Source organism: Pyxicephalus adspersus, chromosome 3 (assembly GCF_032062135.1).
Source record: "Pyxicephalus adspersus chromosome 3, UCB_Pads_2.0, whole genome shotgun sequence".
Classification (NCBI taxonomy): Eukaryota; Metazoa; Chordata; class Amphibia; order Anura; family Pyxicephalidae; genus Pyxicephalus; species Pyxicephalus adspersus.
In genome coordinates, this window is record NC_092860.1 from 19963333 (window position 1) to 20024423 (window position 61091).

General features: G+C 39.2%; 1 protein-coding gene across 1 annotated transcript; it reads right to left on the minus strand.

Annotated features, from left to right (window-relative positions):
- Positions 1-31842: 31842 nt before the first annotated feature.
- Positions 31843-55216, minus strand: LOC140325781 (nuclear receptor coactivator 5-like). Its single transcript, XM_072403802.1, is given in 11 exon segments — positions 31843-33798; positions 33886-34197; positions 36377-36576; positions 36683-36809; positions 37252-37352; positions 39573-39742; positions 39745-40063; positions 40965-41031; positions 43567-43674; positions 44340-44522; positions 55068-55216. Coding segments are annotated over 10 exon segments (2208 nt in total). The 5' UTR covers positions 44503-44522; positions 55068-55216; the 3' UTR covers positions 31843-33157.
- Between the last annotated feature and the right edge of the window lie 5875 nt (positions 55217-61091).

Below are 61091 nucleotides of genomic sequence, written 5' to 3' on the forward strand. Positions count from 1 at the left end.
GGCAGAGGAGAGGAGAACACACGCTGCTGCAGCCAGAGACACACGCAGGATCGGGTATCGGGTGAGTATATTTTTAAAATTATTTTATAACACATTTGTCGTATGGGACGCACTAACTTTTCCTCCCCAGTTTTGGGGAAGAAAAAGTGTGTCTTATACGGCAAAAAATACGGTAGTTTCACATAGGATGAGAGAAAGAGCCGCAGCTTCCCATCCAAAGAGCCGCATGCGGCTCGGGAGCCGCAGGTTGCCGACCCCCGGCTTAGACCATCGCACAGTACAGACACCAGGGAGTAATACAGCATACCATCCCCCAGTACTGACAACTGGGAGAAACAGTGTAGACCATCCCACAGTTGGGACACCAGGGTGTAATAGCAAATACCATCCCACAGCACTGACACCAGGGAGTAATAGAAAATAACAACCCCCCACACTGACACCTGGGAGAAACAGTGTAAACAATCCCACAGTACTAACACCTGGGAGTAATAGAATATACCATCCCGCACCACTGACATAGGGTGGAACGGAGTGTACCATCCCGCTGCACTGACATAAAGGAGTACGAAAATATACCATTACTCAAACTGATCCCAAAGAATTACAAATGAAAAGACTGAGAAGTAGGGTATTTTTGATGCAGCAGTGTTTAAACAACATAAATTTAGACAAGGTTATACAATGTTGAATCACACAGCAAGTGTATAAATTACAGACTCTCGTTAAATCCCTAGGCTAACTGCCATAGGAGGGTGCAAAAGGCTAGACATTGACTCCTATGTTTGGACACAGAATTGACAAGCTGAAATCCTAGAGCTTGGGACATTCATTGTTTTAAAGGTAACCATTCCTAAACAAAGGCCATAATCATCTTTCTAGCAAAATGCCAGAAACATTCTTTAACAGGTACATTTTCTTTTTTGGTGGCAAACAAAAGTCTTAAAATATCTGATTAAACATTTATCCCAAATGATCCCTTTAAAAGTTATGTTTAAACTATATACTGAAAGTTGATGAATCTTGTAAAAAAAAAAAAATTATAAATCAAAATCTAATGTATGTGTTGCGTATATATTTAAAATATAAATTTTAATTTGGTAAGGTATGATTTTGTTCCTTTCTATATAAACAGGTATTTAGCCATAGAAAAGCCAATGGAGAACCTATGTGGGCCCTCTTGCTGACTGCTTGTATCTGTGAAATTGGCATCCTCATTGCATCACTGGATGAAGTTGCACCTATTCTTTCCATGTATGTCTTCTGTTTCTTTGGTCTCAGTGCTTACACTTCTCTATTTTTTCAATACTTACTGAACTTATCTCAGATCCTTCTTTAACCTTAAATTTCTCCTAATTTTCTGGCTTCTTTCTCTTTTTCTTCTTTTCTATAACTACAGGTTTTTCTTGATGTGTTACATGTTTGTTAACTTGGCTTGTGCAGTTCAGACACTGCTCAGGACTAAGAATTGGAGGCCTCACTTCAAATATTATCACTGGTGAGTGAAGGCCAACTGCACTGAATTAAAATAGACAGATTTTTGTTTGGTATAAACCTTAAAGGAGAAACCTCCACACCCAAGTTTCCATTAAAAACAGCTAATGGAAGGCAAATGTTTTAAGTCAAACTTTCATTCTAGAGTTTGGAAAAATAAAATGTTCTCTGGTTCTTTAGACCAAACTCCCAAAATATTAATGATTTTTCTGCCTTTCTTTCCCCTATCTTTTCTTGGTATGAGTCTTTGCCTTTCGCTCATGTTTATCTGTTCCTGGTATTATGCTCTTGTAGCCATGTCAATCGCTGGTCTTATCTACAAGTACATTGAGTACAGAGGGTGAGTACATTTAAAGCAATTACACACATATAATTTTAATTTTGTAAATTGCATGCAAAAATATCATATTCAACCACAGGGACATGATGTCAAAATTTAACATCAAGTCAATGGGACACCAACCAAATTAAATTTGTATAAATGTTTACATTATTTGTTCTTCAAAGACCAATATATTTTAGATAGTATAGCAACATCAGACTCTAAGCACCAATATTCCATGACGTGCACTTTTTGTATAAAGCCTTTCAACATTTCCAACTAACTTCCCCTTTAAAATTAAACACAAACACTTGGTAATGCAAAACGTGCACACATCTTCTTGTTTAACCACCTAGCCGTTATGCCCGTACGAAGGTCGGGCAAAAAAAAAATGGCTAGGATGGTTAACCCCGTAATTTTGTCACAGCCTTAAAAAAAAATTTCATGAAAAACAGTGGATCACTTTTGGTACAGAAATCTAGACCTCAGTGTAACGCTCAGGTGGTTAATGGTGAAATGTTATGTGTGTCTTAGAGAAAAGACAACAAGGGGATTTTACATTATATTTTTGTGTTCAGGGCCGAGAAGGAGTGGGGAGATGGAATTCGTGGCCTGTTACTAAGTACTGCCCGGTATGCTCTTCTTAGGTTGGAAGAAGGTCATCCACACACCAAAAATTTGAGGTATGTGTGGGCAGCCTATCTGCTAGGATGCTTTTCTCTAACTCATCTTTAAAATTTGTGAAACACTTGGGATGAAATATTAATAGCTGCCTTTTCTGTCCTCTTGTTAGACCACAGTTGCTTGTTTTGGTTCGAGTAGATCAGGACCAAAATGTTGTTCACCCTCAGCTCCTTTCCTTCACCTCCCAGCTGAAAGCAGGCAAAGGTCTAACTATTGTTGGCTCAGTGTTGGAAGGGACGTATTTGGAGAACCATCGACAGGTCCAGCGTGCTGAGGAAGTAAGGAGCATTTTATATTTTACATTGATATATTTAAATTCAAACTCCAGCCAATTTTTCTGTTTGTGTTTGGATAAATTTGGGAAAGTTAGAACTTTAGTTAGGTAATAAAGTATAGGTCCAGCTAAAATGTTTTCTTAGCTTTGGATAATTTTACGAGTGGGAAAATTTTTACTGATATCCACGGCTCTGCGAGAGAGATTTCCCCCACTTTTTCTGTTGAAAACAATTTAACTTTAAAACAGTAACACAGACATAAACAAAAATGCATTTCTTTTGTTCAGTCGAGGAAAGCTAGAACTCATGCGGACATAAACAAAAATGCATATCTTTTGTTCAGTCGAGGAAAGCTAGAACTCATGCTGTGTATTTTTGTTGCTATCTCTGTTGCAGGTTTTCTACTTGTCTGGTGAAACCGTTCCAAGCAGTACAGGAAGTAAGGAAAAAATGTCCTAGAGAGACATAGAAAGTAGTAAAACCAGATAGGAATCCTAATTCTTTCCCATTCTTATCCAAATTTAAACTAAAGGAATTTATGATTAAAGATAAACTTTAAACATTGTCTAGGCTGTGTCCTAGTTTAGGAGTTCTCTGTTTTCTTCCAGTTCTGTCTGACAGCTTTGAATTTGACAGAAAGTTTGTGGAAACACATGGTTATTGAGACACAGAGATCAATACAATTCTAACAAAGGTTTTATGCATTGCTCATGAACAAAAATATATCCCAATTGAGGAATCTTCTTCCTTTTGTATCTAACATACAACTAAATAACAGGGGCATCTTTACCCACTGCATGTTTTAAACCTAACCAGCATCTGGCGCAATTCATTTAACTAATTACCCCTCAAGGTCCACCCAGTTTTATTAGTCAAGTACTTACTTGGTTCAACAGTACAAAATCCTGAATAAAACAAAATAAAATGGGATTCACCAACCGCATCCTCCGAACCGCATTAGTAAATATCTGACACCTTTATATAGAAATGAAGTATGGAGAATTCTCCCAAAGTTGAATGATGGCAAAATAACATTCAAGGCTAAAAGTATGATTGATGGAATTGTTTTGATTGATTTTCAACTGATTCAATGAATTTGTCCAAATGATTAACAATATTGCATATAGCTAGCTTCATTATTTGAATTAAAAAAAGATTTGGCTGAAGTTGGGATTTAGTGTACTTTTCAAATTATCCATTTCGCTATTTATCAAACCAGCTGATTCATCATCTTATGGAAGCTGAGAAAGTAAAGGGTGTAAGGCCCAGATCTATGTCGGTATTTCCCAGCCACCAATCCCCAAATCTATGCCGCAGTCTTCGCCTATAGCAGCCCCCGCTCAGCCTTGGGGAATATGCTGCGTGTGCCCTTCTGCGATGAGGTATCACCTGGGTACCTACGCCCAGAGGGCGCCTCCTAACATTACCCTCCTCTCAAGGGGGGGCCTCTGGACCCTCCACCCGTGGTTTTTAAGGGTTTTTGTGAAACCTTCTAACTCTTCCGCATGAACTTGATGTGCTGGAACCCAGTTCCTCTCCTCTGGACTGTAACCTTTCCAATCAATCAAATACTGGAGAGAATTCTGTACCCAACGAGAATCTAAAATTTTCTCAACCATGGAAGACATGGAGACATGAAAGGAGTCTACACTCCTAACCAAGTGAGGCAGGGTTACCATATAGGTTACTTTATTTTTCCCTCAGCAACAGGGTATGGCCCAATGAATTTTGTCCCAAGCTTGGTGAAGGGCAATATTCCTAGTGGAGCAAATTCTGGCTCTTTGGAACGATGTTGATCAGCAAATCGTTTCTGCTGCCTGGAAGCCTGCTTTAAATTTTTTTGTACTTGGGACCAAATTGTGGTCATGTGGGTGAGCCAATCTTCCAACAATGGCTTGTTGGAGGGGAGACCAGACAAAGAGGAGAATTTCAGATTCCGTCCACCCACACATTGAAAAGGAGACATTTTAGTAGATGAATGTTCAGCGTTGTTAAAGGTGAACTCTGCAAATGGAAGGTAATCCGCCCATTCCTCCTGACAACCTGATACAAAGCAGCCGAGATACTGTTCTAACCATTGATTGGTCCTTTCAGTCTGACCGTTTCAGGATGAAATCCAGAAGAGAAGGAGAGGGAAATGCCTAAACATGCACAAAACGAGCGCCAGAATTGAGATACAAACTGCACACCTCTATCAGAGACTAAATTGTCGGGGATACCATGTAACCAAAAAATGTTCTCAATGAAAAGTTGCGATAATTCCTTCGTTCCTTCCTTCAAAAGTGCGCCATTTTACTAAACTGATCCACTACCACCCAAACCACAGTGCATCCTTTGGACACCGATAGATCCACTATGAAATCTATCGCAATATACTACCAGGGTCACCTTGTCAGGGACAGGCAGTGGCTGAAGGGAAACTGCTGGGGCTGCACAAGGAGTCCTACTACGAGCGCATGTAGTGCAGGCCTTTACAAAAGCTCGAGTATCCTCCGGAACGGACGGGTACCACACATGGAGTACCAGTAACGTCAAAGTCTTTTTCTCTCCCAGGTGTCCAGTAATCTTACACTCATGAAACTGCTGGAGGACCTGCAGGAGTAGGGGCTCCTAGCCAATAAATCAGGGGGGAACGAACTGGCAGATAATACCCCAAGTACACAGTGAGAAGGAAGGATAGATAATTACGTTAAAGGGCATCGGCCTTAACATTTTTGGACCCCTATCTGTATGTAATGATAAAGTTAAAACGTGAAAAAAATAATGCCCATCGTGCTTATCGGGAGTTTTTCTTTTGGCACCCTCTATGTAATCTAGATTCTTTTGATCAGTGAATACAGTTATTGGATGCTCTGCCCCCACCAACCAGTGTCTCCACTCCTTAAAAGCTAACTTGATAGCCAAGAGTTCAGGATTACCAATATCATAGTTTTGTTCTGCTGGAGAAAATCGACGGGAAAAGAAGCCGCAAGGGTGTAAACCTCCTGGGTCTCCCCTGTACTGCGACAAATTGCTCCTACCCCAAGTTCAGATGCATCTACCTCCACAAAAAAGGGTGAGTATCTGGATGTACAAAGATAGAGGCGGAGCAAAAAGCCTCTTTCAACCTTTTAAAGTCTTTGCAAGCCTGGGCAGGCCACTGGAAAGGATTTGCTCCTTTCCCTGTCAGATCAGTAAGAGTAGTGACTATGACCGAAAAATTCTTAATAAATCTCCTATAAAAATTGGCGAAACCTAGGGACCTTTGTAGGCCTTTCAAATTGGTGGGCTGAGGCCAATCAAGGACAGCAGTGACCTTGGCCGGATCCATCGTTAGACCCTGATCAGAAACAAGGTAACCTAGGACTTCGAACACACACACTTCTCTAATATGGCATACAAATGGTTCTCCCTAAGTTTTTGAAGAACCGCCCTAACATGCACATGATGCTGGGCCAGAAATGGTGAAAAGACTAAAATATTGTAGTAAATACAAATTTCCCAAGAACATCACAGAAAACATCATTCATGATGTCCTGGAAGACTGCTGGGACATTGCACAACCCAAGGAGCGTAACCAGGTAATCATAGTGCCCATCCCCAGTGTTAAAAGCAGTCTTCCACTCATCCCCGCCTTATTCTGATGAGGTTGTAAGCCCCCCTTAGGTCAAGCATAGTAAAAACTCGGGATTCACATTGGAACCCCAGGAAATTTTAACAGGCAATAGCACACGATCTGACTTTAGAGGACATACCTCCTCGCCTAGGGAGGTTTCCTCGAGCTCCCCTAGGCGCTGAAGTTTCCCGACTTTCTCCTAGTGCAGGATCGCAAAAAATGGCCCGATTCCCCACAGTACAGAGACCCTTATTCCTCCTTCTTGACCTTTCTACGGCTGACAGCCTTGAAGAGCCCAATTGCATCGGCTCTTCCGCCTGAATGGGAGGTGGACTGGGTGCAGGGAGAGAAAGGGCCTCAGCAAAGTCAGTTGGCACAGGCAGTTTCTCCAAACTACGCTCACAAATTCTGCGATCAATCCGGATGGTCAACATCATCATTTTATCCAGAGTCTCTGGCATGGGGTAAATGACCAGGATGTCTTTGATGGTATCAGATAGGCCCCAATGGAATTGGCTTTTGAGAAGCAGGGCCATTCCATTGGAAGCTGACAGCCCAGCAGCGGAACTCCTTTGCTTACTCTTCTGCCCATCTGTTGCCTTTTCAGAGACTTCTTAGTTTAGTTTCAGCAGTTAGGTCAGTTCTTGGGCCACATACAGGACTCCCATGGCCTTGAAAAAAGTATACACAGAGGAAAGAGCAGTACCCCCCTATGGCAAATTAAAGGCCCAAGTCTGGGAATCTCCCTGAAAAAGGGATATGACCAGGCCGACCCTCTGTGTCTCCGTTCCTGTTGAGATTGGTCGCAGCTGGAAATAAAGTTTGCAGGACTGCATGAAATTCAAAATCTTGCAGCGTTCCCCAGAAAACTTTTCAGGAAGGGGAACCTTGGGTTCAACAGGAGTCGCAGCAGCCACAGCAGAAGCGAAGCTGTGCCTCTGGCCTTCCTGCATGGTGACTCGCTATGCCAATTGATTAACGGCACCAGTCAGGAGCCAGGACTTGGTGCGCAAAGGATGGTGTCTGGAGATAGGCCGGCAGCCGGCCCGGTGCCCACTAAATGCAGAGTACAGAGCAACGAATGCAGGCAAAAAGACAAAAATCCAAAAAACTGGCCAAGGTCAAAAACACAGGGAATCAGTCCATCCAACGCAGCACAAGGGGTGGGACAAAAACAGAGTCGGGGTCACAAGCAGAGGTCAGTCCAGGCAGAATTCAAATGGATAAACATAAAACAAGCGTAGGTCATTAATAGGAAAATTCACTAAAACACTCCAACACAGGTCAGCCCAGCAGACAACTCTAACTGTGAGCAGACAGCCCTGGGATTAACAGGAACTACTCATCAATCAGCTGCACACAACTTAATTCACTTCAGCTGTGCAGCCTCAGTGCAAAGGATGCTGAGGGAAACCTCACCCACAGGGATGCTGCAACCTACACGGTACTGATCCTGCAACCCCAGTGCTACTGTGAGCGCAGCCGCCGGAGGGAATAGGCTGCGTGCGCCCTCCTGCGGTGAGGTATCGCCTGGGTACTTACGCCCAGAGGGCGCCTCCTAACAAAGGGATTTTGCAAAGTGGTCACTTCTTCAAACATTCAGGATGGTATTTCTTATCTGATTTAGTCCAGTGGACTTGGAGGACTGCTGCATAACACTGTCCTTGTTGGATGGACTCGGACTGGAGGCAGAAATAAGACCACTAGACCTGGAGAATCTTCATTGGTAAAAAAAAGTTACCTTTTATGTGTTAATATATAGTAGTATCTGTCCTTTCTAGTAGAAAGTATAAACTTACCTTTACTGTCTATCAGTAGTCCCATAGTCAACAGTGCTAAACCTGACCCTCACCTCCTATGTAGACTAACAGTCATTCCTAATTTAGAGCAGGCAAGGAAAAAAACTTAAATGAATAATTAACCATATATTATTTGCAAGAACTGTCAACTTTTGCAAAAGCTTCTGTAGACAAAGTATTAAAGTTCAGAAGTTGCTTCTTTGAATGACACAGACATCCAGACTTTAGGTTTGCCTATTATTTATTTGGAATTGTAGCCAATGTCTCTACTAGTATTTATTTTTTACAGAGCTTGTAAGAGAAACAACTGCAGCTCACTCGGTACTGATCGTTACCAAAAACGTCAGCATGTTTCCTGGAAATCAAGAGAGATTTCCTGAGGGCAATATCGATGATTGGTGGGTTGTCCATGATTCTGGCATGCTGACGCTGTTTTCATTTCTCCTATGTCACCATAAGGTAATTATCTGTAGATGGATGTAATATAACTTAATATTGGACAAAGAGAACCATGTATCTGTATTTTATATTTCTATAGTTCTTTTTTTAAATAATAATTTTTTATTGAGAAAAAACGGATGCCATATAAACAAGAAATTCTCTGTTCAACATAGTCTTACATAGTTAACAGCAAAAACATAAGTGCAAACAACATTACAGTACATAAATATATGCAGGCCTGAGGGTAGGACCCGGTTTCTTCATTTTACAATATTATGGAGCAAAGAAAGGGAGAAGAGGGAGAGAAGGTAGGGGGATAACCAAACTCCTAACAGTCACAATGAAATACATATCAGAACAGTACTATAGACGATGTACGATCTAACTGAGGGGTGTGACGGGTTGGCCGTCAGGTGGGGGTTGTAATACCCTAGTGCACTCAACAGATGTATAGAAATGTATCCGATGATACCACGTCTCAGTGAACTGTTCTGTTCTCTCGGAATTAGTGGAGATCATGTCTTCCATGTGGTAAATGTCAACCACCCTTTGTAGCCAATGATCAATAGTTGGAAAGGAGGTATTCTTCTACCATGCTGGGATGCAAGCTTTGGCTGCATTTACACGATGTCTCAGTAGAGCGCGTTTGTACACTTTCCTGGGGAGATGGGAAATATGAAGTAATGCTAACTCAGGTTTGTTCCTAATATCTACCTCTGTAAGTTTTAGGATAACATCAGACACGCCCAGAAGGACTGCAAGTTGGGGCAGTCCCAAAAAACATGCAGCAGTGTGCCCGGGGCAGAGCTGCATCTCAAAATAGGTATTGTTGGCCTGCGGGAATATCCTGGCAAGTTTAACTGGGGTCCTATACCAGCGGGAGGCTAGTTTGTAGTAAGTCTCCTATCTGTTACAAATGGAGGCCTTGTGGCAGAAGTGAAGCATCATCTCTCTCTGTTCATCAGTAAATTGCATGCCAAGCTCAACTTCCCATTTGGCCATAAAAGTCAGGAAACCGGGGGAGTGGGTTGCCAAAAGTTCATGGTAAACATAAGATAGCGTGCCCCTCAGGGAGCGTTTAGTGGAGCAGAGGGACTCAATGGGTAGTAAAGATCAGCTAAAATTACCTGGTCGTGGAAGGGCTTGGATTACATGTGAGAGCTGGAGAGAACGCCAGGGGGTCAGGGGAGGCAGTTCCTTTTCAATTTGGAGGGAGGACAGTGAAGCCCATTCTCTGTTCTGGAGGTAATGTATAGCCCTGAAAACACCTTGATCTCAGCAGGTCCGAAAAATCATATCAGACATACAAGACGGAAATTCTGGGTTCCCTAATATCGGAGATAGGGGGATGGGTAGGTGGTTATTTTCAAGGTGACATAGAATTTGGAGATTAAGCTAAAGGTCTCCCCAATCAGTGGGTGTCGTAGCATGGGAGACTTGGCAGCATCGGGGCCCAGACTAATGAGTCCATCGGAATTGATGAACAAATGTCTTACAGGCCTACCCACAGCTTGGAACCACCATTGATCCACCAATCCAGGAGTCTCGACATGTGCACTGCTTGATGGTATTGAACAGGGTCCGGGAATGCTATTCCTCCCTTAGCCTTAGGGAGCCTCGAAACCTTTACACTTACCCTCGGAGTTCCCAGATGCCAGAAAAATTTAATAAATTCTGAACTGAATTTATGTAGGATATGACTTGTAATACGGATTGGGAGGACCTTAAGTACATATAGCAACCTAGGCATCACATTCATTTTTAATACATTACACCTTCCAAACCAGGTGAAGGTCAGTTGTTTCCATTTTTGGAGGTCTTTTTTGAGATGGTTAAGTAGCGGCAAAAAATTCAGATCGACAATCTGCAACAAATGTACAGGGATCTGGGCGCCCAAATATGAAATGGAAGTAGTGGCCCAAATGAAAGGGAAGCGGGCATCAGCTCCCGTGGATTGTGGGAGGGTGACACTCAGGGCCTCTGATTTCTGCAGGTTAATTTTATAGTTGGGGAGATCAGCAAATTTGCGCAGTTCCAACAACAGATAAGATAGGGAGGTAACTGGAGAGATAATAAAGAACAACAAGTTGTTGGCATAAGCCGCCACCTTTTGTTTGGTTGGGCCAATCCTCATACACTTGATGTCGGGGGTAGCTCGTAAGAAGGGTTCCAGGGGGAGAACAAAAAGTAGTGGAGACAAGGGGCATCCCTGGCTGGTCCCATTAGTGATCCTCTCTCTGGGGGAGGAGTACAAAGCTCTGATCCAGTGTAATAACTTTACGGGAAGACCTAGATGTTCCAAGGTGGTGTGGAGAAAGGTCCAGTCAACCCGATCAAATGCTTTTTCCGTGTCTGAGTGGTGATTTGCTGGAATGGGCGTGATGAATGATGTTTAAGGCACGAGTAGTATTATTCCTGGGCTCACTCATGGGCAGAAAACCACTCTGGTCAGGGTGAATAATACTATTCAGTACAGGGGTCAGTCCCTGGGCCAGAATGCTTACGAACAGTTTCAAGTCACGGTTAGGTAAGGATATTGGCCGGTAGCTAGCACACAACTGGGGATCTTTGTCCAGTTTTAGCAGGACAGAGACGTGTGCGGAAAGAGTATCTTGAGGAAAACCAAGATCCTGGGACATAGCATTCATTGCCGAGACCAGCTGTGGACTGAGGATAGGGAGGAATTTTTTATAGTATGCTATCGTGAGACCATAAGGACCAGGTGCTTTCCCTAGGCTTATGCGTCTAACCGCCGACTGCAATTCAAGAAATGTGATTGGTTTGTCTAATAGTTCTACAGCTTCTGTTGGAAAATCAGAGGCCATGAGGGAAGCTCAATTTTTTCCGCCCTTTCAGAAGGGGTCATGTTGCGTTGGTTTGATTGCAAGTTATATAATTGACTGTAAAACTCATGGAACACCTGGGCAATGTCGCCTGTAGAGTTAACTACAGTATCGGCAGAAGTCTTGACACTCAGGATGAACATAGCCACCTTTTTATATTTGAGAGGATGCGCTAGAGCTTTACCACAATGTTTAGCGTGTTCGTAATAAAAACGTTTAGACTTGTTCAAGTCAGCTTTGGCTTTCTCCCTATAAAGGCAGTTAATCTGGGTACGTGTGGCATGAATTTGGGCCTCTAGATCTGCCGTATGGAGCCGCTTGTGTACCATCTCTAATTGATGTAGTTCTTGGACTAAGGTTTCAGGGCGTTGAGCTCTCATTCAATCTTCTCTGGGAAACCTGGGGACTTAAGCAATGATTTATTAAGTCTCCATGAGTCAAATTTAGGGATGGTAGTCTTTCCGGAAACCACAATATAAACTGGGACAGAGAAGGTTATGGAACCTAAGTTTGAGTCAGCGATCTGGGGTATGGCGCTATGAGACACCAAAAAAAGTCAAGTCTAGAGTAAGTATCATGGACAGGCGAATAGAAGGTATAATCTCTCGTCCCAGGGTGCTGGTTGCGACATATGTCAACTAGCCGATTGTCGTGTAGTAGAGATTTAGGCTTTCTGTGAAGACTGTAGGATAAATGTGAGCGCCCTTTGGAGCGGGGAGAGAGTCAAATTGAAATCTCGGCCCAAAATATCTATGCCTGTTTCAAGCTCAGACAGCATCATAAGCACTCGTAAACAGTTGGCTAGGTAAATATTTACCAGCGTGTATGATTGCTCTAACACCTTGCCTTGAATTATGAGAAAATGACCATCAGGGTCTGCTCTCAGCATAGAAAGGGACCAGGCAGGGATCCAGCAATTAAAATACTTAGTCCCTTAGATTTAGATTCTGGTGAGGTGCTGTGGTAGTTTAAATGGAACTGCTTGTTACGCATGCTGGAGACTTTATCGTGGCGGAAATGTGTCTCCTAGAGAAAGGCAACATTACACTTGGACTTCTTAAGAACATTCAGCAATATTAAGCGTTTGGTGGGTGAATTCAAACCCTTAGTATTTAGTGATGTAATTGTGACTGAGAGCCGGACTGTTATGGAAAGTGGATGGGAAGGTCTGGGAGCGCCTGGCTAAGGACTGGGAAAGTAGGTCCTAGTACGCAATCAGGAGAGGAGGGAACTAGTGAGGGAAGGAGAATGGAAAAAGACTGGAAAGAGTGGCACTAAAAAAAACGGGGGCGCTTGGGGCTCCAAAGGTGTAGGAGAACTACAAAAGACTCTGTATCTCCGGACTCTTCTGGAGTCGGAGCGTCCTACGTAACTGGGGGGGGGGAAGTGTAGGCGATGGTGAACAGAGCCGCTGGCACACCTGCGGCAACATAAATATACAAAATTAAGGCATAGTTGGCACCGGGGGGGGGGGGGGGGGGGGGGGGGGGGGGCGGTTGGTGTGCCACTAATATGTAGGGCAAAAAAACAAAACGATATAAGAGGTCATAGAAAAATAGCAGCAGTACAACCCTGAGAAAAGGCAGTGAAGACCGCCCAATTGTAAACAGCCTAATCAACAGAACAAATCAGAGACCATACCTTGGGGACTGAAAGGCTGGGCAAACAAAACAGCATGAAAATCAACAATAACTCCCATGAAAAAAATGCAAGAGGGTCAAAATGAGATAACATAAAACTGAGCGATTAAACCAGAGTGAGTATTGCGTTAGTATAAATGGAGAGAACAGCAAGCTCAAAATACAATAATGTAAACACATTATGTCTCAGTAGGCAGTGCAGGAGAAAATAAATGGTATCACATTCCACTCATAGAGCATCGATTTAAATGACATTTCCTGACTTAAGGGGGCCCAGTAACAGTGGAATATAAACAAAGTTCCGATGAAAGTCTTGGCTATGCAAAAATAAAAGAAAAAGAGTCCTAAATATTTGTAGTAGCAAACATAGTAAGCAATAAACTCATTATATGGTAAGGCATATACAATTTGACCCAAAAGAAAGAGAAAAATAACATGAGAAGGAGCAGGATCACATACTACTTACAGACCACTAAAGCAATTTACAGTCCATGTCCTTATGAGATTCAGGAAACAGTGGAATATAAACATAGTTTTGATGCAGTGAAAAACAGAAGAAATCCAGGCATCCAATAACTGGGAAAAGTGCCAAAAACTGAAGGTGACCACCTCAGGGTAAGTTGATGTAGGTGAGCCCATGTGATCCTTTGATACACTGTTAATCTGCCACAGTTCATGCGAAGATAGTGTATCCCTGCGTGGAGAGCGGGATGCCGTAGAGAGGCCCAATCTGCGCCTGTTTGAGTTTGGTAATCACATTCTGTGGGGGGCTTCCGGAGCCTCCTTAACGGTGTCCAGCCAATCTGGAACAGTAATAGGATCTGAGAAGGCAAAAAAGAAAGGCGATAGGTAATGGAGCGAAAAAGTGGTATCATTCTTGGTCACAATCAAGTGAAACGGGTGGCCCCATCTGTAGCAGGCACCATGGGCAACTATTAGATCAACAAAGGCTTCAGCATACATCTCATTTGTAATTTGCGGGAGAAAAGATCAGAGAAAATTTGAATTCTGGCCCCATCAAAGTCTATAGGCCCTGACCGCCATGCTCTCTGGACAATCTGCTCTTTCAATTTAAAAAAAATGGACCCTGCATAAGACATCTCTTGGGCGGTCATTCTGTCTGCCTCTCTGTGTGCCCACTCTATGCACTCAGTCCATCTCAATATTTTTCGCCACTGTCCAGTCTAGTAAGGTATTGAATATGGCGACAACAGTGCTCTCAAGATCAGGGCAAGCCGTGGCTTCAGGTATCCCTCTCAGCCTTAGGTTATTTCTGCGGACCCTATTTTCTTGGTCATCAAGACCTAAGGTTAGAGAAGAGACCACTGACCTGACTTGCTGATGAGATTGTTCCAGTGCAGCAATTCTGGAGACGTGTAGCAGAGGATTCCAGCGTGGACACCCTTGCATCCACTGAGTTGACCTGCTGATGGAGAGCCTCCACTTCCCTTCGCATAGAGCCCTCAATGCGGGTGGCCAGTGACTCCATGTCTGCTTTAATCAGCTGAAGCAGGGCTTGCAGGTCCTGAGGTAACTGATGGCGAGGGTGCTTGAGATCCAGAGAGCACACTGGATAGCCAGAGCAATCCGAGAAGGGGGCAGGTGAAGAGATAGCAGGGCCTTGTGATGAGCAGGGGGATCTGGCAGCGTCAGCTGCATCTGCTGGAGCCTCGTGGCCGGCTTCTGCATGAAGCCGCTGCGCCATCTTGGAACTGCTAGCGCCATCTGCAACCGGCGGATCATTGGGGAAATACTGCTTCAGACTCACTCGCCCAGAAGTCTTGTGGGTGTTCTTCTGTTTTTTTTTCCTAGACATCAGTGCAGGACCGTTGAAGAAGAAAACCTGGTTGGATCAGCTAGAAAAGCCACGGTGTGCACGGAGCTTCTGTAACAAGTAAGCTCACGCCACCATTGCATAGCCACGCCCCAGCATATTTCTATATTTTGAACCTGAATTTATCTTCTAACTTTCTTTCAAAGGAAAAGTAATGATAAGTAAGTAATGATAAAAACATGGCTTGCTATGTTTTTATAAACTGCAAAAAGTGCTCCCTAACCCTACCAGGGAGCACTTTTTGCAGTTTATAAAAACATAGCAAGCCATGTTTTTTTTATGAAATGGTTGGGACCAAGGTATGTAGTTTTAGGGAAGAGGGGGAAAGGCAAACATTTTGCTTACAATTGGCATTTAAAATTATTTTGAGGTGGGGGACTGGCATGAAAGGTCCTTAAACCCTACATAATATATTGCAGTTTGTTAGTTCTTTAGTATGATTAATGTGTTAGTTTTTCCAAGCTTAGAACCCACCATTCCATATCCCCCCTCTTATTTTGTGCTGCTTCCCCACTTATTATTAATATTACACAGTATTTAAATAGAGACATCATATTACGCAGCGCTGTACAAAGTCCCTAGTCATGTCACTAGCTGTCCCTCAAAGGGGGCTTATAATCTAATGTCCCGACCATAGTCATTTGTCTTTAATACAGTCCAAGGTCAACTTTGGGGGAAGCCAATTAACTTTTTTGGAAAAATATAACACTTCTTAGATTGTAAATTCTTCCGGGCAGGTTCCTCTCCTTTTTTTGTGTTACTGTCTGTATCTGTCATTTGAAACCCCTATTTAATGTACAGAGCTGCACAATATGTTGGCGCTATATAAATAGTGTGTAATAAGTACAGAAATACCTGATGTAACCTTCTAACTTTGTAAATCTTCCACAATGTTATACAATTCTTTCCCACTTATCATCTGTGAACTAAAAAATGGAGGAGGAAGTGTTTGTAATCCAAATCAGGAGAGAAGCAAAGATGACAACATTGCTCCTCCTTAAATACAGTACGATGAGAAAGGGGGTAAAAAAAACTTGGATACACATTACAAAAACAAATATCCCTAAGATAACTCCTGTAAGAAAGATAGAAGAAAGCAGCCTATTTTAAATGGCCAGTTTGCTATTCTTTAGGCCTATATGTAAAGGTTCAAAACAGGATGGTGACAGGATATAACAAAAAAAAAAAAAAAAAACAATTCAGTATTTTTGGCCTGCTAAAGAAAATGGAACAGCATTAGTTATCTCTTATGCATGTACAGAAGCTGCATATATGCTGGTCATTTTCTCATTTGTTATATAAATAATTGCTGGCACTTTCTTAATAACAACTGTGGGTTAGCTGAGAAAAAACAGGTATGATCAATTTCATTATGCTCTTTCATTTCTCTTACCATTACTGGAGTGCAATTTAATGTAAATGTAATTTAGCCATTATACTTGTTAACACAATAACCCAGGGCTTCCAATGAAAAGACTATAATCTTGTCTCAAGTGCCCTCTATACAAAAGGTCTGGAAGAGATGCACGATGAGGATCTTTACCGTAGCTCAAATGGATGATAATAGTATCCAGATGAAGAAAGATCTGACTACCTTCTTGTATCGTCTGATAATTAATGCGGAAGTGGAAGTGGTGGAAATGGTGAGTTTTATTCTATTAGATCTGTATGTTATATCTCAAGTTCCTGCGTTTCTCCTTAGACCAATTAAGCTGCACTCTAGACATATACGGAAGTTAAAATGCTGTGTACTTCTGTCCAACTAAAAATTTATACAGCTTTTTCAAATAACACAGCCAGGAAATTTCACTATTAGAAACAGTATAGAATGCAATGGTGGCATCTCCCCATCCTGAATATTTAAATACAGTGAAAGAAAAGCAGCAGACTGACAAATTCACCTGTCTGCTCTCTTCCTATGAATATTTGTCATTGACATTTGCATGCAGCACACTTGATTGGCACTGATTCATTATCATCTGAGTGCTGCTGTACAGGAGATTACATGTAGCTCATATTATGTGATATTCAGATACTTGTACTAGTTGATATTTGAAATACAGTTAATAAATTATCTATAATTACATAGCTGCATAATTGTGTGTTTTCTATATCTGCCTGGAGTTCAGCTTGAGGCAAAAATAAAAACAAAAAAGTCCATTGTATCCAAGAACATCTCAAACTATCTTCAATAGTGGAAGTTTACTAACTTGGCACAGATAAAATAGGAACTCTTACTACTTTTGTATCACAATGTATTTTGTTTCCGTAAAAAAAAAAATTTAAAGCATGTCACTATTATGTCTTTTTTGAAAATATAATTCAAATGCATAAGAATGCATAGACAGTGTATGTAGTATTACACATTACTACTACATAGGCAGTTGTGTAAATATAGGCTAACACTTGAAGCTCCTCACCATTGAATAGTGCAATGCCATACCTCAGCTATAACAGATGCTCTCATTGAATGATATCAAATGATACAGCTTAATCAAAGGCAAAGTGGGCCATAACTTTATTCTGAATGTATCAGTTCTAGGGACTTCGCAGACACTTAGAAATCAGGATAATTCAAGGCATCTCCATCTCTGTGTATCAATATTAGGCACAATTTAATGCCTTAGCATTTGAAAATTGATGTGTACGAATAATATAATTGCCTGCACAACCATTTGCAAGAGTAGTGACCACCTGATACCACTCCCAGACACCTAACAGACGCCACTAGGCACTCAGAGGCAGTAAACACTGTGTCTATTGAATGCTAGTCTGAATTTAGTCTATTTGTGCATTAAAGTGACTATTCTTGGAATGAACTAAAAAAAAAAAATAAAACCTTCAGAATCAAACAATCTGATGCCTGCTCCCCTGCTGTGTCCTGTGGTATTTTCTACCAGATTCTATATCACTACAGGATACAATATTGACTGAGCCTGGCAGATCAAAACATTAAAAACTCACATCTAATCTAATCTCCTAGAAGTGTTGGATTTTGAAGATTCTTTAGGTTAAAATTCTTCAAGAAGTGAAAAACATCGGACCGGACTGATTTTTAGCATTACCTGTCTTCTTTGAAGGGCACTTTTATGTTTATTCTGGCAACAAAATTGATTGAAGTTGGATTTTTTTACACTGTTAATTGAAAATGTATTAAATATACAAAAAGGCATAAACAAAGAGAAAATTGAGTAAATGCAAATTCACATAAAGTAGAAAGTAATCAACAAAAGCTATATCAGTACAATACCCACAAGGTTCCCTGGAACTGTAAACAGGGAGGTGCCCATGGTATATTGGAAACTGGCCGGGATTCAGGACTACTCTCAAGAATATTGGTAAACCTGAAATAAGTGGGTCTGTTTGAGGTAAGGAACGAGAGGACCTCTTTGTTTGCAAAATTAAATCATGAACCAGCCCAGTGCCAGCATGGTAGTCTACGTATGTAATGAAATGTGGAAATATCCAGGTGACCAGTAAAAGAGAAAAAAGGAGTACATTTGGGCAGGAGAGAACAGAGAAAGGTCTGGGTAGAGAGAAAGGAACCATATCTAATATAGACAAAACGAGCAGAAACATCACTACTCTACCTTCAGGTTACTCAACAAACTTAAATGAACACAACATTAACATCATCTGTGTTCGGTTAACAGGAAGGACACCCAAAAAGCATCATGGCATAACCAGGAATTATAAAATTATATTCCATGCTGTTCCATGTGGTGTTAATTCAAAAGGGTGGCTAAAAAAATGTAATTAATAAGGTAGTTAAACCACTTCACCTCTGTGTATTTCCCTGGTATTACTCTTTGCCTGGAATTCAACTTGTTCTTCTGATTCTGCGATTGAAATACATTGATTGTTCAATATAAATCTTTAGATCTTTCAAAAAAACAAAATTAAAATCATAAAAAATTCACACCTAGACTGATGTGGAACCTAGTTTATTTTTGTAAATAATATTAGGATAATAGAATAATGAAGCTTTTGTACGACCTTCAAACATACATATACAAACATTTAGAATCACAATAGCTGGATAATTATATAGGATTCCAATCTTCTAAAAACTAGCCCCAAAAAACACAGATCTGTCACCTATTCTGTGAAGGTTAAAACTTCTCTCATTTCTTTAAATACTGTCTGTCTATCTATTGCCAGTCACTAGAACAGAAAGTGAAGGGAGCGTGTCCACCCCATTCTATAAATTTCCTGCCAGTATAAATATTCAAACACATTTTAGCATATTTGCCTTAGCTCTTTATGTTTATCTTTTCAATAATTAAATAAACCCCACACTGAAAAGACCACATGACCATGGTAAATACTATTGCCATCTTCTTCCTTGTTTTCTGTATTGACCTACCATTGATGATCGGATCTTGGACATGCACACATGGACATGACAAAGCTTATTTGGGGATTTTTTAAGTTGTTCTGATAAATATAGGTTAGCATTTCTTAATCAATGAATATTTCTTTATATAAAAGGGGAATTTGATGGGAATATGTCAGCTTTCACTCAAAAATCAATGAAACGCTTCTTTTATTAGAGAAAGAATGAGTCAAAACCTCTTCAATGTTTTTAGTAAATAAAAATGAGAAAGGATAAAAGTCCCACAACTATTTTCACCAATGAAATACATTTTTTTATTTTTCATGATATAACACACATTTTTAACACGTTTCAGGGGCTTACTGATCCCCCTTCTTCAGGGCCTAAAGAGCAATGACAAGGGTAAGTGTCCATAGACATTCTTTTATAATGCTGTCTTTTGCTATTTGAACACATTAGCATTTGAATAGAGATCACATGTATAGATGAATAGCTGTTCAAAAGCTAATGAATGCATTTGAATTGCAAAAACGGCATTTAATGTGCCAATTGAAAGCATTAAAAAAATACCATTACTTTATTCTACAACATATACTTGATTTTAAATAGATAGCACACTATATATATATATATATACATACATACACACATTTTTTTTTTATCTTTTGGGTTTAATATCGGTAGCTTTATTGGAGTATATATTTATTCACAAAGACCACTATCCAAGACATGCGCAAGCTTTCAGCGAAGTGGGTGCCAAAGAGTTTGAACAGTGATCAGAAGGAGGAACGAGTTGAAGCTTCCAAAGCCATTTCAACCCATTTTGAAGCTGTACAGGACTTTTTGGCTAAGTTAGTGAGGATAACCCCTGGCTCCACATATATGATCCTGAAACCAAGGAACAGTTGAAGGAATGTCTCCACAGCGGGTCCCCCCATGGAAGAGGAAGTTCGGAACCCAGAAATCAGCCAAAAAAGTAATGGCGTCTGTTTACTGGGACAAAGACGGTATTATGTTGGTTGACTACCTACCTCAGGGCTTTGGTATCACGGGACAGTATTATGCTAGTTAAGTTGACCAAGGGGGTCTTATTTTTGTAGGACAATGCACCTGCGCACAAGTCCAACGTTGTGGCTGCCAAATTGAACATCCTGGGTTTCCAATTGGTCCACCATCCCCCCTACTCACCTGACCCTGCCCCTTCGGACTATTACCTGTTCTCGAATTTGAATAAACACCTGACAGGGCTACGTTTTGAGGACATTTCTGATGTCAAAGATGCTGCTGAGAGCTGGTTTGCAGCCCAACCAAAGGACTTTGAACAGTCTAGAAAAGCTGCAACTACACTGTACCAAGTGCATCAGTCTCAGGGGGGAATATGTTGAATAAATGTGTTATTTCATAACTCTGGCTCACTTCTTCCTGGGCAAAGCCAGGAATTTTCTTAGCACCCCGTCAAATGTTATACACTGAGGGCTTAATTTATAAATCAGAGACTCAGACATTGCCTTGTGGGAATCTTAAATGTCAATGTGTTTCAATGACAGTACAGCTAGTCCTTGGGTTAAGGACATCCGTCATACAGATGCCTCCTAGATACGGACGGGGCTTCCATGCTCGCTCCTCCGGATCGGAGGCTTGAAGGGGGGAGAGGAGGGTTTGCAAGACTTGCAGAAGAAATCTTTTGCTAAACACGGCTGAGGTTATGGTTGATCTTAGGGGGGTGAGCTCTTTCTGCAGCCTCTTGTAACTCTTTAATTACCAAGACAAACTCTGCAGTTGTTTCTTTTAGCATATCAAAGCACAGCTTGCTCCAGAAGTTAATGAATGTCTAAGTTCCATAAAGACTTTTTTTTTTTTGCTTTGTGATTAACTAACAGTGAGGATTTTTTTACAGTAACTGACACCATGCTGCCTAATAATATGTTTAATATTAAGAGACAAACATATGTCCTAATTGCATTCAATAAAATAATGTACAAATTCAACTTAAGAACAAACCTACAGTCCCTATCTCCTATGTAACCTGGGGACTACCTGTAAATAAATATTTGAGGGAATGTCAGATACCCTACTTTATTCATTAAAAGGAAATTAAATTACACTATGGAATAGGTTATGTTGCCTTAACTATCAGTACATACAGTCACCATATCAGAAGTGTCAATGAATGGCTCTATATTTTCTAACAAAGCCGTGTGAGCACACTACCTCAGCACTGACATGGTAATTACAATAAATATAGGACTCACTAATGATAGCTTTCACTGTATTTGAACTCAATATGCAGCTAGAAATATGACTTTATTCACCTTCTCCATTGACGTTAAATAATTTTGCTTTGTTTTAATTTTTTTAAATTTAATACTGATGTGACTATTATCGTGACACTATTGCAGTGTGTGGTGTCTGTTGGTAAAGACAGATGCCCCTTGGAGACAACCAAATAATTCAGAGATCAGAGGAAAGGGATATTTTTTTTTTTTTTTAACAGTGATGTTGAAACCCATATAGTCAATGCAAGAGTGTAAGGATCCATCAATTTTTATGGACGAAGAAGAATCCAGCCCCTGCTTGAGGAAGGCATTTCTGAAAGCATGTGCTGCTCCACAAGAGTATGTCTCCAGATCCCCATTCGATGATGGGGGCATGTTTGCGTAGACAAGGTAAATGCAACAAGACAGGATGAATAATCTTGGGCACCACCAAAAAGGAAATTGCCTGTGTGCAGGGCCCCAAGTTTCATGGCGAGTGGCACCATGGCAAGCTGGATGTAGTCCGGTAAGGCTGTGCAGTTCACCACGGAGACCACCAATGGCTTACATAGGGGCCCCACAGGAATATTGTAATCAGAAACTAATCAATGATTAATGAAGTTCCCAGCAGCCTGAGTTTTAAAAAGGCTAGGGTCCAGAATTGGTGCTTATCAGAAGAGATCTGGACAGGAAAGGTTATTTTAGAGGGAAGAGAGGTAGTAGCTTTGCCTAGGGAGCCCTCACAATTTCCCTAGGCACTGGTGTTTGGGGCCTTCAAGGGACAATTGTTTTTGTAGTGGCGCTCTCCTGCAGAGTACAAGCAGAGATTCCCGAGCCTGCAACTGGAAGCGAGTGTCAATCCGGACACAAAGGGACACAAGGTCATCAAGGGTAGGATGAAGATCATGGCTGGCAAGCCCGTCTTTAATATGGCCTGCAAGCCCCTGCGAGAAAACAGCCACCAGAGCGTCATTGTTCCTTTCTAGTTCAGAGGCCAAGGTTCGGAATCCGACAGCATATTGGCCTACCGAGAGGGAGGCTTGACGTAGGCCCAAGATTTCCGAAGCAGCTGAAGAAGCCCACCCAGGTTCATCAAAGGATCCCCTTGTCCCAGAGGGGGGGAAGCCCAAACAAGTGCCTCTCCCGACAATAATGAATGAAGAACGCCACCTTTGATCATTCAGTGTATGGCGGAAAGGTGGCTGGAACTGTAGCAGGTACCGGAATCCCAGCTACAGTGTCTGGAGTTGAACTTGCAGAGGCAGGCTAATGACTGACTGGAGCTCATTAAGGCGTTCATCGCATCTCCGGGGAAAGTCCACAACCTATTTTGCAGCGACTCGTTTCTGGACCCCCTCACACAGGTCCTGCATGGAGCCAGGTAGTGATCAGTGGGGTCGATGGCCTAAACAAACTGTTACGGCTCCACAAGCCCAAGTGGTGGACCCACTGTCACCAACCTTGTGGGTGGAGACGTGCATGGGGCTCAGGGTCTAAGCAGTAGCTTGGTCTTCTCCAGAGCCTCTAGAAGTGAGGATGTTGTGCGGCAAACTACTGCCAGGTTGTGGCCCCTGTGCCCACCAAGGCAGGTGACTGCTAACAAGCTGGAACTAAAACGTAGTGCAAAAGGGAAATGCAAGAGAGTAATCTGATGAGCCAAAAGGTCAGGGTAGGCAGTGAACAAGGTAGGTCAGGAAACAGGCAAGAGGTGAGGGCAGGCAGCGAACAAGAGTAGTCAAGAAACAAGCTGGGGTCAGTAAACAAAGAATCATGAACAGGAGAAACAAACAATAGGAACCTGGAAGCAGTGCCAAAGGAACTCCTTGTTCAGGCAACTTCCTGTTGCCAGGTCACTTCCTTAAGAAGGGAATGACAGGTGATGGGCATTATCAAGTTAGCTGCAGACATCAATCCCACCAGCAGAGGGAGTGCTGTTGCTGAGATAATCTCAGGTTATTCAAATGTTTGCAAGCAGAGGGGGTACATCTGTGGAATACTCTGGTTCTCTGAGGCAAGGGAGCAGTTGACAGAGAATCACCTGACTTGGAACAAGAAGTATGCAGAGTGTTGGATCCAGAGGCAGAAATGGTGCTGGCAGCAGAGGACTGCAGGGGGGGTGAGCAAGAAGGAGCCACAGATGACCTGGACCTCTTGATGCCTCACTATTCCATCAATCTTGAAGGGTTATTCTTCTCTCAAGGAGCCGGTCTTCTGAAATTGGTCAAACTGCTCCTTGTCTTTCAATTCTTTTGGGTATTCATTCTTTAGTTTTGGTTTCCACATTCTCACGTATGGTTATTTTGAGTGAACCCCACTTTCTATTAGTAGATTCTATAATCTTAAATAAGCACTTCAATAAAATGCAGTTGAAATGTGAAAAATCATTTATAGTGCCATGTCAATAGAGCTGTGACTTTTAGCTAGATGTGGTGTGTGTGTGTTCGACACCAAACGCCACGTGTATATATATACTTTTTTTAAATGTATATATTAATTATATATAATTCAATAACTTCATTTCAGGGGCTCAAAAATAATTGGAAATTGACTTAAAGGCTTTAAAGATTTCATTGGCTGGTGTGAGCAATTCCTTTGTTATTTCATTATCAATTAAGCAGATAAAAGGCTTGGAGTTGATTTGAGGGTAGGTGCCCGTATGTGGAAGATTTTGCTGGGAACAGACAACATGCGGTCAAAGGAGCTCTCCATACAGGTAAAACAAGCCATCCTTAAGCTGCAAAAACAGAAAAAACCCATCCGAGAAATTGCTACAATACTTATCTTGGTATAAGTGCAAAGATGTACCTCACTCCTAACAGCATGGTATAACCAATGATAGTGTTGGTCTGGCTGGGAAGAATCCTTGAGTTTTCATTAATTAACCTACCTAGCGGTACATTTCCTTCTGAATTTATATGTCTATAAGCGGTACATTGTTTTTCATGAAAAATTATTTTACCGTATAATATAATAGTAGGAGTATAATAAAGTTTGAAACACAAAATCATGTAAAAATAATAAATAAAATATATTTTTTAATTTTTAAAAAAAAATAATTAAATATTATACTCATAGTATTATATATACAGTAAAATAAATGTTCTTGTTCTGACAAACTGAGGTGACATGACAAGAAAGAGAAGACACAGTTAAGGACTAATTGTACTTTGGAAAATAAATAGTCCAAGTACAATCAGGGAACAAGTAAAAGGTATGTGGTCAATATCTGTCAATATCAAAAATGTATAAATTGATCCCTTTTTGCAAAAAAAAAAAAAAAGGCAGCCCTGGCTTTTATTAACCAGTGTTGGTGACCAAGCAGCAGCTCGACCAACCTTCCTTCCCACATCACCATGGAGTTAGACATAGAGTTCTGCAATCAGTTTTGCAGAAACTTATCTACCTTATCAGGGGAGGTGTTTTTACCAGCTGCTGAGTGATCATTGCTTCTGCGGAGCACAGAAACAATTGTTTCAGTGTATGTCAGGGCTTCCATTTTGTTCTGCTCAGGATAAACTCAAAATGAAGACATTGGCCACATACCTTTTTACTACACCCTCAATGTATCTAATCTGCGTTTTAGTAGAGTACAATTGTGCTTTAAGTGGATTTTACTAAGCAGACTCCATTCAAACCCACTGATTCATACTTTATGATCATTTATTATGCTTACAACAAAGGTTTACAACCTTGTTAACCAAGAAAACCCCTTGGTAACTGGTGATTGGTCAGAGAAAACCAGAACCAATTGACAAACTTGCTAATACTTAGTATTTCTATAGGGAAGAACCTGGGCACACACTTTTTTGTTTCTATGCAGACATATCACGGACCTTTGAGAAAATGTTATTTTGGTACCAGGTATTATATCTCTAGGAACAAAGACAGGATTCGGGCACTGTTCAGCCCTTTTTTCTGAGTCACAGACCAACCAAAGCAGGAGATCTGCTCATCATTCTTCCAGTAATCCTATGCTGCTGAACAGAAATGTTCTAAATATAGACTTGAGGAAGGAATAGAAAACTTGATGCCATCATGGCAGCTTAGATACAGGCAGGTGGGAAATTTATTAGTATTTCAACAAGTTGCACTATGAAAGCCAGAATACCCTGGTAGACACAGCTAGTAGTAGAAGTTTTAGAAGAAAAGACATTTTAGAAGACATTTTAGTAGAAGTAAAGGACTCCCAAAAGCTTGAAGTTTTGACACACTTTGTGCTATCTATATATATTGACACACACATGCACGTATATTAGATAATTATATATGTGGTTTTGAGTAACCACACAGCCAACGTGATTGACAAGTCCCCCGATGCACTCTATGTTTTACTCCTGACTCCTGTCAGCACAAAATGCAATAAACCTAATTTTATTAAACCCTTTCTCTGTTGTGTTGAGTTTTGCCCTTAAATCATTTTTTTCTTTAGAAAATTTAAAATTCAGTGCAGGTAATTGAAAATGCTTCATCATATATAGTTAAAACCTTTTTAAAGATAAAATTAAAAAAAAAAAAAAATAAGAAAGGTAATAGGCTTTGTTCACAGCTTGATATCAGAGTTACCAAGAAATGGAATAAAAAATTGATTTTGGTGCATGCATAGGCATTTGTTTTCAAGACAAATCGGTCCATGGCAGTTTCAACGCTTTTTGCATGAAAAGTGACATAGCATGCTGCACATGAATGCGGTCATTGATGTGGAAAATAAAGCAAATGCAAGATTTTACAGACCTTCTCCTAACAGGTCAGCAACTTGAAACCTGGCTTATAAAATAGTACCTCTCGCAGTAGTGCAGCACACTTCCGCTGTTCCTATTTTTGTATTGGTCTCAAAATTACAGCAGAACCATTAGTGAAATAGATTTTTACCACAAGACAAAAATGCACCTAGACTGTTCCTCACAAGTCTATGTGTTATTTTTTTTTAAACATCACTTGTTTTTATTCCAAACTCTAAAATTGCAAGTTTAAAAACTGGTCATACACACGCTCTTGCAAAACTGTATGTGTTTTAACGTCTACCCATTAGGATTTCTCTATGACTTTTTGGCTCCACCTCTGCTTTGCGGATTGCAGTTAAAATAAAGGGCCAGGTTCTCCCATGAGTCTATCATCTCAAGTCATATGGAGCATTAATAAATTAGGCTCAAGGTGTTTACATGAGGAGGCAGAACAAATAACAGAAAGCAGGTAGATAGCAACTATCTCATCTCAATCTGGTAATCAGAAACTTAAAAGGCACAATAGGCTCAGGCTGTGTAAATAGAAACTCTGTTACGCAATAGTTTTTTTTTTTAATTTGTAATGTTTAGTTCCAAAAGGTAATATAACTTACAATAATCATGATTGCTTTCAGAATATGCCTTGTAAAACTTTACAGGCTATAGTTGGACTAAGCAAATCCAAAAAGTCTGAATCAAAGTTAAAACCTTTTTATATTTCCATGTTCATTGAGATAACATATTTAAGCAAAGCTTAAGCAGATGCAAAGTGCTTTACAAAAGTAGTTACTCTTGGAATTTTTCCCACATTTTGTATTCCATGTTAATCAGACTAAACACTTACCTAATATCAACTTTGGAGGCGGGGGGTAACTTTTTTCTTTCTAGTGCAACAGACATAAAAAAATGTCACTGTATCCAAAAAATTACATCAGCTACCTTCTGCCAAGATTGAGAAACTTTTGCAGAATCCACAACAAAAGCTTTACCTTAGAGCTGAGAGGCAATTCAGGCCAGCACTGACGCAGTAGGAATAACAGAGAAACAGATTTTTTTTTTTCTTTTTATGATAAATTACCAGGACAATGAAGGAAAAATAGGGGAAAGCAGGCAAATCCATTTAAAATGACAGGAGGTATCTTTTCTTTCGTGTTTAATATTTCACTCCTATATTGTATGAAAATGATTATTCCAAGAAGGGTTTATAACTCAGGATTTCATTTAAACCTGGGTAATCTGTAGCTTTTAAGGCAAAAATCTATTTTATCTCTTTTTTCAAAAGTATATAATCCAAATTACCGCCTCTAATGCTATGAACCTCATTTTATCCACATTGTAATTATGATATATACCCATATGATGGCTATGGGGTAATAATTTTACCATTTGTCACATTATACACATGTTCATAGATTCTTTTTCTCAAACTTCTAATTTTTTTACCTACATAATAACGCCCGTAGGTACAAAAGGCCAAATATACTTCACCTTTGGAGTCACAGTTTAGGAGGAACAAATTTAATGTGAATCTTTAAGTTATCTATATTGTGTGAATCCAGCGGCATTGATTGCACTTATTGCAGGGAAAAGTACCCATTTCACTTATATCTGGTGGTAACTAATTTGTCCTTTAACGAAGGCAACTTTCTATAATTAATTGACGGATATTATTATTATTATTAATAAACAGGATTTATATAGCGCCAACATATTACGCAGCGCTGTACATTAAATAGGGATTGCAAATGACAGACTAATACAGACAGTGATACAGGAGGAGAGGACCCTGCCCCGAAGAGCTTACAATCTAGTAGATATGCTTTTATGTGCTTATTTATCTCGGGGTCTGCCTGTAATAAAGGCCAAAATTTTTTTATTATTATTATTATTTGTCATCTCTTTATGAGATTCTGCGTATGTAGTATTAATATTTGTTTTAGGTTCCTTTTTAGATCTTTTTTGTCCAAACACTAATTGTATTCTAGATAGTTTGTTTTTTTATATGCCTTTTTTCAAAATTTTCTGACTATAACCTCTCTGCAAAAATTTAATGCGTAATTCCATTTGAAAGTCACTAAGATCAACAGGCCTTCCTACCAGGAAAGGCTTAATATTGTCAGGATCCTCAGAAACATCAACCCTTTAGATACCAAAGGAGTATCTCTAAAGCTACGTACACACTTCCAATTATTATCGTTGGAAAACGAACGACGAACGATCCTGCACGATATCTATGAACGATCGTATAGCACCGATCCTGCACATAGAGATAATGACACGATCGTTCGTAGATATTGTACACACAATAGATACGATCGTTTGAGCGATAGAGGAACTATGTGCACGACAGGAAAGTGAACGAACGTTCGTTCATTACGCATGCTCAGATCATGGACGATCAACGAACGACCGTACACACGAACGATGTTCAACGATCGTCGTCCAATCCGATCCGCCGGTCCGGTCGTTCGTTTCCAACGACTTTCCTCGTTCGTCGGCGTCGTTCGTTACTTTTTTACGAACGATTTTTGCCCAATCGATCGTTCGTCGTTCGTTTTGAACGATAAAAATTGGAAGTGTGAATGCACCTTAACTATCATCCTGAGGTAGCGGGAAGTGAATCTGATAGCTCCTCTCAAGCCACAAATCTCTCTAATTCCATTGTAGGTTTGAATCAAGGTATAAAGAGACAAAAGGTGGAATATTTGACTAGAGATAAGCAAAAACATAAGAGACGTTCAAAAGGCGCGAATGAAACACATCTTGCTTCTAATAGAACTAGCACAGACTCAGACACTACACTTCAAATGCAACTATGGGTCACACAACAAGAACTGACACTTCAGTTAATCGGGCACTTGAAACCACTAACTTGGACACTAGATGAATATACGCATTACGAAAAATAAATTCAATACTCTAACCTCAAACTTATTTCGTAAAACAACCGCAGGTAATACAATCTTATGTGCGAGCAGTGCACATCCGTCAAATCAAAACAATAAGACAACGTAAGACTTCGTAGGATTTGTACAAAAGATAGTGACTTTCAAATGAATTTTGCATTAAATTATTGCAGAGAGGTTATAGTCATAACATTTTGAAAAAGGCATATAAAAGAACAAACTCACTATCTCGAATACAATTATTGTTTGGACAAAAAGGAACCTAAAACAAATAATATTACTACATACTCACAAGATCATAAAGAGATGACAAAAAATATAAAAAAATGTTGGTCTTTATTACAGGCAGACCCCGAGATAAAAAAGCATATAAATGCATATCCATCAATTACCTATAGAAAGTTGCAATCATTAAAGGGCAAATTAGTTAATAGCCATTTTAGAAAAGACAGAAAACCTCTACTACCAGATATAAGTGAAGTGGGTACTTTTCCCTGCAATAAGTGCAATCAATGCCACTGGATTCACACAAAAAAGGATAACTTGAAGATTCCTATTAATTTGTTCCTCGCTACCGCTATCCCCTAAACTGACTCCAAAGGTGTAATATATTTGGCGTTTTGTACCTACGGGCGTTATTACGTAGGTAAAACAATTAGAAGTTTGAAAAAAAGAATCTATGAACATGTGTATAATGTGACAAGTGGTAAAATGATTACCCCATTGAACCATCATATGGGTATGTATCATAATTACAATGTGGATGAAATGAGGTTGATAGCATTAGGGCAAGTTCTAACCAACGATAGAGGCGGTAATTTGGATAATATACTTTTGAAAAAAGAGATGAAGTGGATTTTTACTTTCTGAGTTATAAACCTTTCTTGGAATATTAGTTTGCATACAATATAGGAGTGAAATAATAAACATGAAAGAAAAGATACCTCCTGTCAGTTTAAATGGATTTGCCTCCTTTCCCTTCTTTTTCCTTCCTTGTCCTTCCCTCCCCTTCTGTCTTTCCCACTGTTCCCCCTCCTTCCCTCTGCTTTTTGGTTATTGAAAGTATTTTGCATTTATTGTAATTGTGATTAAAAAGCTGCCCTTTTCACACTTATTTAAAAGCAAATGTTAAAAATCTGTGTTGATTTGTGTAAACCAAATCTGTATTGTATTTTGAGCACATCCGATATGTGGTGTCCTACCGCCCACCCCTGCAGTCACAATTCTGTGTGATTGTTTTTGTTGGTGGGGGCAGCTGTGACAACCTGCGTGGACCCTTTGGCGGGCCCTATGCTGGGACGCCATACGGCAGCTCCATAAGAGGAGAATGTGAGCGGGTAAGCAGTTGGGAACAGACAATTCAGCATGCAGGATTCCATTTAGCAAACAGGATACTTCCTACTGGGCTTCTTCCCTCTTTTTTGAATAAATTGGTAGGCACTTACTTTTATTGTTGAACTTTGAAATAACAGAGCTCAGCTCTTTGAGGACTCGTGTATGCAATCCATCCAGGCCTTGTGCTGTTATATTGCTGATACCAATTTGGACTTGAGCTCTGCCATTTCTCCTTGTGTACAAAAAAAAAAAAAAGTGTTTAGTAAATCTGCCTTTTCTTTATCCCGTTACCAACCCAGAGACATCCTTTAAGGGGCCTACATGCTCAGATCTGATATTTTTTTTTTTTAGCGTGCATAGAGGTTGTGTTGGTCGAGTGCATTATTTATTAAAAGAATTGTAACAGCTAATTCCAGGTCTTTCTGAAGCTCTTTGTGAGTGATTTTCTCACCTTCTAACTTCACTGTTGGTATGGTGTTTTTGGGTGATGTGCAGTGTCGATTCCCCTCCAAACATGGTGTGTGCAATGACATCCAAGGCGTTCCATTTTGGTCTTATAAGACCAGACTATTGTTTCCCAGTATTTTACTGGTGGAGTAAGCGTGCATAGAGGTTGTGTTGGTCGAGTGCATTATTTATTAAAAGAATTGTAACAGCTAATTCCAGGTCTTTCTGAAGCTCTTTGTGAGTGATTCTTGGCGCTTAGACAACTCTTCCATTCTTGACTACTCGGTCAGAAATTTTGCGAGGTGCACCTGATCTTGGTGGGTTTAGGGTGAAATGATGTGCATTCCAGGTAATGGCCCCAACGGTGCCTACTGGGAAGCTTAGAAATCTGTCTGTAACCACTGGGATCAGTATATTTGCAACAATGAGGTTACAAAGGTCTTGAGGGATCTTAGCTTTTACCCATCATGAGATGCTTCTTGTGTAATACCTAGTTAAAATAATTTTTAATAGGCGATCGGTTAGGATAAAGCAGGTAATATTAATGCACTGATATGGGGCAGGATTGCTTTGTAAATACTGATAGATTTCAGCAGGTTTCCATGCCTTTTTGCACCTCCTTTTCTTTATGTATTCAATACTCCTTCCATGTGCCATTCCACATAATTTATAAACGTATTTATTTGATTTCTTTGTATATCTGGATTACTACAGAAATTAGCACCCAATTGAGTGAAGTCTCAGAAACCCATCATGGCTTTTAGCAAATTAGACAAGCATAAACTGCATTCTGTATTTCTGCTTTGCTATTATGATCGATAAGCAACGGATTACCTGTAAATCGGACATAAAAAAAAAAAATTGTGCCAACAAAGGATGTAACTACTCGTTTAACAAAGATTACCCCACAAGATCTTCTTTTAAAGTTGAACTTTATTTAAAAAAAAAAAAAAAAGTTTGCAACAAAATGCAGTTTTAAGTAGTAACATAACAGTGATGAAAATAACCATTTACAAAACCATGTTACAAAGGCAAAATTCTATGTGATCATGGTTGAACAGAGAAAGAAATTCTTCAGAGCTTGTAAGTAGACAATTGAATGGCAAGTAGAATAATTAACATTTAAATGTCCTTTAACTAAATTAGGCCTTTATATTATAAAACCATTAACTAAAACAAGGATGGAAAAAAAAACAAAAAAAACAGTTTTATATACATTATGAAACATACTACGGAGATATCTACAAGAACAGTCCAACACACATGGTATGCCTCCACTAAAAATGACAAGGATAACATGTCAGATTATTGTGGTGGGCGATTACAAAGAGCCTATCCTGCTACCTGCCCCACCAAATGAGAGTGCAGGCCCACTTTGGATGACAGTGTCTGGAATCTTTTGGACCTAATCTTTGACCTGGACACCTAACAATGCCAGGTGACTGGACATGATATGGAAGCTGTCCATACAGGCTTTGCAATTGAGGAGAAATACCTCCTCCGCCCAATGGAGAGCCCCTTTTAGACCTTTGGTGCAAGTCAGAAAGGTCTTCATCTGTGTTAATGGGTTCATTTTTACTGACCTACCACACTACAGTACTGTGAGCTGTGGATATAGCATTTTTAGCATGGGTTCTCTGAAGACCTAAGCCCTAAAAATCAGGCAGAACAAACAGAAAAAAAAAACACCAAAGTACAGCAACAATGGGTGATGGTTTAGTAACTTATCATGCCTTTTTAAAAGGCATTCAGCAAATTGTAAAAGCATAAGCTACATTTTGTGTAACTTCTTTGCTTTTATGATTATTAAGAAAGTGATTACCTGTAAATTGGGTATTAATAAAATGGTATAGGTAAAGCTTTTCCTCCAGCATTTATTACAAGACTTCCTTTTAAGTAAAACTAAAAAAAAAAAAAAGCTGCAACAAAATAGTTATCGATTGATACCATTGATATCATTTACAAAACCATTTTACAAATGCAAAATTTGTAGTAATCATGGTTGAGAAGAGCAGAGGAATTTCTTCAGAGCTTTTATGTGGACAACTGACTGCCAATTAGAACAGTGAACATTGTACTCAGAGGATATTTATTTAGTCGCTGTATATTATAAAAGTATTACCTAATAAACAACAATGGGAAAAAAAACCATAACCGTTTCTTACACATTATGAAATGTACTACTAAATTAGGTCTACAGGACCAGGCCACTGCACATGGTATGCTTCCACTAAAAATGACGGGGGTAGGATGCCATAGGCTGTTGTGGTGGCCCACCGCGACCAGCCTGGCCTGCAGCCTGACCCACCAAATGAGAGAGCGCAGGCCCACTTTGGATGAGCGTGTCTAGAGCCTTTTGGACACTAGGGTTGTCAAAATTAATACCAACTGAAGCTCCTGGTCTCTGACCTGAAATATTGCCAGGTGCCTGGTTTCGATTTGGATGTTGCCCATAGAGGCTTTGCATTTGAGAAGCGCCAGGTCGGGGAGCTGCACTTCTAACTGCAGCACCAGCAGACAAGGAGTTAGGAAGTTGACCCGCTGTTGGCTGAGATCTTTGAGGAGCTGGGCCAAGAATTCCTGCATCCACTGACGAAGATGATCGTTGCGGGGTGTTGGACATGTTACCAAAGTTCTGGATGGAAGTAACAGACGCTGAAGAGCCAGCTGGATTAGGAGCAGTAGAAGCTCCACTGAAGAGACTGAGAATTTTTGCTTGCAGCTCTTGCTGAGAGTTGCTCGTAGACTGAAGTGCCGCAGCGGAAGAGCCTAATTGTTGAGTCAGTTTGAGTGTCTGCTGACTGCCTACAAGTGTGGCCTGGGCATCAAGAGAACTTGATGATGCTGTTCCGGCTTGTCTTAAAAGTTGTGCTGAAAAATCAAGGACACAATGCGAGTTATCTTCATTAAATAGGAGGAAAAAAACCTGCATAAAATAAACAATGCAATACCACTTACATAAGGAATCACTGGAGAGGTTTAACATTCTCTCTTTTCGTTGCTGTAAATATAGGATGACTTTGTCTATTTCTTCACCAGTTACATATCTATTATCTGCCAACAAGCCTAGGAGGGTCATTATTCCAGGAGGGTGACCTCCCCTTATTCCCTCATCCAGAGCACCACGTTCTCTTAATATAGCTTCTGCCGACAGTTTGGCCGCTTGACGTGCAATATCTTCACGTTCCTTCTCCCGAGATTCTATTTTGTACCGATCGTAGCTTCTTGCCACAAGAACCACTGCATCGGCAAGTGGCATATTTCGGTGTTCTGTAACAAAAGGACATTCCATAACAATAATGCATTTTTCAGGTATACAGTGTTACAGAAGTGGGGTATACTTATTTCTTTATTTCTTCTTTTTTCAATAGTGTAATAAAAAACAAAAGATATATGCATGCTAAAGGAATGGGGGGGGGGGGGGGGGGGGGAATAATTCCAAGGCATTCTTATTTTTTTTAAATTACTTTGAAAGCATTTAATTTTCCGTCCTATTAAATAAAAGTATTGTAGTTTGTCATTGTTTTGCAAACACACAAGTATGAAGCTCTACCTATCTATCTGACATCTACTTACCTGACAATATCATCCTAATGAAAATAAAAATATATCAGAAGAATATCCTGATATATACAGATGTATTCAGAACAACAATAAGAAAGTTAATAAAGCTTAAAATCTTTTATTTGCATACACGCAAAAGCACTGGGAACACTGAACATTCTATTCCAAAGCAAAACATGAAGAAAAAAATACTCCATTTGTGGTATTCCTATATAGAAAGTGGAGAAAAGGAAATATTAGGCTGTTCATAGTAATACAAGTGTAGAGAGTTAGAGAAGCCTTTATTTAGAGAAGGAAGGTGGAACTTCTATTATTAAAAAGTTGATTGGAGATGGGAAAACATATAAAGTGCAGAAAATGAAACTCAGCCAAAATGATCTGAAATACTTTAAAATGGCAACCAAAACCAGAAAATTAGCAATCCAATTGATAGAATAGCCAAAATGGCAATGGCTAAGTCAATGATTGGCTCCAGAAAGATCTAAAGTTACCTTTGAGTACTTCTACAATTAGAAGACACCTAAGTGATGCCAGGCTATCGTCAAGAAGCACACGCAAAGTGCCAATGTTGAAAAAAAAAAAAGATGTGCCAAGGTTGTTACTGTTTGCCAAAGAACACTTTGGCATTAAGATAAATGACTCAACATATTGTGGACTGATGAAAGCAAGATTACTCTTTTTGGGGTCTAGGGGCTGCAGACAGTTTGTCTGAAGACCCCAACACTGAATTCAGGTGGAGACAGTGAAGCAATCATCAGGATATGGGGATGTTTCTCATACTAGGGTGTTGGGTCTATTTATCACATATCAAGAAATCATGGAACAGTTTATTTATATCAAAATACCTAATAAAGGTCACGTTGCATTATCCTGAAGGTGAAATAGGCGTTTCAACAAAACCCCAAACAAACCAGTATTTGAGCTATGTGTTGGTTGCAGACCAACAAGACTGATGTGCTGTTTGAGGCAAAACCAAGAAATGCAGAAGAATTGTGTAATGTAGTCCAATCATCCTGGGCTGAAATACCTGTTCACTGGTGCCAGAAGTTGGTCAATGCCATGCAACACAGATGTACAGCAGTTATCAGAAACAGTGGTTATACAACTTAATATTAGTTCAGTGAATCAAATCTTGAATTTTGTTTCAGTTAATACAGTGAATGTTTGACGTGGAAGAATGCAAACACTGCTTTTTTTTTTTTTATTGATATTTCTTTTTTTACTTTTTGTAAAGTAGTAACATTTGATAAAATATTCATGTATTGATTTGGAATATAATGTGCAGTGTTTCCAATGTATTTCCATGTACGGAATTAAAACTATTATAAGGATTTTGAGCTTTATTCACTTTTTAAACACATTGCTATTATCCTGAAAACGACTATATAAAAGAACATACATTATTTAAAACAAAAAAAAAAACAAACAAAAAAAAAACCACTGAGCTAATTCACCCTCTTCATTGAGGTGTTAAATAGAAGCAACACTTTAAGGACAACTCCACAAGAGTTTTAATATGTGTGCCTCCAATACTGGGATTTTATAAATTACTTGCATGCCCTCTCAGGAATTTTATATGAAATGATCATTTGTAAATTATTTTTAAGTCTTTATATTGAAGTTATTTATGTATTCAAAATTATTATTTTTAAATAGCTCTTAAAACAGAAAGAAAATATAGGAACTGGCAAGTAGGGGTAGCCTATGCTGCACTCACTCTCCGCTGTTGTTATGCTTTAAAGAACTGTCATGCAGCAATTCGAGTGCATACATGTAGGCATGCAATGGCTGCAGATCAGCAACACTGAAAAAAAAATATTTTATTTAGAAATAATACCAGACATTTATGATACACTATGGGAAGAAATAAACAACCCACAAATACCTTGTGGGGTTCCAAACAAGATATTCACAGTGCAAGAACGGTGTGTCTGGTGTTGTTGAGTTATCACAATAGCAAAAGGTGATCCTCCTCTGGAAACATCTTCCAAGGCTTGGGTCAGTGATACTTCTGTGTTTAGAAAAATCAGGTCCACCAGCATACCAATGTCACGGACCTGTCGACCCACAGATTCTGCATATTCCCTAGAGGAAAGGTTAGGGGTGGAATAAAAATCACAAATAAATTAGTCATACTGTGCCATGAGCCTAACTAAAAAAGCAAGATGATAACTCAAATCTGCAATCTTACTTTGCCTGTTTGTTAACCACCACAACAGAGCAATCAACAGGACGATCAGCATCAACCCTTCTTTGAATTTCATCAAAATAGTGTCGGTACAACTCTTCACGGCGTCGCTCTTCGCGTTTTAATCGATCTAAATAAGAACAATGCAAGGATTTGTTTCATGATTTAAAATAAAAGAAAAAAAAAAAAAGAAAAAAAAGAAAAAGATTGTTTCTATGTAGTAGGTAAATACTGCTAACAAAGGATTATTTAAGCCGTAAAACGGTTAAGTAGATGAGAACCTGGTCATGCAGTTTCCCTTTCATTGGAAGTATACTTCTGTGAACCTGCCATTAGAACCTTGTTTAGGCATTTCCAGTTATAGCGTCAAAGGGTGAAAATAAATTCAAATATTTATGATACGGTGCTTTGATAAATTTAAGAATTTACATTTACTTCAGTTGCTGCAAAATTTCATATATTCAAGAGAAACAGTGAAGGGTCACTTCCCTTTTAGACATTTTCTAAAATATGAGGTGTCTTTAAATAGTTTCACAATGCCATCTGATAAAATATATATATATCATACATACCCTCTGGAATCCTATCAAGAGGATCCCTATACCGATCAAAAAATTCATCTTTTTTTCTATACAAATCATCAAGACGATATTTATCAACGACGTCATCAACTCTAGAGAAAACAAAACAACAATCTGAGAAACTTTCAACAAAAAGCATCAAATGGACATCTACATACAAAACAGCAAAAGTTTAGTAGGAAGCAATGTTGTTTGGCGTAATAAGACCCTGGAGTCCAACCCATAGTTTTTTTTTGTATAATCATTTTGCCCCAGAATTCATTCAGAGTTTTTCTTCTCTGTCTATAGACAGAGTGAAGAAAAAATGTTCAATTAGTTTTCACGGGTAGATGCGGCCTAATGCCATTTATTTCCTTCATACGTAACAGAATTTGCGTAAAAAAATATTGTGTGACGGTATAGTTTTTTTTTTTTTTTTTAAAAGGTGGCTTTGACATTTAAAGGGACAGTAATGGCATTAATCACTATCATACCATTGTATTGGGTAGCAAGTCTGACAGTCACTCACAGTATAGGTTCAGTATCCAAACAAGCCTGTGGTATTTCTTAACCAGAGTTCCATGGAATCCTAGGGTTCCTCCAGAAGATGTTAGGGGTTCCTTCAGCAGTATGATATTTTTGCCTCCCAGGTCAGTTTAACTGACACCAATAATCTATTTGCCTATCTGTAAGGGTGAAATTCTTCTCCGACCACCACACTAGTGGACTGTGAGCTGCGGATATAGTAACTATAGCAGAGGTTACCCAAGTTGAGAAAGACTGCTGTAGCATGTTTAGAATTTGTTGGATTACATGTACAAAGCCCAGCCATTTGTTAAAAGTAAATAGACTGAGGTCACTATATGAATTAACTGCTAATATAGATAGTGGACCTTGTAATTTCATACAAGCGCTGATGTAAAGCGCAATGTTTACAGTGCACCTCAGGCCCCATGTCTCCATATCATTTTCTGGAAGATCTCAGATGATTTCATGCACAATTTCGTGTGGCAGACTGTTATTAGGCATCTTAGGACTTTAGCAGTTTACGAGAGAAAAGTCACTAGAATGGCAAATTATCTCAATTTACCTTTTTAGCGTTGACATGGTAAAGTCACATAAAAGGGTAAATTTATTGTTAGTAGGGGCGGGGCCTATATAGCAAGTCTAAAGAATGCCAATTCTCCTATAACAACGGCAAACAAATGTGCAATAGCTATCTCCCCTTTTGCAATCATGCTGTTTGCCTTGCATGTAATGTAAATAATTTAAGCTAGCTTTTAATTAAAGTAATACGTTGAGACAGTCTCACCTATTTACTTTACACCGCAATAGGATTCCAGCAAGGCCCATAGAAGTTTGCGACCCTTTAATGCAATTTTTACAAAAATATATTTTTATATTTTTTTTAATACAGTAGTCAGTATTAAAGTATGAAAGTGCACCCAGCACAGTTAGGAATACACATAAGGTAGTCCTAGTAATGAGGGTGGTGGAGCAAAGGAAAAAGGACAAAAAAAAAAATGGATGAATGCAAGTCCACTACCAAGGGTAAAGTGAGTGCTTTTATGTACAAACATTAACAGTTTGCCCCCCCCCTTTTTTCCTTCAGTTAAAAAGATGTCCATCTTTAAGATTGACAAGTTCATACATCAAACCTTTTTGCGTAAGAATCAAAAAGCAAATTACAGAAGGCAGGAATGTCTGACATTGGAGCACTTCCATTTACAGGAATTGGTGTAATGATCAATACTTAAGTCCAAAGTGTGTACTCAACTAATATATGAACTAAGGCAGATTAGTACAGTGGGAGACACCACAAAAAAAATTTCTTCCAGAGGAACTTTTCCAACACATCTTCAAAAATACATATGACATCATCCATGGAGCTACCCCCGCCATGTTTTTCTGAAGGTACAATAAAAGCTACCAAGGGATAGAGCGCACTCCCTACTTAAACAGGTAGCTGACAAAATTGCAGGAGGGGGAGGGATTGCAAAGACTGGATGCATATTTTACCAAGAATGCTTACAACCTTTTCCTTCGATCAGCAGCCTATTTAGTTTTAGTAGATACACCACTAGAAGAAATTTTGAAAAAAGAATGTTTGAAGAGCAGTGCATGGACAAGACATGTTTTTATTTGCAATATTCTGGTTTACTTTCCTTTTCATTAAAAATTATTTAGGCCAAGTAAACTCTGGGCTTTTTAAAAAAAATACACACAGTCTACAAATCCCCAAAATACAGACATTTTCTTTTGTACTTATTAAATATATGCACAAGTCAGATTAAATTTATTGGTACACATCTTAAAAACAAAAATGTTCAAACCTGTATAATGGATCCCCTGGGTCTCGAGCCTCCTTGTATCTTTCAAACAATGGATCTCTCATATCTCGCGAATCACGCGCACGAAGATCTCTATCTCTTGCTTCACGAAGGTCCCTATATTCCCTAGAATCTCGAGGATCATTCAGGTCTCTTCCATCTCTAGAATCTCTCAGGTCGAATCTCGAGAATCTCTCAGGTCTCTGGAATCTCGAGAATCTCTCAGGTCTCTGGAATCTCGAGAATCTCTCAGGTCTCTGGAATCTCGAGAATCCCGGAAATCCCTTTCACGGCCATCTCTCAAAATGCGAATGTCCTGATCTCTGGAATCTCGTCTTAGGTCTCTGGAATCTCTAATGTCTCTTGGTTCACGGCCATCACGGACCGCCCTTGAATCTCTGTCACGTGGCTCTCTACTACCTCTCCTTGGGCTAGAGCGAAGTGGGGAGCGGTCACGTCTTGGTTCCTGGCCTTCTCCATATCCATACAAATCTCTGAAGCACCAAAAAGCAAATTGTTAGTTTATTTTCCAAAAGTATCAGCAGTCTAACCTTTCTATGATATTCAGTTAAAAAAAAAAAAATATATTAATGATGAGCTCTACTGGCTTTCTAGGCAAATCAAGTCAGCTATTTAAAAGGACAAAACCAATAAAAGTATGCAGACCAGACATAAATATTAAATTATACTGCTGTTTATAAACGTAATTTAACCCGCAGAGAATTAAGAGAATTTAGATACGCATCTAACGAGTTGTTTTTTAATTTTTTTTTAAACTGTAGGAAACTAACTTTATTTGAGTAGTTTAAAACACAGAGTTGGAATATAACCTATTAGACTGAAAGATGTGCCAAGCAGGTGTCCCTGCTTTAGCATTTATGGCTGTCTCAAATGACAGGGAAATAAAAAAAAAAAAAAAAAACACCATTCAAGACAACCCCACAGAGGTTAAACGGCTGACACAACGTTTTCTGGATAAGAATGATTTAATGTTAAACCAATATGACAAGTAACTTTATAAAAAGATGCATGCTTTGACGGACAGATGTGAATGGGAACGCAGCTGCTATTTATTTTAGAAGCCATTAACAGTTATTGTAGTCAGGATAATAAATAAAGCATTTTGGAGGCAATGGAAATCGATGAACGGGTAGGCAACCATAAAGCAATTCTACTCTGCACGCAGTTCAACGGAATGCGGTATTTTTTAAGCAGCGGAACGCGTATATAAATTCCAAGGCTGTGTTCATCCAGAATATTATTTCAAAATTAACGAATCCAGAACAAGGCGAGAGCATTTTATAGGATGATGTCCAGTTACAAGATACGCAAGATTGTATTTTTAGGAGTTCTTCCATTAAGACCAGTCCATGAACGACTCCACAAATACTTTACCTTCGTGATGGGCTGGACCTGGATGGACCTTTATTCATATTTCTTCTTTCTGCTGCTTTGTTAATATCTGAAAAGCACAATTAACCCATCTGTTCAATAGTGTGCAACAGAAGAACACATTTTAACAAACAAATGAAACAAGATACTTAGACAAATGATCAAAAAGAAGATTTTTTTATTTTCAATCAGTATGACGAGCTCTGATCCACAGAACAAAATGTTGAGGTCGTAGATCATCTCAAAATACTTTATCACAACTCCCCTTAAAACATAGTTATAAATTGTCAGATCCTCTCCAGAGTACACTTATTCAACATTAAGACAAAAAGAAAAAGGTGCAAAAAATGTATTAGGACATCCAGACTAAGTGAGGAGTTCCAAAAAATAAGTAACTTGAAGGGCATATGTGCTGAACCTCATGCTTTATTTTCCACATAGTCTTGGTAAGAAGCATCTTCCAAATTTAAGCTTTTGTCAACACAAAAATCCAAAAGATTAAACGGCAATGCTTTTATGATAGTGTATCCATCTTTAGGGAAGGTTTTCCCTGCCCAAAGGTTCCCACAATTATTAGTTGTCTGTGCTACAGGTGACAGTCAGGATGCCAGGAAAATATGTAAACCAACAGCACTGACTGATGTTTAGTGTCAAAGTAGATTCCTGTACAAAGCCATGCTGTCATTACAAATTAGCAGGATACCAGGTATTTATGAAGCATTGCGTTTCAACAGCAAACAGCTTTGTTTTAACTGCATCAAGCAGCAGGGTAGGTGAATTTCCTAAAGATATTTTAATGAATTTAGTGGGACTATGAGCAGTACGACGAATACGATTCTTGCGCAGTCTTTTAAATACTAGCAGTGATCCTGAATTTAAAGTTAAAGCAGAGCTAAATTCTTTCACAAGACACTGGAACGTAGAGGTTTTAGGCAGAAAAGACAGGAAAAGTACTTTACATAACACCAGAGATAAGCAGATATCCACACTGCTATAGGATTTCAGTGGTTACAACACATAATTTCCCATTCTGCGTGTGTAAATCCATATTTACAAACAGAATGAAAACAAAAGAACAGGACACACAAGGTAGCTTTCTACCACCAGCATCTCCTATGAAAAAGACTCCCACTAACATAAGTAGATGTAAATACTTAAGACCCAACAGAATACACCCCTTAGTAACCCTTCCAATTTTTACAGTTTAGTAATGTATATGTTTGACTTTAAATGTCTTCAGTTTATCTAAACAAATTTTGTAAAAAGCTTTCTTTTGGTAACCTTCAGTAATACTGAAATGGGAATTGTGAGTGTTCTGAGAAAATCATTAACTATAGATCTCTTATTTAGAACGCTTTATATTTATGTTAAAAGTTTGTGTGTGTGTGTGTGTGTGTATATATATATATATATATATATATATATATATATATATATATATAAAAATAAAACTGAAGTATACAGTTTCTTTTAAATGTTCAAAATAAGAACCAAAGAGCACACACAAACTGGTTTTACTGATAAAATTCTAAACTTTTTTTTAAATGTAGGCAATGAAAACTGAATGTACATAATTAAAATCTGGATATGGTAAATATTGTGTAGGACAGTTATTTTGCATAGGCTTGAAGTCCTTAATGTGTATATGAACTTAAACAATGTTCTCCTATTGTATTTTAGTCTGTTAAGTATACCATCGAAAGGAATTTATTTCTGTATTTTCAAAATGAAAATTGCTAAATGTACCTGCTGATCACATTAAAAGTAAAAGTTTACCTAGGTACGATCTCAATATTATCTTAGTAGAGTAGTATCTTCTTTTCTTCTACTACAGAACAATAATCTCTGTGTTAAAGAGATGAAGGGAGGGATTCTGAAGTTTATCAACTGGGCAGGACAGACACTATTTCATGCCATTTCACGAGTAAAAGGTCAAGTGATGGCAGACCACAGAGAGGAAGCAAGAGCCAGTTGCTTTTCTTGCAAACCAACACGTATTTGTCTGTACTTTTAAGAGGTACAACGAATAAAATGTAAATGTATTGTAGAAACACTATTTCTTGTTTTCTTGCAAAACAATGCATCCGAAAACAGACAACACAAATGAATATTGTTTAAGCCTTCGGTATTTATTGTGATGGGTTTTTAAATTTTGATACACGTGTTACGTTTTCCCTAGAAAATGGCCACCTTCAACTTTATGTGAGCCGATATATGTGACTAGATCAATGACAGCATCAACATGTGAAGATACCAGAAGACATGGGAATTTCCTTTGGAGACATTCTTAAAGTATGACAGAAAGGTGCTGCCCATCATGTAGATCCAAGAGAACTGTAATTAAAGATGAAACTTACAAACTCAGATATACCCGTTCTCTGCGAGTACCCAGTATCTAAAACTTTTGACTAGGCCACTAATATTTAATGAAAGGGTAGTAAAAGGCAATTTTTTTAATAAAAAGCAGGCAGGGAATTCCCGTGTACAATAGAAATCTCACGTAAGCATATAATAAAGTTTACCAAAAAGTGAGGAGATGGCAAAAATATAAAGCAGAATCCTGAATGCAAAAATGTATCAATTTTTAAAAATAGTTTTGCCTTACCTAATCTATACCCTTTATAAATTCGACCATTCTCACCCCGGGAAGCAGCATCCGCATCTTCTCTGTGTTCAAACTGCACAAATCCATATCCACGGAACATGGAAAGGGCTAGAAAATTAACAAACGTTACAGCTAGAATTCAGCACCATTTTGTTTCTGGCTTGAGATGAACAAAATTTATGTATAAAGGCGTATGTCCATGGGTTTTAATGAGAAACAAAAATATGCTTGAGAGGCTTCTGACATCAATTAGAATTCACTGCAGGTGAATTTGACCTTCTCTTGACTTGAAGTTTATTTGTTTCAAGCCGTTTATATTTATTTTTTTTAATTCTCTTAGCAGTTCTAAATCCAATAAAAGCCCGTTGACGCTGGCCCTTCTTAAGGTCTAATGCCACCACTTTTGTGTACACCAGTTTTGCTACTCTACATCAACAATCAGCTAATGTGCAAAAAGAAAGCTCATAAGGAGTTTTCACATAACTTTTACATAAACATGTTAAAATTGATAGATTAGCAAGACGCTGGTGTTTGCACCAGGGAATGTTTTAATGAACGGCTGGGACAATAAACCAATATGTACGTGGAAACAATGGCTTACTACAACAGAATGCATTAAATATTGTTACACATTCGTTTTATAACTCAAGTTATAGTAAGTATTGTATGGAGCCATTTCATACAACATAGTCCTCTTTTGTCCCAGCAGAAAGGGACACAACTAAAGTGGAGCTTCTAATGAACTTCTGTTTAAGTGACAAACTATTACTAACCAGCGATCTTTCCATATTTTGAAAAGAGGTTTTCCAAATCAAGCTCGCTCATCTGGCTTGTTGGTAAATTGCCGACAAAAATTCTTCGCTCTAAATCGTCGGGGTCATCGCTATTAATCTGGTTTCTTGAAGCCCTCTTGCTCTCGTCTCTTGAAATAGACATGGCCGACAAGCACCAAAGAACTTCGCAAAAAGAGAAAAGAAACGTCATCATGCATATAAAATGTCAAAACCAAATAAGGCTAACACATAGGATAAGCTATTTTCCAAAAAGATTTATTTATTTGTGTGCATACATTCCAAAGCACTAGATTCACTGTGAAATATTCACTTTTTGCTTCTTTTGGGATCACACAAATAAACAGGGATCAACAGGGAAGCTGTGCATAGCTTCCTGAAAACATCACAGCAGAAGATCTCGGTATACAAGAGAGCTTACCTCTGGTGACAGCCGTGTGCTGGCTCTTGAAGAGTTAAAAAAACTAACAAAATTCCTTAATGAGTGAGGTCAATCGAAGGAAGTGGGCATTAACCACCTGAGCGTTACACTGATTTCTAGATTTCTGTTCCAAAAGCGTCACAGGTTTTCATGAAATTTTTTTTTTTAAATTGTAGACCTGTAACTTACAGAAATATGTCCGAATAGGGTTCTAGTAGAGCGGGACCAGGTAAGTGGGGATTTTAGTGTAGGCGAAAAAATACGGGGTTATCCAAAAGAGCAAAAATATTTAGTGCGAGAAATTACGGGCTTAGCGGTTAGGGGGTTAACACCCAAATTTAATGCCAAGCTTTTTATTGAACAAAGGAAAATCCAATGAAGGAAATCATGTAGAAGATTCATTAAATCTTAGTCAAGAATTTTTTTTTTTTTATTTGCTGCAGCTTCTGTTGTATACTGCAAGAAGCTCACAGTTTGCAGTGAAAATAGAATAAGCTTTTTTATAATCTACAGAAAAATACAGCTGTTCAAAGACAGGGGCTCACCTAAAAGTGTATCTATACCCAAAGCTTTTTCATTACGATTGTGAAGTTAGAACCAAGTAGAAAGCGATAATAAATCTCTACAAATGTTCTATAGACGCAAGTAGTCCTGAAGATATGTAGTCTCGGCATCACTTGCGTCAATGGAACAGGAGGCGAGATATCTCACACATCACAGGCGTCTACAGTAAAACATTGTAACTGTAGTTCTGCATGCAAATGATAGAAGCGGCACAACGGTTAATTTGAATCTTCTATATCAGGCAGTACCAGCACCAGGAAAAGAATGGGTAAATTTGTCCCAACTGTATTACTAGGATTGTAGCACATAGCTTGGAGGACTTACAGTGAGTATTAGGCTGAGGAACTATTATAGTGTGCTGGAACATACTACACATGGCATTTTACTACCTCACATATTTTCAAAACATGCAATACAAAGACATTTATCCTGTACACCCATCATGTGATACAAAGCCTAGGCAATGATCACATGGTGCCTGACTACCAGGGGCATTGGGTTGTTTCAATCTATTAGAGACTGCATAGTGTAATATTTAGTGTCTGAAACGTGTGATGTAAGAGGATGAACAACACACAGTCTGCATAGATTGATAGAAATTAGTCTTTTCAACCCTAAAGTGTATGTAGAGTCAAATTAGAAACCAGATTTTTTGTCAGTTTTTTTGTTAAGATAGCTATTTTGGTAACTTCTAGGCAAGAGTAGAGGGCAACAATTAGGGAAAGTTCCAGGTCCACCAAGTATGATAGGGGTACCCCATGACAAAAATAGTTTTAGGGAGCCCTCTCTGTATAGATCAATGCAGTTTTTCTTAATAAAAAAATATCAAATGAAAACTTTCCATAATGCTGTAAAGCAGCCAGGCTACATACACAGTAGTAAAAACAGTAGTATTTGTCACACTGACCCAAAACACACAGTGGTAGCTGCAGTCTAGAAGCCAGACTGCCCAACATAGCTCAAAATCTGTCCCAAGACACTCTCAGCACCAAGTACAGCAATGCTGCCCTTCTAAATTCTGTGAACTAAACTTCGAAAAGTCTGTAAACTCCCTCTGCAAACACACCTCAAAAATGTGAGCACACTTACACTGGTATGCTCACAAGACAACCTAACCATTTTAAATGCGGCCATTGTACCGCTCTGGGCCCCCACCCCACCCCACCCCCTGGTTAGACAACTAAAAAAATGTAACTGCCAGAATATTGACAAGTCTTTTTGTCAACATTTTATTTTACATTTCAAGGACAACACATCATTCGATTTCAGTGTGCAGTGACACCATCAACAGGGAAAAAAGGAAAAAAAAATAAAGAAAGATGGCAACGTGGGTAAAAATGGTGGGCCTCAGACTGAAGCCAAGTCAGTGCGTAATTTGCTGGACACAGTATTTATCGAGTGTCTACAACTTGTAATAGGTAAGGGAGATTTTTGTTAAGAAATTGGCATGATTTTAGTTTTTAAAGAGTTCTTAACCCTTTAACTGAGATAATTTATATGTTTTTGGTATCCATAATGTTTTGACAAATGCTAAATCTATTATTACTTAAAACCATTCAATAATAATATTATATTTCTGGAAGATTTGATTATCTACACCCCTACTCAAGGCTATATTTGGTGTATCTGCATTGTCTTAAGACAGTTAACACTACCAAAGTATAACTATTCAGCTATGCAATCCATAGTGCAACTTCATTTTAGTTAGGGAAAAAGTCTCTCTCTAAAGTTTCTTACCTTTTAGTTTCTTGATGTTAGAGCTGTATGTTTCCTCATCACCTTGCCATACCGAATTCTGAATAGAAGGGTCTGGGGCATTAAAATCACCTGGTAAACTGTAAATGCTCCGAGTAGGAAAGCTGATGGCCCTGCATCTTCTAAAACAATCAGTTAACCATAATGGAGTATTTTACTAAAACTGAACTTCCTTTTGCATAAGCCACCTAAAATGTTTCCTTGTAGCCATCTAACAAAGTCAGCAAGCCAACCACAATGAAAAGACATTTTAGGGCAGCGGCAGGCAACCTTTTTTAGGTCCACGGACCACTAAAATCACCAGCTCTTGACCACAGATCTGAGCCTGCAATGGGAGAGTGGGCGGATTGTGTGCAGGGACACAGCCCGCCGACTTTCCTGAGCCTGAGAACTGCTCGGGGAACGTGGTCCGCGGCTCTGGCCAGTGCGCCCCCCCCCCCCCCTGCAGGGTTCTTCTCCTGACCCTGCACCGACCAGAGCCGCAGACCCCCAAACTTTTCTCGCGGACCACCGGTTGGCAACCATCGTTTTAGGGGGACTTGCTTTCAGATGACTATAATGCATTGCTTTTTTGACAATGTTAAAAAAAACTACTGCAGATTAACAAATTACAAATAGATTTAAAGGCAATTGCATATGCCATACCTATATAAAAATGACAATTTCCTTGTTAGCTTTACTGGTGTTGTGGATGCATGCAGGGTCTGGAGCAAGTAGTTTTAGTGGTCTGCGAGACCAAGAAGGTTGGCAACCACTGCACTATATAGTTGATTGAGGCTACAAACTGAAAACACAGCATTTACCAAGAAAAGGCTGCATTTGACCTTCTTTGTCTACAGTACAAAACGCATCTTACCAAGGCACGCTTGAAAGGAACTCTGCACAAAAGCAAAGAAAGCCGAACGCAGCTTTAGAACTGCCACGTGCTCTGATCAATAAAGTTAATGACATTTTTGTTGACCTGAGTTTGATAGGTATTCCAGATTAACATTAGGCATATGAAAACAATGCCTGCCTGGATGAGCCCCAAGGGAAATAATGTCTTCCCTTTTTAGATCTTTTATTACCATTAGCAAATGGACACAGGCTCACTCAAAACCCTATGGATTTGCCATATTGCACTGCTGGTTACCAGATTCGGGCACAGTTGTGGCCAAGGAGCAAATTTTAAAATTTTCCAGCTAAAAGCAACTATGGAAAAACCGCATCACAATCTGCATGCAACAAATGGATCCCAACTTTGGAATGTAAGTTGAGCCCACAGCACAATACCGCAGGTCTGAAACTGCCCCAGTACTATAAACTTATCTATATCAAGCTTTCTAAAGACAGGCAGGCAGGTATTCTATGTTGTTATTGAGTTATGCAGGCCATCACATAGAATAAAAACATCATGTACTGAGAGATTTCTGAATACATGTTGTATCAGGAGATTTTTTGAATCTGGAGAACAGGAATCATTTATAACTTTTTGCAACTATGGAGAAAGCACCCTCCTATATTCATCAATACTAACACATATACAAAGGAGGAGGAATGTTTGAAGTAAAAAAAAAAAAAACAAAACAAAAAAAAAAAAGGATCTTGTAATAGCTATTTATGCGCACATTTCCATTTGATCAAGATCTGGGTATCAAACAGTTCTTCATCAGATGGAAAGACTTCCTTCATTAACAAGAAGGGCAGTTCATGCCACTGCTGAACTTTGCAATACTTTTCCATCTATACAAATTAATTAAACAAAAATCCATTGCAAATGTATCAAAAGAAGGTGAATTGGGCCAAATACCAAGTAGATCAACATTAACTATCCTGTCCTGAAAGCAAAACAATTTGGGATAGGAGGAAAATGTTGCTCATCAGCTAGATAACATATTGTCTTAAGTAGAGCACTGTGTAATATGCTGGCTCTACAGAAATACTGTCTTAATCATAATAAAAAAAAAAGTTTTCATGATGGACTAGGATACCAGTTCAAAGGGTTGATAAAACCAAATACAGGGAAGTTCTGAATAAAACCTATTTCAGCCTACCTGAAACTGATGTTTAAATTCTAAAACCACAAAAAGATGAAATACAAAGTCAAAGCTACAATAGAAAGAAACAAAGAAAAGTCAAGACCTCAACTATCCAATGGAATTAAACTATCCAAGACAATTTAGATTTTCTATTGAACAAGGCAGCTACAGAAATTTGCCAAGTACAACAAGATTTAGAGCAGGGGTCGGCAAACTCTGGCTTTTAAAGGCCAGACAAGGCTTAGCCGGTAGTTTGTTCCGGCCTAACGCCCCCTGGCCGATCCCCCTAATGCCAGCCGGCAACCCGTGGCAGAGCCGGAACAAACTACCGGCCTTGAGCCTCCTTGTGGTGGCTACCTTCCCTATTTACAGTGGCAGCATTAACACTTACGCTGCGGGGGTAAATAGGGAACATTCCCTCTCCTCTGTATGCATTGTGGAGGAGGGGGATTTCCCTTCAGGCGGTGTTCCTGGTGGGGGCTGAGCCATTAGGGCGGCGACTCGAGAGAGAGTCTGGCCTAGTGTGCTCCTGCCTACCCCTGAAATGGCCTAGTGGCTAAAAATGTTTGCCGACCTCTGATTTAGAGGACCAGGACAGACCCTTAACGAGCAAAGGCCACTGCCAACCACTCATTACTTTGCCACTCCCTCCAAAGCAAAATACCTGGAGCATCCAGGTAGAAAATGTTGTGCTTAGCCTAGTGGGTGATAGTTTTTGCCCTAGAGAATGGAGATTAGATGGCAAATATCAGCGGGTTGGGAGGATGACTTTACTATGTCTAGAAAATACAAAGAAAGTATGGTGTAATTTAAATGTATACATGTCAAATGAAACCAATTTCTATTTCCTGGTTGCAAGACTACAAAAACTTTAAAAGAGTTAAGGGGAAACCCTTATTTAAAATGTTCACATACTCACATTGTTAAACAAAATGAACAAATGAAGGTTTGTATATTCAGTACTAAAAGCAGTATTCAGTGGCTCAATACAATTATATTTCTCTATTAACAACTGGAGATAGCACAGCCTCACAACAGAGACTGTATTTTTTTTAATAGGACAATTTAGACCATGGAAAAAACATAAATGACAATGCATAATATATATATATTAGATACCCCTTATGGTTATTCAAACAATTAAAACTGCCATATTTTTTTTATCAGAAAACCAAGCAGGCTTAATATATATCTCTTTAGTGCAATAATAGTCCACCTCCTAGTGCTATGTTCATTTCATGATTGGGGATTTTGAGCTAAAATATTTTATATTTTAATGTTACGTATGTCATCAGCAGCTGGCTTTTTTTTCATGTCAGAAGCTAAGAAAAACAAATCAAGCTCCCAATATTTCCATTTTTTTTTAATTTTCATAATTAACATGTTAATCATTGTTATAATCACGCAATATGCACAAAAACAAAATACTACAACACATAGTAATACCACAAATGAGAATTGCTTTCTCAGTCTTTCCCTGCATGACATTTTCAAGATCGCTGAGGAACAGTTTGTGAAGGCAATACACACAAGTGACTAAATTGAACATCCAATAACACTGGGGAACAATTTAAAAAAAATTTTTGTCAACAATTTTTAAGCTTATTTACACTAAAATAGGTATGCTGATTCTGAAAGTGCAGTTAGTTTTTTTCTATAATGTCATGTTTTTTCCCCTACCGCTTATATTAATGCGATTATTGTCGCGTGGATTTGTATAGGCTATTCATTTACACGCAAGACCGTGTGGTCAGAGGTTGTGCGCTGCTCTACATTGACAGTGAATAGGCAAAATTTCTTTTTCTACTTACATCCACAGTGAATAGGCAAAATTTATTTTTCTACTTACACGTATTTCCTTTTTTTCAGATCATGTCTGGCTCTGTTGGTTCTCGTCATAAGTGCCTAAACAACCCTGATTCATTTTGGTATATCTGTGGCAGTTTCACCATCCCCAGTCAAAGGGCGAACATCAGCACATTTGTAGAACAAACCTATTTGGCATATTTCAACTTAAACTCCATGTTCAAGATAAGTCTTGGGCCCCTCATAAGGTGTGCAAAAATTGCGTCGAGGTTTTACGGATGTGGACAAGGGGAACACGTGATAAGATGCCATTTGGTATGCCTATGGTTAGGCAAGAGCCAGGAGATCATTTCAATGACTGTTACTTTTGTATAGTGAAAACTTCAGGATATAACAAGTTTTTGACTGACTTTAATTGCAAAGTTCACATCTACTAGAAGTTTACAACCACTATATTGTTGAAATTCAGAATGTAAGTATCTAGAACTATGTTCCTTTGTGCTGTTGCTACATGTGTAGGTATTTGCGGGAACAAGCAGCAGGGTTCTCCCCAGGCCCCTTTAGCTGGGTGCACCACCCGGCACTTTTTGGGTGGTTACTAAAGAGTTTGGACACAATACAGGGGCTTCCACCCACCTACAATTTCTTCCCACCCGGCTTAAAAAAATTTCTGGGTTGAGCACTGAAGCAGAGAAGGGCAACCACATGCCACACATAGCACGGATAAGGATACCAGATATAGCAATGCTCCTATAGGAAGTATCAGGTATGCAATATGAATACTTCAAATGACTGAATGTAAGACACAACACATACGAGAAAAAAATTGGAAATTTTTTTTGTGTTACTTGATCTGAAGTGTTTTAAAACCCGCAAGGCACGCTAAACTCTTCATTTATGTTTCAGTCCAGGGTTGTACTTTATAAGGTGTCCTTAATTCCTTCATTGCATATACAGTGTAAAGGGGGGAAGTGATCAGCCTTGTGTCAAATAATGAGTATTAGTGTGAAGCCTTGCAGAGTATCTTTGCCAAGCAGCCATGGCGAGTACCAGATGTGAGAAATTGAGCAAGCAAAATATTTATATATTTATCATCACACAGTTGTAAAATTTTTGAGCAGAGCATTAATGTGATATTAAACTTTTACAAATGTTTGATCAGGCAGGCGATTTCTGAAAAAATCTGTCTTACCAGCCCGAATGCTTTGGGTTTCTGGCCAGGCAAGCAAAGCCGAGATGTGCACATGCAGTATCAGTTTTGCTTGCCAGGATACCCAGCATTCCAGGCTTGCCTTGCTGTGCCAGGATTTAATGATATCCCGTGGGCGATACACTAGACCAGAATGGCCAAGCAAGATGGCTAAAGATGACCTGCAGCATGAAGGAGAAGAAAGATGACAGCACTCAACTTTTTTTTGCTCCACTTTAAAGTGTACCTAAACTCAGAATTTTTACTTTAAATAAAGGGGTAGACACCCCTTTAATTTAAAGTAAAAATTCTGTTTGTTTGCGCTTTAAAAAAAAAAAAAAAAAAAGGGGTGCAGCACCGCCCTCGTAGTTCTTGGATCACCTAGGTAATCAAGAATGAATGGGAGCGCAGAGCCTCCCGGGATACCTACGTCACACATCCCGGGATGCTCTTGGGTGCTTCTTCTGCACATGACCGAGCATGGCAGAGCATGTGGGGCATGGGCAGAAGGAGCCCTTTTGACAACAGGGAAAAAAAATTGCCAATCTCACGCATGCTCAGTGAGATCTGCAAGTTTTTTCACAATCTATGTCACCCGATGTCACACCTGCAGTGTGAGATCAGGCAACGCAGGAAGAAGAACGCGGAAGAGAGATGGCGGTGCCTGGCGCTCCCTCTGCGCCGGGCTGAAGACGGATACCAGCACCACGTGGGACCTGATGGAAAAAACCTCCCGACGGGTAGACTCACTGCGGGATTGAAGGTATGTGTGATTATATTGTTTTGGGTTAGTTTTGAGTTTACTTCCACTTTAGTAGAAGTTTAAACTTGCCAGCAGCACTTGGTGGCACCCTATGAGGTGAGCAGGCAATCCATGGCCTTAGTAGTGATGAAATTCCTGGTATGTTGCATGCTTTAAAAAAAAAAAAAAAGTGATTAAAAATGAGTCAAAGGGTTGTGATGTACCAACTCCTTCTCACTCGGTCATCACGCCAGCTCTGCAGGCGGGCCAGTACAAGTCTACCGCTCTGAGTAGAGCATGGAGGCAGTGGTAGCCAGCCGTTTTAAACAAAAGCAAACATGTGGAAAATCATTTTAAAAACTGTAAATAAAATGCAGGATCGATAGGCACAGGAGTCAATGTAAAACATTTCCTAGGCAAAACATAAAATGACTTCTATTAACACATAATTATTGCCCAGCAATGACCTTTGTAAGTGCATCTGTACCCATCCTATGCAGTGTATTAAAGTGCAGCCGTAATCATCCTTTGCTGGTTCTCATGCATACAGGTCATTGTATTTCTAGTAGTATTAATATTTAACTAGACTTGCTTTTGTAATGCTGATGATGTTTTGCGTCTTTAGTTTGGAAGTGCATAGCAGTCAATATAAAGTGAACCTGTTATCACCCAAAGCAGCATAAATAGATTTTAGAAATGTAGTGCACCTGTCATCATCCCATGCAGTATATACAGGTATTAGTTTTAGAGTAATCATCCTTTGCTGGTTCTCATATATCCAGGTCATTGTATTTCTAGTAGTATTAATATTTAACTTTAGCATCCTGCACAACTTCCATAAGTATTAGATATCAAGTGCACCCTTAACACAGGTCAACATGTCATTTTCATCAGATATAATTGTATGTGGGTAGATTTTTGTATTGTATTTTTGTTGCAGATGTTACATCTGTGTTCATTTTTTCTCTAGCACGTCTAGTTTTTGTGATGCAGCTCGATGCTTTGCTGCTTTCCAGGCTGCATTTCTTTAGTGCATATTGACACATAAAAAAAGCACCGATCACCCTATGCAGTGAATTCAGGTACAAGATATGAAGTACACCTCTATTCATCTCACATAATGTATACCGGTAAAGGTAAAGTGCCCCTGTACCCATCCTATGCCATGTATTCAATGTAACATGCACCTGTAATGTATCCAGGTCATTGTATATATAGTAATAGTCAGACTAGACATGTTCTGGTAATGCTGAAAATGTTTTGCAGCTTTCTAAGCTGCTTCTTTAGATCAGAAATGTTTACTAGTAAATATAAAGTGAACCTGTCATCTCATGCAATCTATGCTGTCTACTGGTAATAAAGTACCCCTGTAATCACCCTTTGCTAGTTTTCATGTATCCAGGGCATTGTTATTCTAGTAATAAGCAGACCGGACTTGTTTTTGTAATGCTAAAGATGTTTTGCAGATTTCCCATGTGCTTCTTCAGATCAGAAATGTATACCAGTGAAGATAAAGTGCACCTGTCAATATCCTATGCTGGTTCTCATGTATCCATGTCATTGTATATCTAGTAGTACTCACCCGTATTTACCTGGACTTGTTTTTGCAGATTTTCAAGCCTCTCAGAAGCACATATTGACACTATTTAAAGTGTACCTGTCACGTTCTATGCAAAATATATATATATATGTACAAGACACAAAGTGTACCTGTCACGTCCTATGCACTATAAGTAGGTATAAGACACAAAGTGTACCTGTCACCATTCGCCGTCGCATACACTAGTATGAATAAGACACATAACACAATGTACTAAGATAATAAAACATAAAACACCTTTTTTACCCTCCTTGAATCTTAAACATTTCAAAAAAAGTCCATGCGCCATTCACTGGCCACACTTTCATTTTCCACAGTGTAGAACAATGGATGAATCTTTCACACCCACTGGGTGGCTCAGCCTATCACTACCAGGTGGACTGGGCCTTTAAGAGCGGCCATATTTGTGTGGCAGAAGAGCGGCAATGGTTGTGTGAGGGGAGCGGAGGCCGCATCGTGTCAGAGGCACACAGATATATTGTCACCACATTACATGCAGACCGGGCTCGGCCATTACACAAGGAGGTGAAAGTCGAGGTCTCTCCTCAGCCCCGTGCACTGCGCATATAGCGATTTACAAGCCGATGTGTACCGTGAGGATGGCGCCGCACTCACCTGTATCAGTCACGCTCTGTCGCCGCTCTTTATCACTTCCCGGGCTGCGATACACAAAGCTCGCGCACACAATCTCTTCAGCGACCTATTCACGACGTTACGCTTTACGTCCAATATCACGCACACCTACTCTGCTTCTCCATTGGACCGCGAGTAGCAACGTGCCTTAGCGTATAGGCCACACCTCTCGGTGCACCCTGGATTACATACGCCTGTCATTTACACTCTGCATTACTTTCTCCTGACCCCTGCTCTCTGTCTATGTTGGGGCATATGTAAAATAATAGTTTCACTTTTTAAACCTATTCTTTGTTCTAAAGTTTCTGTAAACATTCATATGTCCTGCATTAATTTAGTCTATATGTGTGCATGAATTGTGGCGTATATGTGCCATGTATAAAATAAGTAGCACTACATTTAATTAACCCAGGGTAATTTGAACCATTTGTTTGCACAATTTGGCTAGACCCACAATTCACTACAGTATGCATGCTAAAATTCTTCAATTGTTCAACATGACTTGGGATGGGGAGAGAAATAATTTTCAATTTCTGCTCCATAAGTGGGGAAAAGTGGGAAGGGTGGCCTATTCACATCATAGGGATCACTGCAAGTAACCCAGTCCCCCCGAAATGCCTCATTAGTACCAAATAAACTATATACAGATAAGTATGGAAATATGGAACTGTCAAGGATAAGGGTGGGATTAAATTTGGTCAGAGTAGGGAGTGGGGAGTAAAATAAAGTTTTAGGGAAAGTACACATATACATATTAAGGTATACATAATAAAATATATATTGGTTTATAGTTGTTTTTTTCACATCCCCTCCAAGCAAGCAGTCAAAACAGAAGGTATACCTCTTCCCTTCTCTATCCAGAACCAAAAGCATTGCTGGAGATAAAACCTGTGCAGTCATCTGAATATTTGATTAGCACAGACAGATGTTCTGTGATCTTACAGCTTCTTTTAGAATCTTCCCCTCTAGTGGTGAAAAATAGCATTGCATTTGTTTCAGATCTGCCTCTCAACAAGATTATATGCTTTTTAACACCTATATTTCTAAAAAAAAACCTTGAAAATGAAGGTATGCAATACATTTTCCCCTACTAATAGTATGCTCTGTTTGTCCTAACTACAAGGCCCTTTCATTATAACTGAAAGTAATAATAAGGCTCATTTTTTGCAGGTATTGCAGTGTGATTTTGTCTAGGAGCGTCTTAAAACCCACTTTGTTGCTGTGCAGAACAACTTCATTGCTAAGTAAAATCAAAACTACCTGCAAATTCCACTGGACTCCAAGCAGTTGAAATAGGGTGCCTCGTGATGTTGGTAAAAGTAAGGTAAATAGTAAATACAGAAGAGTTTATTTAACAATTTTGATAACGTTGATGGCGTGGGGAGACAAGGAAAAACAAAATATAAGGGGATTAAATGTCAGCTTTAAAGCAGAACTAAACCCTATTTATACTTACCTGTCCGCATACCATCTTCATCCTTTTTATCTTTCTTGTTTCAATTCAAGACCATTTTGATTGGCCATGCCAAGATGTAGTAGCTTCCGCTCAGGGGAACCCGGGATGTCCCGGGTGCCTGTGTGAGAGTAACATCATCCAATTAGGATAGCCGAACATCAGAATGAGGAAAAGATGAAGGAAGAAGATGGAGGTGACTGTGAATAAACAAGGACCGGTGAGTATCCACTGGGTTTAGTTCTGCTTTTAGCTTTGTACAAATGTCACAAGGTTTACACCCAAGATGATAGCCTGTGTACAGTGCTTCCCAATGTCATTCATCAGTCTGCCCTGACTCATCCTCCCCTCTCCATGGAACAGAACGGTGCCATGTGAACAGTGCTCTTTCATTCATCTGTCACTGGAATGGGTCACAAAATATAATTTCCAATAGATAAGACATCTGTACGAAGTTTTATTCCCTATGCTGTAGACAAGAAGATAGTGGCTGAGTAGCTTTAACAAAAGTCAATGAGCAGATCGGGGCAGAGCAGACAACAACACTAGACCCCATTTATTTCTGTCAGATTCGGCTTTCTCTATAATTATACTTTGGAAACCTGAAAACGTTTCAGTATTTTAGTAAAATGCCCAATTTTAATATATTTAACATTTGTCATTAATCCAGCAGGAAGGATGAGATCGCTTAGGATAAGTAACCAGAAAAATAAATAAATTGCAGTATTGTGGTAACTAAAGGTTTGTTTGGTAATGATCAATGAAATCATCTGTACATATCACATACAGTAGGTTGGCTGCAGGTCTGAAATGCTGAGTTTTTCCTTGAAAATTTTGTACCATGGACAGCTACAAGTAACTGAATAAAAACTCCAGGTCTATGCCTCTATAGTGGTTTTCATATTATTTTCCTTCAAAGTTTATCTACAATAACAACTCATAGCTTATCTATATTTTTATTGTAATGTCAACTGATAATTGTTTCTTCCAGCTGCCTGGCTTATCTGTAGTCTTCAGCAAGAGGCAGAAAAGTAGATGTGATGCAGGGCTCCCTTACACCTTAGAGCTGTACACTTATTTATAATAACGCATTAATCCCCGGCTGAACTGGCACACTTAACACTGAAGTCAACCTGCACTGATCCTTATTCTTTCTGAAGTAGCACCAGACTAGATGCTCCATGGTGCCAAGAAGGTTGGTTTTAGAATATACCCCCTATGGAGCCATCTTGGACTCAATCTGGATTTATGGCATGAACCCAAGTCAATATCATAGCCATACTTCGGTTAAATAAGCAGCTGAAAACATAAATAGAATCTGTTTTATTTAATTGGACTTGAATTTCTATTGGTCCAGTCCTAAGATTTTCATTCTTCTAGCATATGAAACAGTCCTGTAAGGCAGTGCTTAGTGTCAAGTTAGGCAGAAGTTGAAGGCTCTATTGACAAACTGTGATTAAATCCAAGAACAAGTACAACATGATACCTACATTTCATTTAACTTTTCTTTTTTTTAGGATAGGTTTGTCTAAATACCAATGTAAATGTAACAAAATATTATATTGTTTTATTAGCTGGCAATGATAGAAGGAATGGCATATGTCATACTTACTTGTTCCTCACTAATGCACAGGCTTCACTCTTCTGCGCATGCTTTCAGTTCTGTTGCTGGGCATGCCTCTGTTTCCAAGCTTCATCAACTCCGTCCAATCCGCTAGCCAATCAAGAAATAGCCTGTTGATCAGCCCTGGCCATGTAGCTAGCTCACAGACTCCATTTTGTGTTCATGCAACGTGTCTGGAGCCCCTAGTTATGTGAGCTAGTTCCTGTTCACCTGTGGCTAAATTCAGTGTTTCCTCTGTCCAGCTCCTGCGTTAACCCCTCGTTGTCTAGTCTGTTGGTTCCCAGTCTACTTCCCTGTGCTGTTCCAGTGTCCCTGTCAGTCTGTGGATATCCCTGAGTCTCCTGAGCCTTCTGTTGCTTCTAGTGTCTCCTATGTTCCCTGTGCCCGCACTGGTAACTTAATATTACACCTGGCCTAATTATAGCTTTATAAAATGTTATCTTCAAATACTGACATAAGTATTAGGTGTACTTCATTCATTTAACTTTCTATTAATTATTTCTGCTTTTGTTTCATGCTTAACTTGTCTCTGTAATAGATGGATCTAACTAAAAACACACCTTGCTTGTTTTGCTTGACATTGTGGTCACAGATCAATACTTAATTGATTGTTAGAAAATCACTTTTTTAATTGATTTAATGTTATAGTCAATAATGTATAATCAATTGTCTAGCCAATCCCAAATATCACCTAGGGATCTAGTTATAAAGCAGTGAGTCTGACATTCCCTGAAACATTCCCTGGTAGAGAATTAATCATTGCCTTTGAAACAGATAGACCTTCACTAGGGAATGTTTCATAGAATGTCAGATTCACTGCTTTACAAATAGACCCCATGGTGTATGGCTGGAATTAGTCACCGACCTCAAACAAACGTGTAGCAGGTAAAGTCACTACTTCTGGTTTGTAAATTCTTCTAGGGCAGTATACCAATATAGAGTTAAAGCAACAATAAATGTTAGAAGGGCAGAAAAGCAATGGAAGCTTACATTTTCCTTTCGTTATCTCTATTGTCATTCCTTTTTATCTCTTTACCATTTCATTGCAATATCGTTACATACTGTGCTACTTATGTTGAACACACACTCTCTTTACTGATATGTATATATATGTTACAATCTGAATGTATATTCTCATTTAGATCTCCCATAATGATGCTGTACAAGGGGATGCTTGTTTGGATACAAATGTATTAATTTGCTCTCTGAAGAGTTTCTTTTTACATTTTTTAATAAATGAATCCTGTTTTGCTGTCTAGTGCAGGGGTGTCAAACTCTGGCCTGTGGGCCAAATCTGGTCCAGCATGTCCTTTTTTTTGGCCCCCAAAAGAATTCTTAATTTGAATTGCAGCTGGCCCGCTGCTACTGCAATCCGTAGTAACGGCTGGCCAGCTGCAATTAATATTAAGCTGCTGTTCTATAGACACGAGTACAATGCCACTACTACAATACCCAACATCACTCACGTCTCTGGACCAGCGGTCTCTCTGCCTATGCGTGGCCCCCCATTTTATAGATGCAAGTGATGCCGGGAATTGAAGTAGTGGCATCACTTGTGTCTATCACTGAAGTAGTGGCATCACTCAGCAGCCTATGCTTGGACCCCACGGAGTATATACTGACAGGTAAGCTCAATGATCAGGAATTATCAGGATTATTATTATCAGGAATTATCAAAGAGCTATTGCTATATTAATTGTTTAACTGTGCTACAGAATGCAATGTGAAACCAAATGAATGCACCAATTCATTAGCTTTCACATTGCATTCTCTGGCAAAGTAAAACAGTTACCGGTAATCTCAATAAGAAGAAACAAGAACACATGAGAAGAGCATGCAGTAATATGGAGTGGATTGATTTAAATTTAGATCAATCCACTGCATATTAATGCATGCTCTTCTCATGTGTTCATGTTTCTCCGTATTGAGAATAATGTTTTTTTCAATAAATTTCAAGTTTGGCCCATGACTTGGTCTAAGTTTTTAATTTTGGCCCTCTGTGTATTTGAGTTTGACACCCCTGGTCCAGTGCTTACGCATGTTTTTATTCTTTTGTTCCATTGCCTTTTTATACTTTCTCATCAGGGCCACAAGCAGGGAGTAAATGAAGGGTATCAATCAATCAAAATAATCTGATGTTTGCAATTCTAGAACTTTTAAACATGGAGGATGGGGGCTCAGAAATTTTACCTAGTATGGGGCCCGGAAATTTCTGATACCTGCCTTGCTCCTTATTACACCAATCTTTTTTCCTTTAGAAAGTCTGAAAACCAAAAAGTCCTTCTGCATATTCTGTTATCACTTCCTTATTTCTTTTCTTTAGCTACATTTTCAATTTTTTTCCAATTTTTTTTTTATATTTCTGCTTTTTACTTCCATCAGTATATAGTGTATGAACATCAAACTTCTGTCCTTTCTCGTCTTCCCTTATCTTCATACATGACATATTTTGTCTTTAATTGCTAAGTATCATACAGCAGACTGAATCACAATCTACCTCTCCCGTCTCGGACATCAGTTATATCTGTTCCCTGTCTTCTATCTTAATAGACAGCAATGTGTTTGGTTTGAGGCTTTACTATCAGCTACTAGCCATATTGTTGTGTGTATACATTTATATTCCAAGCATGTTCTGATATCATCACACATTTTCGGTTGTGATTGGCACCATTTTGCCTTAAATTAAGCAGAATTTTCTAAGGACACGAAGCACAAACATAGATAACAGATGTCAAAAGAGATACCTTTGCAGATATCAGTGTTACAAAAGTTAAGGAAATTTCAATAAACTTGGAAATGATATGGTACAGGAAAAATTAACTCTACAATATACACAAAACAGGATTTTAAAGTAAATGTTACTATGTTTTAAGCTTTCAATCATTCATTCAAAGATGCCAAAACCAAATCAAGAGAGGCAAACTTTAGT